The sequence below is a fragment of the Oncorhynchus mykiss genome, chromosome 17 (assembly GCF_013265735.2).
Source record: "Oncorhynchus mykiss isolate Arlee chromosome 17, USDA_OmykA_1.1, whole genome shotgun sequence".
Lineage (NCBI taxonomy): Eukaryota > Metazoa > Chordata > Actinopteri > Salmoniformes > Salmonidae > Oncorhynchus > Oncorhynchus mykiss.
In genome coordinates this window covers 64250419-64322507 of record NC_048581.1, presented here as the reverse complement: position 1 = coordinate 64322507, position 72089 = coordinate 64250419, and the positions used below count along the sequence as shown (strand labels likewise).

The 72089-nt window shown below is 43.2% G+C and overlaps 1 protein-coding gene across 2 annotated transcripts; it reads right to left on the bottom strand.

Annotated features, from left to right (window-relative positions):
* Positions 1–41894: 41894 nt before the first annotated feature.
* On the bottom strand, positions 41895–65604 carry cldn19 (claudin 19). 2 transcript variants are annotated; one of them, XM_036950438.1, is made up of 5 exons: positions 64625–65604; positions 47220–47384; positions 46448–46532; positions 46177–46323; positions 41895–43767 (listed from the first exon to the last, which is right to left on the bottom strand). In XM_036950438.1, the coding sequence occupies exons 1-5, from the start codon at positions 64845–64847 to the stop codon at positions 43731–43733; spliced, it is 657 nt and encodes a 218-aa protein (XP_036806333.1). In that variant the 5' UTR covers positions 64848–65604; the 3' UTR covers positions 41895–43730. The 2 variants fall into 2 exon arrangements, with proteins under 2 accessions (XP_036806333.1, XP_036806332.1); XM_036950437.1 differs by having other exon boundaries at positions 41895–43151.
* Between the last annotated feature and the right edge of the window lie 6485 nt (positions 65605–72089).

The window sequence follows — 72089 nt, the reverse complement described above, 5'->3', positions numbered from 1 at the left end:
CCAGTAAGTCCACAGATGACGCAATCGCCATCACACTTCACAATGCCCTGTCCCATCTGGACAAGAGGAATACATATGTAAGAATGCTGTTCATTGACTACAGCTCAGCATTTAACACCATAGTACCCTCCAAACCCGCCCTGTGCATATGGGTCCTGGACTTTCTGATGGGCCGCCCCAGGTGGTGAGAGTAGGAAAACAACATCTCCACCCCGCTGTTGCCTCAACACTGGGGCTCCACAAGGGTGCGTTCTCAGCCATGTTCTGTACTCCCTGTTCACCCATGACTGCATGGCCATGCACACCTCCAACTCAATCATCAAGTTTGCAGACGACACTACAGTGATAGGCTTGATTACCAACAACAACGAGACAGCCTACAGGGAGGAGGTGAAGGCCCTCGGGGTGTGGTTTCGGGAAAATAACCTCTCCTCAACGTCAACAAAACAAAGGAGATGATTGTGGACTTCAGGAAACAGCAGAGGGAGCATCCCCCATCCACATCGGCGGGACAGTAGTTGAGAAGGTGGAAAGTTTTAAGTTCCTCGGCATACACATCACAGACAAACTGAAATGGCCCATCCACACAGACAGCGCCTCTTCAACCTCAGTAGGCTGAAGAAATTTGTCTTGTCACTTAAAACACTCACAAACTTTTACAGATGTACAATCGAGAGCATCCTGTCGGGCTGTATCACCGCCTGGTACGGCAACTAGTAGGGCAACTGCTCCACCCACAACTGCAAGGCTCTCCAGAGGGTAGTTGTTACGAACGTTGTTATAAGAATCAGACCAAAATGCAGCGTGGTTTGGGTTCATCATCTTTTATTATGAGAATCGAAACAAAAACAATAAAGAGCAAAGAAACAAACATGCAGCTTTGTCGTGCTCAAAGAAAACAAGATCCCACAACAAACAGGTGGGATGATTCCCAATCAGAGACAACAATAGACAGCTGCCTCTGATTGGGAACCGTACCAAGCCAACCTAGAAATAAAGAAACTAGAATGCCCACCGTAGTCACATCCCGACCTAACCAAAATAGAGAATAAAGGATCTCTAAGGTCAGGGCGTGACAGTACGACACCCCCCCCCCCCCCCCCCCCACAGTTAGATTACTGTTAGAATACTTAGATACAGTATTACTCCACTGTCAGAATTAGAAGCACAAGCATTTCGCTATATTCGCATGAACATCTGCTAACCATGTGTATGTGACCAATCAAATTTGATAATGGCACAGCATTTCATGAACTTTACTGTGGGAACGTTGATATGTTGATATACTTTAGTTTGCTGCCATATGACTTGTTTCACATTTATCTCCAGTGGTTATAAGGTAAAATAGATCTAAAACAAGGTTAATTTATCATTTCAATTCCCTTATTCAAATGGATTACTCATTTACCTAGCTCTTCTCAATAGCTCTTATCAAGTTGTAAATTACAGTGCATGGATAATGGTGTTATTTCTATCGGAAAATAAAGTAGATACTTTTCCCACTTGGCACTGGTAGGTTCACTACACCTTAGTGGCAATATTAGAGAATTAAGTAAAGGTCAGAATACGGGTATCTGTAGACACATCCGCCACACCTTCAATTACTCGATCTCACCTAAAATGAATAGTGGGTGAATAGCATGCTATTCTCATGCTTAAGTTCAAGGTCAGAATACGCATTGAGAGAAAAGTGCATTAAAAAGGGAATTCCGTTCCATTTACTTGTGTTTAACAGAGGTCGGAATCGGGCCCTTAAAGATGAAGGAAGGAGGGGACAGGAGGTGGAATCCAATAAAAACGGTATACAAGTGTATTGTGTAGGCGTTTGTTGACAACAAGCAACAAATACCTGACTTCCACCTCCATAACTTGAAGAATACTGTACGTCAGAGAGCATAAAGAAGAAGTGTGAATAACTAGCTGTGACTAGATGGCAGCTAGTCACAGTTAGCCTAGAATTGCACGTCACTGTCAGTTCAACCTGTGTCATTTCTGAACTACTGCACAGCCTGTCCAAATCAAATCATATCAAATGTTATTGATCACATACACATATTTAGCAGATGTTATTGCGGGTGTAGCAAAATGCTTGTGTTCCTAGCTCTAACAGTGCAGTAGTATCTAAAAACAATTCACAACAATACACACAAATCTGAAAGTAAAAGAATGGAATTAAGAAATATTAGGTTGATCAATGTCAGAGTGGCATTGACTAAAATGAAGTAGAATAGAATACAGTATATACATATGAGATGAGTAAAGCAGTATGTAAACATTATTAGTGTCCCATTATTAAAGTGACCAGTCATTCCAAGTCTATGTATATATGGTAGCAGCCTCTAAAGTGCAATGTTGCATAACCGGGTGGAAGCTGGCTAGTGATGGCTATTTAACAGTCTGATGGCCTTAAGATAGAAGCTGTTTTTACTTATTTCGGTCCAAGCTTTGATGCACCTGTACTGACCTCGCCTTCTGGATGATAGCGGGTGAACAGGCCGGCTTGCGTTATGGTTGACTTGGGGGGTACAGAGTGCTGTTGTAAGTAGTTTATCAGATCCCAGAGAGGGTAGATATATGCTACATCAGCAGGGGACTTACATGCCAAACATCCTTTGATCTTTGTTTTTCAACCTCTGTTCAACCATTGAATCTCATGATATACAATAAAAATAACAAGTATTTTTTGACCCATAACTTGTACTGAACAAAAATATAAACGCAACATGTAAAACATTGGTCCCATGTTTCATGAGCTGAAACAAAAGATCCCCAACATTTTCCATACACACAAAAAGCTTACTTCTCTCACATTTTGTGCACAAATTTGCTTACATCCCTCTTAGTGAGCATTTCTCCTTTGACAACATAATCCATCCACCTGACAGCTGATTGGGCTCCTGAGTGGCGCAGCGGTCTAAGGCACTGCATCTCAGTGCTAGAGGCGTCACTACAGACCCTGGTTTGATTCCAGGCTGCATCAAAACCGGCTCTGATTGGGAGTCCCAAGGGCGACGTCATCCGGGTTAGGGTTTGGCTGGGGTAGGCCATCATTGTAAATAAGAATTTGTTCTTAATAACTGACTTGCATCGTTTAAAGAAAGGTTACATTTAAAAAATGTAAGAGCATGATCATTACACAGACGCACCTTGTGCTGGGTACAATAAAAGGCCACTCTAAAATTTGCAGTTTTCTCACACAACGCAATGCCACAGATGTCTCAAGTTTTGAGGGAGTGTGCAATTGGCATTCTAACTGCAGGAATCTCCACCAGAGCTGTTGCCAGATAATTAATGTTCATTTCTCTACCATAAGCCTCTTGCATAAAGTCATTTTCGAGATTTTGGCAGTACGTCCAACCGGCCTCACAACAGCAGATCATATGTAACCATGCCAGCGCAGAACCTCCACATCCGGCATCTTCACCTGCAGGATCGTCTGAGACCAGCCACCAGGTTATCTGACAAAACTGTGGGTTTGCACATCTGAAGAAATTCTGTACAAACTGTCAGAAACATCTCAGGGAAGCTCATCTGCGTGCTCGTCGTCCTCACCAGGGTCTTGACCTGACTGCAATTTGGCGTCGTAGCTGACTTCAGTGGAAAAATGCTCACCTTTGATGGCCACTGGCACTCTGGATGAGTGTGCTCTTTACGGATGAATCCCGGTTTCAACTGTATTGGGCAGATTGCAGACAGCATGTACGGCGTCATGTGAGCAAGTGGTTTGCCGATGTCCATGATGTCCACGATGTCAGTTTTTCACAATTCCTGACATTTAATCCTAGTCAAAATTCCCTGTCTTAGGTCAGTTAGGATCACCACTTTATTTTCACTTTATCTCCAGATCTCCTAACAGTACTATTTCTAGGGTCAATTTTAGATCAATGCTATGCATTGTAGCCATTCCTGAACCTGAGACCAGAAACAGGCTACCTGAGGGCAATACCAAAATAAATGGTCTATTGATTCTGTATCCCCACAACAAAATCTGCAAAGCTTCTATGATTTTATGCCCCAAATATTGAACATTTTGTTGGTGGCAAGAATTCTATATAATAATTTTAGCTGAAAAGCACGAAGTCTTGAATCTTGCGTTGTTTTATATATCAACTTATACACCCTGTACCATGGAATCGGTACAACAAAAATCTCTTCCCAACTATTTTGCAATCTGTATGGCACAGTTGTCAACATCCTGGTCCTCAAATTAAACTGGTATACTTTCCTATTTATGCTATTTTTATTCCTCCACCAGTTTTGAACCTTTATATTGGGCAGACAGACCAGTTCCCTACCTCCCCCGCTGCCACCCGCCTTTTTGGGGCAATGCTGTAATCAATTGGTTGTACTCTTGGAATGAGCAGACCTTCCCGTACAATTTTGGTAACTCCATGACAACTCCAAGGACATAACTCTACCATTACACTTTACCATATAATTTAAGAACAAAATACCCTTTTCAAACATCTTTCCCATAAATACAGGTATTTTATCAACCAGCACATTTGAGTTCAGCCATAATATTTGTTCTATCTTTTCAGGGGGATGAAATTTAAATTGTAGCCAGCTCTGCAAAGCTTGTTTGAAAATGACAGATACTTGAAAAAAGTATCATTTTCAATTAATCAAAAATGAGACATGGAAATCTGCACAAAGGCAAAAATAAAAAATTTAAACAATGGATGAGATTTTCTTGTTAATCTACTTGAGAACCATTTAGGGTTCAAATAAAACTTTTGAATGAGTAAAGCTTTTAGAGAGAGGGTTTGTGCTTTTATATTTAATCATCTCAACCCACCCAATTCATATTCATTATATAGATAGGCTCGTTTTATTTTGTCTGGTTTAGCGTCCCAGATAAAGCGAAATATTTTTTGCTCATATGATTTGAAAATCGAATCAGGAGTAGGCAGCGCCATAAGTAAGTGAGGAAACTGAGATATGACTAAGGAGTTCATCAGGGCAATTTTTCCATAAATAGACCTCTCCATGGTTGCAGGATCTTGTCTATTTTTACAAGTTTTCTATTGAAATTCATTGCGGAGAGCTTATTTATATATTTTGTGATATGAAAACCGAGTATGTCTACTTCACCATCAGCCCATTTTATAGGTAAGCTGCAAGGTAATGTAAAAGTTGTACTTTTTAAGGATCCAATATGTAATATTGCACACTTTAGTCCAGAGAGGTTTTTTTTAGGTTTTAGTCCAGAGAGTACAGAAAAGTTATCTTTAATGAGACATTGCAGGGATCTAGCTTGCGGACTTAATATAAAACTTGAGTCATCAGCATACATGGACAACTCTGTTTTTAAGCCTTGAATTTCTAATCCTCTAATGTTGTTATTGGATCTGATTTTAGTAGCTAGCATTTCGATGGCCATAACGAATAGATATGGTGACAGCGGACACCCTTGTTTAACTCCTCTTGACAATTCAAATCTCTCTGAGAAGTAGCCGTTATTTACTATTTTACACCTGGGATTGCTATACATTATTTTTACCCACCTTTATTTAACTAGGCAAGTCAGTTAAGAACAAATTCAGGGGCAGATTCAGAGCGGCAGATTTGTACCTTGTCAGCTTGGGGGTTTGAACTTGCAACCTTCCGGTTACTAGTCCAACGCTCTAACCACTAGGCTACCCTGCCGCCCCGAAATTGAAAAAATCCAGGCATTTATAAATAAAATCCAGTCTTACTTTATCAAATGCCTTTTCAAAATCCGCTATAAATACCATTCCTGGCTTCTTATATGTTTCATGATGTTCTATTATTTCTAGTAGTTGTCGTATATTATCTCCAATGTATCGTCTATGTTAAAAAAAATGTCTGATCAGGATGAACAATACCTGGTAAAACCCTTTTAATTCTGAGTGCTATGCATTTTGCTAGTATTTTTGCATCACAACATTGAAGTGTAAGGGGCCTCCAGTTTTTTAGATAGACCGGGTCTTTATATTTGCCATCTGGGTCTTGTTTTAATAATAGAGAAATCAGACCTTCCTGCTGAGTACCTGACAGACTACCATTTCTATACAAGTAGTTAAAACAATCTAACAACGGAGCTTTTAGTATATAAAAAAATATGATATGCCTCTACCATTATGCCATCAAGCCCTGGGGTTTTCCAGACTGAAAGGATTTAATAGCCTCAAAAAGTTATTCTTCTGTAATTTGGCCTTCGCCCTGATCTTTCTGTAGATTTGTTAATTTTCCATTTTTTATATTATTTGGAAAGAATTCCTAACCGTAATCTTCATTCAGTGGGAGAGGATGAGACGGAACAGAGAAAATCTGCCTAAAATAATTAGCTTCCTCTTTTAAAATATAATTTGGAGAATCATAGATGACTCCATCTTCAGTAACAAGTTTCTGCAAATTATTTTTGTTAGCGTTCCTGTATTGGAGATTCAGGAAGAATTTTGTGCATTTTTCTCCATATTACACCCAGTTTGCTTTATTTTTGTAATAGATTACATTAGATCGTTCGTAAATGAGTTCCTCAAGTTCTTTTTGTTTTTCCTTTACCTTATTTTGTATCCCTGTAATATTGTTTTTATTGCTATCTACCTGTACTATTAGTTCATAGATTTCCCTGCTTTTTTATTATTGATGAATATTGAATTGAATGACCCCTGAAGGTACATTTAAAGGTATCCCAAACAATAAGGGGATTTGCTGAACCTATATTATACTGGAAAAATTCAGTTTGAACTATTTTGTCTTAGTTAAAAATAAGTTGTTCTCCACTAACCTTTGATAAAATTTCCAATATCCCCGTCCACGTGGAAAATCTGTAAGAGTTATGTGAAGGCCAATTAGATGATGATCCGATCGCATTCTGTCTCCTATTAAAACCTTTTTAACCTTTGATGCAAGAGAGAAAGAGACAAGAAAGTAGTCAAGACGACTAGCTTGATTAAGTCTCCCCCATGTATATCTCACTAGGTCTGGGTTTTTTAGTCTCCAAATATCCACTATTTCTAATGTGTCCATAATATTTGTGATTTCCTTAAGGGCACGGTGATGATAGTTTGTAGAGTGATTACCTTTACGGTTCATTGAGGTACTTAACACTGTGTTATAGTCTCCTACCATAATGATTATAACATTTGTTGCCTGTAAGTTCAATAAATTGGTATAAATGTTTTCGAAGAAGTGTTGGTCATCCTGATTTGAACCATATAGATTAATGAGCCAAATCTCTTTTTCGTCCACTTTCATATTCAAAAGAATCCACCTTCCTTGCGAATCATTCCTGATTATTTGCACATTCAGATCGAAATTTTTGTTAATTAATATCATCACACCCTTTGAGTTCCTTTGTTCATGACAGAAAATTATTTCACCACCCCATTCCCTTTTCCACCTAACTTCATCTAAGGATGTAGAGTGAGTTTCCTGTAAGCAGTATATATTATATTCCTTTTCTTTTAGCCATGTAAGAACGGATCTTTTTTTATAATCTGCCAAATGGTTACAATTATAACTGGCTATACTTATTTCACCCCTTACCATAACTAGATACTATTCTCAGGCTAAATTGACCATAATTAGTGCTTGTAAAGTTACTGCCATCAGAGGTATTATGAAGGTCAAACTAGAGCTTTCAAATGTCTGATATTTACAATTCAAGAAATAGGTTCCAGAAATATCTTTTTATTCCCTTGCCTGTTTGCCTGTTTGCCTGTGAGCCAATGCCACAGATGTTAGAAGATTGAGTCCAATTGTGTGTATAGCAAATCTGAGTAGGTTGATGTGTATGATATTGGATATGATATAATGAGAGTGTGTATGATGTCTGTATAAGAGTAAGACAATAATGTGTGATGTCCAAATAAGTAATAACTCTGCCAATTTGCATGTTTGAGTGTCTGTGTGTAACATGTAGTGCGTATAGCCTTAATATTCATAATTGTAATCCATATCGTATCACCATCATAGTTGCATCATAATGACCTTTAACATAATTGAAAAACACATCCCAGCATTTCCATAGCAATTGACGTTTCACATGATCATGAAAGAGACCTTGCATTACTCTAGAGACTTGTGTACTATTGTTTGAACAGCTGAACATGATACCTTCGGGAGTTTGGAAATTGTTCCCAAGGATGAATCAGACTTGTGGAGGTCTACAATTATTTTCTGAGGTCTTATCTGATTTCTTTTGATTTTCCCATGATGTCAAGCAAAGAGGCACCGAGTTTGAAGGTAGGCCTTGAAATACATGCACAGGTACACCTCCAACTGACTCAAATTATGTCAATTAGACTATCAGAAGCTTCTAAAGCCATGACATAATTTTTTAGAATTTTCCATACTGTTTACAGGCACAGTCAACTTAGTGTATGCAAACTTCTGACCCATTGGAATTGTGATACAGTGAATTATAAGTGAAAAAATCTGTCTGTAAAAAATTGCTGGAAAAGTTACTTGTGTCTTGCACAAAGTAGATGTACTAATCGACTTACCAAAACTATAGTTTGCTAACAACAAATTTGTGAAGTGGTTGAAAAACTAGTTTTAATGACTCCACCCTAAGAGTATGTAAACTTCCAACTTCAACTGCATGTAACGTCTGCTTCCAACTCACACTCTCAAACACGTAGATCCCCTGAACACAGCTCACTTTCCAGACCCCTTTCCAGCTCACACTCTCAAGCACGTAGATCCCCTGAACGCGGCTCACTTTCCAGACCCCTTTCCAGCTCACACTCTCAAACACGTAGATCCCCTGAACGCAGCTCACTCTCCAGACCCCAATCACTTGAATTCTGATAACCTGTTCACACACCTGTATGTCATTATCACACACTATTTAGTTCAGTTCTTTGCATCCATCATTGTGAGGTATTGTTTGTTTTGTGATGCACTTCTATTCAGAGCTCTGGTTTCCCTGTAATTTACTCCTCCCCTGTATGATAGTTTTTGATCTGCCTCACTAACGACACCTTTTGCCTATTCCCTGCCTGTACTTTAGCGGATCGGATTTCTTGTTATCAACCTATTTCCTGATCTCTCGGATGACGTTACTAGCCTTTTCCCTGCCTGTATAGTTACCTTTTCGGACCCCCTGTGTATGACCTTCTGCCTGCCCCTGGACCGAGCTACCTGCCTCCTCCTGTGGTCCTTTACAATGAACACCTGCTGCGCCCTGTGCTTGAAACCAGCTCTCTGTCTCCCATCGTGTTCATTACAGTATGTGTTGTGATAATTGCATTGTTTCCTCTATAACCTGTTAGTTCATATGTCTTGCGACCGTGAAATATAGGTCTGAGGCCAAGACAATAAGCAGACACAGTGGCTGAATAAATTCATCACAAAACCGGAGCACAACATCTGTCTGGTGGAGTCCACAAAACATATTGCATGTAACAAACAGTGACATGACCTACAGCATGGTCAAGCAAGTTAATGTTTCTGATATAAGACAACTAAACAACTATTGATTTAGAACCACGGAGATTCCGCAAGTCGCAAAGAAAATAGGCACTGCCTCCACTATTCCAGCACCATTTCAACTTCAACATCTAATCACCTATGCTTAGACAAAACCAGTGAAACTAAAAGGTACCAAAAACAATTTAGTCCAGTCAATGTAAGTTAAATATAATGTGGCTGTCCATGGTACGGATTTCTGTGTGTGTGTGCGTGGACATGTATAACTATTGTTGCGAATGGTAAACAAACCAACATTTGACCAACTACGGACATTTTGATTGTCCACACAAGGTCAGATGCTATTTCTAGGGGATTTAGGGTTAAGGTTAGAATTAGTGTTATGGTTAGAATTATGTTAAAGGTTAGGAGCTAGGGTAAGTTTTAGGTTTAGGTGCTAGGGGTTAGGTTTAAAGTTGGGGTTTTAAGTTAGGTTTTCATGTTAAGGGTTAAGGTTAGGGTATAGGTTAGGGGTTAGGGAAAATAGGATTTTGAATGGGACTGAATTGTGTGTCCCCACAAGGTTAGTTGCACAAGACTTTGTGTGTGCGTGTGTGTGTGTGCACACGAGCAAGTATAAAAAACATTTTAACACCCTACTTTTAGAGAAATGCCAATGCCATCCGCCTCTTTCATGTTGCCTAAATGGTCTTTGACTCTGTCACACAGTACACACTTTTAGTTTTTGTTGTCCTAGGCTACCTGGCTAAAATGCTTGCTTGCTAGCCTAACTTCCTTTTATGGGCAACAATGCGGCAGACTAGCTAGCTAACATTAGCCTACTACATCTACTGTAGCTAGATGTTGAACTTCCATCCTCTCAGGCAACGGGCACAATATATGAATTTATGGTTGGATCAGAATTGCCATTATAATCCTTGGCCAGTACGGATAGTTAAGTAAAACCACAAGTCCAAATTTTGGGCTCCCGTGTGGCGCAGCGGTCTAAGGCAATGCATCTCAGCACTAGAGGCGTCACTACAGACCCTGGCTCAATTCCAGGCTGAATTACATCCAGCCATGATTGTGAGTCCCATAGGGAGGTGCACAATTGGCCAAGCGTTGTAGGCCGTCATTGTAGGCCGTCATTGTAAATAAGAATTTGTTCTTAACTGACTTGCCTAGTTAAATAAAAGGTTAAATATCCCTATCTCCATCCATGGTGAATTTAGGAAAGTGGTGATTTTAGCTAGCTAGCTAGCCAACGGGGGCCAACAACACAATGAGATGCAACAATTCAAGTTTTTTTCTGTCCATGGCGTTTGGCCTCTGTTGTGATGTGATTGGTGTGACGCCAAATCCAACAGGATTCCTTTGGCACTTTTTTTTGGTGCGCCAGGACCATTCACAGCTGAGCTCACTCAGTTTAGCTCAATGCTGATGGGCTATTATGTAATATATTTTTATCAAGGGAGACCACGCTCATTGGCTTCCCTTGCATTCTATGCTGCGGGCGACAACAGTGTCATACTCTTTTTGACCAGACAGAATCAGATAGATGGGCTACACATACTGAGACAGAGGGGGCACTGTTTCGTTCACTCGGATGAGATACTTTCAGGAGTCGCCTCTTCACTGTTGACGTTGAGACTGGTATTTTGCAGGTACTATTTCATGAAGCTGCCAGTTGAGGACCTGTGAGGTGTCTGTTTCTCAAACTAGACACTCTAATGTACTTGTCCTCTTGCTCAGTTCTGCACCGGGGCCTCCCACTTCTCTTTCTATTCTGGTTAGTGCCAGTTTGCGCTGTTCTGTGAAGGGAGTAGTACACAGCGTTGTACAAGATCTTCAGTTTCTTGGCAATTTCTTGCATGGAATAGCCTTCATTTCTCAGAATAAGAACAGACTGATGAGTTTCAGAAGAAAGTTCTTTGTTTCTGTCCATTTTGAGCCTGTAATCGAACCCACAAATGCTGATGCTCCAGATATTCAACTAGTCTAAAGAAGGCCAGTTTAGTTGCTTCTTTAATCAATTCTTTAAACAGTTTTCAGCAGTGCTAACATAATTTCAAAATGGTTTTCTAATGATCATTAGCCTTTTAAAATGCTAAACTTGGATTAGCTAACATAACGTGCCATTGGAACACAGGAGTGATGGTTGCTGATAATGGGCCTCTGTACGCTTATGTAGATATTCCATACAAAATCAGCCGTTTCCAGCTACAATAGTCATTTACAACATTAATATTAACACGTCTACTGTATTTCTGTTCAATTTTATTTTATTTTAATGGACAAAAAAAATGTGCTTTTCTTTCAAAAACAAGGACAAGTGACCCCAAACTTTTGAACAGTAGTTTATCTTGGAATTAATTGGGAATTTCAATGCCATGGTAAACGGTTTCTTCATATCATTCATATATTAAACGGAATACCGCACAAACCTTGCAGTGATGACGTTTTCTCACAGCTCAGAGCACAAGTATCCCCTCACACTAAATGCATATGTATGAAGAGCACAAGTATCCCCTCACACTAAATGCATATGTATGAAGAGCACAAGTATCCTCTCACGCTAAATGCATATGTATGAAGAGCACAAGTATCCTCTCACGCTAAATGCATATGTATGAAGAGCACAAGTATCCCCTCACACTAAATGCATATGTATGAAGAGCACAAGTATCCCCTCACACTAAATGCATATGTATGAAGAGCACAAGTATCCTCTCACGCTAAATGCATATGTATGAAGAGCACAAGTATCCCCTCACACTAAATGCATATGTATGAAGAGCACAAGTATCCCCTCACGCTAAATGCATATGTATGAAGAGCACAGAGCCCAGTAGATAGTCTGTTTTTCAAATTGTTTTTTTCAGAGAAGATATGTAAATGAGGGACTAATCGTTCCAAAAATAAAATGACCAACATCAGCAGGATTCTCCTCTTCACTAAAAATGTTTTTTAAAAATGAAGGAAAAAAAGGATAAAAGAGACTTGGATGGCTCTGCCTCACAGTGAGAGAGAGAGAGAGACAGAGAGAGAGAGAGAGAGAGAGAGAGAGAGAGGGGGAGAGAGAGAGAGATAGAGAGAGGGAGAGAGAGAGAGAGAGAGAGACAGAGAGAGGGAGAGAGAGAGACAGAGAGAGGGAGAGAGAGAGAGAGAGAGAGAGAGAGACAGAGAGAGAGAGAGACAGAGAGAGAGAGAGAGAGAGAAAGAGAGAGAGAGAGAGAGAGAGAGAGAGAGAGAGACAGAGAGAGACAGAGAGAGAGCGAGAGAGAGACAGAGAGAGAGAGAGAAAGAGAGAGAGAGAGAGAGAGAGAGAGAGAGAGAGAGAGAGAGAGAGAGAGAAAGAGAGAGAGAGAGAGAGAGAGAGAGAGAGAGAGAGAGAGAGAGAGAATGCCCCACACCTCTAACTAGAGTGCCCTTTGGCTCCCCCAGGTCCCTGGTCTCATCTTAGTCTCTTCCTCTATGAGTGAGTCTGTCTGTCAGGCGGAGTAGTACTATTGTGTGTGAGTATGTCTGAAAGCCAGGTGGTTTGTTTGTCTGACAGACTCTCTGTCGAGCTGCTCAACTCTGGGAGTACTGAATGTCTGAGTTAGTGTGCTTGATGAGTAGGTGTGTGTGTAGAATAGGTGGGCCTGTCTGGAAGATACAAGCATACTTGCTGTCCCGTTATTCCTTATCCTCTATCCCCTGTCTGTGAGCATCACGCTCCAGACGAAGGCACGGCCAATCTTGTTAAGTGAGACTAAGTGGCTCTAAATATGCTGGATGCTAAACAGAAACTTTTCAGGGGCTGAGAGGCTGTCGAAGGCTCAGTAGTATCAAACTACTCCACAACTAAACTGACTATGTTGTGCTTCAGCCTTACAGAGTCACGAAACCACCATCCCAGCCACCACATTCAGCAATGTGGGCGTCTGAGTGTGTGTATGTGAATGCTTGCATGTAGCCTCACACGTCATGTTGGCCTTGGGAGTCTCTAGGGTGTTGGGCTAGAAAGAGCTGCACGCATACCCAGACCGAGCCTCACGGAACACTTTACCTGGCTGATACTACCACACAGACACAAAGAGCCAGCATCACACTCTTTTGGAACCCTAACAATCCTGTGACTCCTCCCCCTTCACTTCCCCCCTCCCTCTCCTCCTCCCATTTTTCCTCTTCTAATTACTCTTCCATCCTCCACTCTCTCATGTTGAAAATGTGACTATCTCGTTGATTTAAAAAATGAATGGATCCTTGTGCAGGTGGCAGTGTGTGTATGTGTTTGTGTGCATGTAAGCATGTGTGTGTGCACGCGTGCGTGCGTGTGTGTGTTTGGGTTCTGGTCATGTCTGGCATGAGTGGCTGGTGTCTCCTTCCGTGACTGGGCCCTGCATCAGACCAGCAGAGAGCTAGGGGAGAGAGGGAGAGAGGGAAGAGAACAGGCGAGGCAGGGGGAGAGCACTCATGAATGAAACATATACGGTAATGAAACCAGTAGCTTAACACCCAGACTCACACACACTATTTATCTCACCCCAAACACACACACACACACACACACACACACACACACACACACACACACACACACACACACACACACACACACATACACACACACACACACACACACACACACACACACACACACACACACACACACACACACACACACACACACACACACACACACACATACACACACACACACACACACACACACATACACACACACACACATACACACACACACACACACACACACACATACACACACACACACACACACAGAATCTAATGGACAATGTTACAATACTATACATTTAAACAAAGCACACTGTTCTGTACGTATGATTCACTTGGATTGTCACCCCTCCTCCATTGGAATATAAAGCGCATAATGTCTGCCAATGAAAACCATCCAGTCAAGGAATGCATACTTTTGTAGGTCACAGTGCCATGGGCTGTGGTTGCAGAGGTGACATAGAAGTTCATAAGGGGTCATAGCAGGTTATGCTAATTGATTCAGCTGTGAGTTGTGCAAGTAAGCGAACACTAATTGGCTGTCAGGGACACATTTCAAGGACATCTCAAACACTGGCATCCTCTCTTTCTCTCTCTCTCTCCACAATCAGCCACACACACACTGTGGACACCTGTGCTTCTCAGTGGTAGTCTTGGGATGAGCAGCATGCCTGTGTCTTTTCTCCAGGATGTCTCATATTGTTTCAAGGTAAGGATTCTGCTGTTACCTTGATGATGGATTTCTAACAGAAATGAAGTGTCCACATTACTGGGAGTGTTATCATGATTTAACACAACCGCATTTAGGTAAATGTCCCACCTGCCCTGCTGTATTGACATCACAAAGACAGTTATGTGTGTGCGCATGTGTGCACACGCATGTGGCATGTTTGTCTATAAAGTTTAAAAAGATCAGCGTCACTCCTGCCATCCTCCCTACAACTGACTAGGGAAGGAAACTTGCACACAGACGTGTGAAGGGCAAACTCACCAAGCCCAGAGAAGCCCAGCAGGATAAAAAGACACAATAGTCTTCGCTTTTCTCCCGGCTGCTAAGAGCAGGATTAGGCCTTCTTACTACAGAACAATGGGCAGACTGTTGTGCTGATAACGAGGTGTTAATCAGTAATGCTTTTCTTCCTCTCTCCTTCTCCTTCCGGCACTAGAAGCTCAAATCTGCTCCGTGCTCCTCTTAAATAGGAGAATGGACAGTGGATTTTGTCCCCTTATTGAACGTCTTAACTGTCAAAACAAGCTGTAATATCGGTAATCAGTTATTCAGCACCATTGAAGTGGACAGCAACATATTTCTGAAGTTCAGCACCTGGAAAGAGTGGACAGCAATTGTTTTACAAGAGCAGTAACGTCACTACTCGACACAGTGTAAATTGCAACTAAAATAGAACTCTCCATCGTTTCTTTGCATCTGCAGCCAAACATGTTTGTATCATTCCATAGATGACATGTATGTCAGTGTAATGTTTGTTTTGACCAGTATGTAGTGCATGTCTGGATGTGTGTTTAACAGTAAGACTGGTGGCATGTGCATGTCTGTATTATGTCTGTTTTATGGCACCTAAGTAATGTCCGGTGTAACAGCAGACCAAGCTGCTCTCATCTCCTCCCTCTGTCTGCACGGCTCACTGGGCTAACACGATCTGGAGCTCCTCCAGCGTGTGGTTGTGTCTGTCTGTCTGTGTGTATGCGTGTGCGTGTGAAGGAACCTACCAGCCCCTGGGAGGTAGGATGGTGTGATAACACTCAGAAATGATAGTTTAGCCCTGGAGAGCACTTGACACGCAATATCTCCCCCCTCAGATCGACAGGCACACACACAGCTGCCATGATGAAGGGTAAACAACCACCGCCAAGGGCTTTGAGAGAGAAGCTAGAGAGGGAGACAACTTCATCTGTATGTATAGTGTGTGCATGTGTGTGTGTGCGTATGTGTGTGTGCATGCGTGAAACACAGCTGTCTTACCAGAGCTTGGATAGAGTATAGGAGAATATAAAGAAGACAAACTCCAAATAGTTAATGAGGTGCAGACTAACTGCTCCTAACTTTTTATAACACAAACACAGCGTGGGACAGTAGGATGTAAACTCAGCAAGAGAGACAAGAGCAAGATGAATGTACTTTACTGAAGACAATATGCTTTACTTTGCCAGAGTGCCAGACTGTCTCTAAAACTAAATATTCATCTGATCTAATCCTGGGAGACCAGGTACACTCACTCTCTGGGAAATCAGTAACATCAATGACGTGACAGACAGAAACAGAAACCAGTAGGACTGCGGCTGTCCGCGACTGGGGTTGGTCTTTGGGACTTTTTCATTTTTTTTGTTGATATCTTCGGACTTAAAAGATGAAAACTCACTCTGTATGACCCTCATCCCCATGCCCAGTCATTTGAGCATAGACGACAATGACTCATTTTAGAAGTCTATACCATAGAGACTCATTTTAAAAAGTCCCACCACTTCAGTGGAAAAACTTCTAAAATGAGTCTCCTCCCTCATAATTGCGGCTCAAGTAAGCCATTATTTTGAGAGGGGCCGACCCCAGCTGCCTTAGAGACGTCTCCAGGCAGCTTGTTAGCACTTAGTCAGGCTTTGAGTGTGTTTGAGTAACATTACAGATGATGAGAATTCTCTCCCTATCTCTGCTGCTCCTCTCCCTCCGGCTGAGTCGGAGGGTCAATTTCCACAACACTAAAATATGGAGCTCGGCGATAAAATAGCAGCATCTATATTTCTTAGGACATGTAGGCCTACTTCAAACCTCTTATTCTGTGGTGTCAGGATATTGATCATTTATGCAGGTTTAGAATGTACAGGGCCGGCCGTAGCCTTTAGGGGGCCCTAAGCAGGATTTTAATGGCCCCTCCTCTCGATGGCGGAGAGAAAAATTAATGCTTTAATGTACATTCCTGCAATTCTACACATTTTGCCATGACTTGTGCCATGTCAGTGATATCTGAGTGAAAGTAAATAACAAAATCAATGGGCCCTGCATGATCCGGTCACTATTCGGCCATGATTACTACAAGTTTAGATAGCTGGCTAGACTAATTTACCAATAAAAAAATTGTTAGCAGACAAGGCTAATTGAGTGACTGTAAATGACAGACATAACAATAAAATAAATTGCTGATGCACAACCAAATTATCGAACTTGCACATTGTGTATTCTACTATTCTAACTCTCAGGGCCTAGGGCCCTAGGCGACCTCTTATGTCGCGTGTGCCTGGAGCCGGTCCTGTACAGTAACAGCATGTATATAAGGTAGAGTCACATAATGTTGCATCTTCCCATGTTACTTTAAGAAAATAGATGTAGCAGCAACTACACAGGACAGCAAGACAGAGACACACACATCCCCTAGACCTCAGGGCTGCCTACAAATGATCCTGTCTGCCACCAAGCAGAGAATAATCCATTTCACTACATAAAGCATTTTGGCTGTGAAGGACTGGAGGGACTTAGTCCATCACTGGAGAGGCTCTGTATGGTGCAGCCCAGTGTGAGTGAATACTGGTCCTGTGACTGTATGTTATGAATGGGGAACATTATAAACTCATCATTAGCCATAAGATGAAAGGCCAATCTGCTGAGTCTACATCACAGAGAGGCACAGAAACGCCTTTGCTGTTGACACACACATAGAGCAGCCATAGCCCTCAGCAAGTGTCACCCAACGGTAAAACAAGGGGACTTTTTACTTTTTTACTGGGTCTGTTTTCTGTCAGACCACATCCTGAGGCAAAGGATCAAATGAGCTTTTCTAAAAAAAAAATGTGCACACACACACACACACAATGGATACATATACAAGTACACACACACTGGTATTATCATTCAACCCCTAAAACTTTTCTAACGGGTGATCGGAATGAATATGCATACATATACTTTTTTAATGTAAGCACTAAACTTTTATAATTATAGGAAGCCTTGAGTGTGTGCATGTCTGTGTTAGTGTGAGTGTGAGTGTGTGTGTGTCTGTGTTAATGTTAGTGTGTGTGAGAGGATGTTTTTAACGCTAGCTGAAGGGAAAGCGCCCTTGCCGAACGCAGCCCGTAGGCAGCTGTCTAACACAGATGTGGCAGTTTACACACACACACACACACACACACACACACACACACACACACACACACACACACACACACACACACACACACACACACACACACACAGCTACTGCAGACCCATTGGGACAGTACCTTCCTTTTGGTATTTCCAGAACACAGGCAATCATAATTAAACTAATTTAATGTCTCCTCGTTAGCGTAAGGCAGACGCCCTAAGCCTCTGAAACAGGATGCCACTCCATGGGTTTACAGGGAGTTCATCATATCCTCAGATACCGTCAGTGACAGAGGCTTCCTGGTGGTAGTCAATAGTTGATCAGGCTGTTATGGTGTTAGGGTTTAGGTAAGGGTTTGTGGTTTGTGGTTTGTGGTCTGTGGTTGAAATCATGTGGTTACAGGGTGCTTCACTTCTCTTCTTTATAACATAGCCATATCATGAGGAGCAGGTGGCCTCCGATGAGAGGTGAGATTTCAGAGAGGAGAGGACAGAAGGAGAGCTGCATGGTCACCTTGGGCCGAGCCTGCGATTAAAGGCACCACTAGTAATAATATATATCAATCTGTTCCATAACCCATCCTGCCCAGGCTCACAGCTGCCAAGGGCATGGATTACCAAAGAAACCAATTCGGATTTGAGACGGGAGGGAAATGAGACTGCAGGTCTTTGTTCTGCCTGACATTTATCTGGACGCGCTCAAACAGAAAGTGTGGATGGGAGATGCGGTGTCGCCCTATAAGAGGTCCCCAGGTTACTCCTGTGGTATTAAACTGATATACATAGGTATACATCTCAGGGAAATATCAGAGCATCACAGGCCTGGATTTAGCAACAAAGTCCAATCTGTAAATTTAAAATTAGCCAAAATATGGTGCCCAGACGGTCCTGGACGACTGAAGGACAGTGCAGGCCTACCTCTCCGCAAACCAAAGAAGATTTATTTGTCACTTTGAGACATTTCAGGTCAAATGCGCTGGTAGTTCTTCTCTGTTTTGCAACACAGAACCAATGGGTTGCCACTTTAACAATACTATGGCTTTTAACTCAACCGTAAACATTAGTGATTGGCCCACAGGATTGTCACCGGACCCAAAAACAAGAAACAAGGCTGTAGATAAGACTGCATATCATCCCCAATCACCTGGTGAGTCTGTATAGAAATATGGGTTTGATCCTAAAGGCAGCCGCATCGATTTCCCTTAAAACACAACTTCAAAGATACGGTTTTGTTTGCTAGTTTAAAGTATGTTGTACAGCAGCTTTAGCAAACCCTCTGATGTAGTGGTCACGCCTTCCCTGGCCCAGTAAGGAGGACCAACCTGCACCAAGGTTAAAAGTAATAATTACATAAAAAGAGAGTGCCTTATCAATCCTTCACTCCGCTCTCCACTGTTCTCTGGTTCTCTCCGTTCTCCTCTGGGTTAAAGCACAGAGATCAATCCTATGCTATGAAGTGGAGAGGGCACCTTGAAAAACCGCTATTTATTTGTTTGAAACGTTGCCTCTCTTTCTTGTCCTCTCGCCGGCCACGGGGGATCCGGACATTGATTTTCACTTCAATGCTTTGGCCTTTGACCCCTGGGAGACGTGGCATCCCTCTCACGGCCGCTCCCAGCCAGGTGCAACTGGGGAAACCGCCAGCACTGTCACCAACACTCACACTCATTTACATATTTTAAAAGAGAAATATATAGTTATATATTATCCAACTTGCGGGAAAACTATTTTGGGCTGGATGGACTACGACACTCCAAGCCCAGAATTAGTTGAACTCTTAAAATTGTATGTGCAAAAGTTCAGCGGTATTTGAACTTTAAAGGGGGGTAGAGAAACTATCTGACTCTCAAATAAAATGTCATGTTCTCTCCATTTCGTGTACAGGAATGTGTAGTGTGAGAGAGATAGACAGCACTGTACTGTTTGCGGATGGACTGCTTTGCTGTAATGAAGCTAGGGCCTCATGTGGTGACGCTGTCAACCAATGCAGTGTGTCAGCAGAACACCAGTCTCTCTGCATTAAAACGTGCCTCAGGACACATAACTCCAGATTACTGAGATACTGCCTCACATCAACCAATATTGACATTATATCCTCTGGAAAAGGCATTAAGAAAAAACAATATATATATATACATACGCGCATTCGGAAAGTATTCAGACCCATTGACTTTTTCCACATTTTGGTAGGTTACAGCCTTATTCTAAAATGGATTAAAATATTTTTTTCCCTCATCAATCTACACACAATACCCCATAATGACAACGCAAAAACATGTTTTTAGAAATGTTTGCTAATTTATAACAAATACAAAACTGAAATATTTCATTTACATAAGTATTCAGACCCTTCACTCAGTACTTTGTTGAAGAACCTTTGGCAGCAATTACAGCTTAGAGTCTTCTTGGGTATAACACTACAAGCTTGGCACACCTGCATTTGGGAAGATTCTCCCATTCTTCTCTGCAGATCCTCTCAAACTCTATCAGGTTGATGGGGAGCGTTGCTGCACAGCTATTTGAATGTCTCTCCAGAGACGTTAGATCGGGTTCAAGTTCGGACTCTGGCTGGGCCACTCAAGGACATTCAGAGACTTGTCCCGAAGCCAATCTTGCGTTGTCTTGGCTGTGTGGTTAGGTTCGTTGTCCTGTTGGAAGGTGAACCTTCACCCCAGTCTGAGGTCCTGAGAGCTCTGGGGCAGATTTTCATCAAGGATCTCTGTGTACTTTGTTCCGTTCATCTTTACCTCGATCCCTGAAGCTGAAAAACATCCCCACTGCATGATGCTGCCACCATCATTCTACACCCTAGAGAGAGTGACAGATTTTCCAAAGAGTTCAATATTGGTATCATCAGACCAGAGAGTCTTGTTTGTAATGGTCTCAGAGGCTTTAGGTGCCTTTTGGCAAACTCCAAGCGAGCTCTAGAGGAACTAGAGCTTTTCCCCCGATTGCTCAGTTTGACCTGGCGGCCAGCTCTAGGAAGAGTTTTGGTGGTTCCAAACTTCTTCCATTTAAGAATGATGGAGGCCACCGTGTTCTTGGGGACCTTCAATGGTGCAGAAATGTTTTGGTATCCTTCCCCTCGACACAATCCTGTCTCAATGCTCTACAGACAATTCCTTCATCCTCATAGCTTGGTTTTTGCTCTGACATGCACTGTCAACTGTGGGACATTATATATACTGATGAGTGCCTTTTCAAATCGTGACCAATCAATTGAATTTACAACAGGTGGACTCCAGTAAAGTTGTAGAAACATCTCAAAGATATACAGTGCTTTTGGAAAGTATTCAGACACCTTGCCTTTCTCTACATTTGGGGAGAATATATATATATATATATGTTTGGACACACCTAGTCATTCCAGGGTTTTTCTTCACTTTTACTGTTTTCTACATTGTAGAAGAATAGTGAAGACATCAAAACTATGAAATAACACATATGGAATCATATAGTAACCAATTCAAACAATTCAAAATATATTTTATATTTGGCATTCTTCAAAGTAGCCACCCTTCGCCTTGATGACAGCTTTGGACACTCTTGGCATTCTCTCAACCAGCTTTACAACCGTCTTGAAGGAGTTCCCACATATGCTGATCACTTGTAGGCTGCTTTTCCTTCACTCTGCAGTCCAACTCATCCCAAACCATCTCAATTGGGTTGAGGTTGGGTGATTGTGGAGGCCAGGTCAGCTGATGCAGCACTCCATCACTCTCCTTATTGGTCAAACAGCCCGTACACAGCCTGGAGGTGTGGGGTCATTGTCCTGTTGAAAAACAAATGATAGTCCCACTAAGCACAAACCTACTCTGCACCTCACAAAGACACGGCGGTTAGAACCAAACATCTCAAATTTGGACTCATCATACAAAAGGACAGATTTCCACTGGTTTAACGTCCATTGCTCTTGTTTCTTGGCCCAAGCAGGCCTCTTCTTATTATTGGTGTCCTTCAGTAGGGATTTCTTTGCAGTAATTCAACCATGAAGACCTGATTCACGCAGTCTCCTCTGAACAGTTGATGGTGATTCTTCACTCTGTGAAGCATTTATTTGGGCTGCAATTTCTGAGGCTGGTAATGCTCATGAACTTATCCTCTGCAGCATAGGTAACTGGGTCTTCCTTTCTTGTGGTGGTCCTCATGAGATCCAGTTACATCATAGTGCTTGATGGTTTTTGTGACTGCACTTGAAGAAACCTTCAAAGTTCTTGAAATTTTCCAGATTGACTGACTTTCATGTCTTAAAGTAATGATGGACTGTCATTTCTCTTTGCTTATTTGAGCTGTTCTTCCCATAATATGGACTTGGTCTTTTACCAAATAGGGCTATCTACTGTATACCAACCCTACCTTGTCACAACACAACTGATTGGCTCAAATGCATTAAGTGTCATGTATTGTCATGTTGTGTCTTTCTGTCCTTTCCTTTCACCCTGTCTCCCTCTGCTGGTCGTACTAGGTTACCGTTTCTGTCCCTCTTTCCCCCAGCTGTTCCTTGTCTTCTCTGACTACCTCATTCACCCCTTTTCCCACCTGTTCCCTTTTTCCCTCTGATTAGGTCCCTATATCTCTCTCTGTTTCTGCTCCTGTCTTTGTCGGATTCTTGTTTGTGTGTCTCATGCCTGAACCAGACTATCATCGTGTTTGCTGCAACCTTGTCCTGTCCTGTCGGAATCTACCTGTCCATCTGAGCCCACGTGTGTTCATCATTAAAGAAACTCTGTTTGTTAATTCGCTTTTGGGTCCTCATTCACGCACCTGACATTAAGAAGGAAAGAAATTACACAAATGAACTTTTAACAAGGCACACCTGTTAATTGAAATGCATTCCAGGTGACTACCTCATGAAGCTGGTTGAGAGAATGCCAAGAGAGTGCAAAGCTGTCATCAAGGCAAAGGGTGGCTACTTTGAAGAATCTCAAATATAAAATATATAAAATACTACATGATTCCATGTGTGTTGTTTCATAGTTTGATGTCTTCACTATTATTCTACAATGAAGAAAATAGTCAAAATAAAGAAAAACCCCTAAACTAGTTGATGTGTCCAAACATTTGACTGATACTTTATATACTTAATTGTATTGTCCCATACATACTGTACAGAAGAAATTGCCGAATAAAGGCATTTTAAGCAAGCATCATGTTATAATCTGGACAACTGGAGCTAAATAAACAGACATATAAAATCTCACAGTAATATAAATTCCTCCTTCTCTCTCCTTCTCTGCTCCATCCTCTCTTCCTATGAATGATGTAGACTCAGGCCAGAATGTGGCAGATGGGTGAAACACAGGTGTCGTCGAAACCATCAGTAACTAGGCTACCCCCTCCCCTGACAGTCCTTAGCCACATCAGAGAGTACAAGTGAATCAAAACTTTCCATCTGCAAACAGTGGCATCTTAACCAGAGCACTGGTCTATTTGACATTCAAGATTTTAATAGGAGTCATGTCGGCGTCAGAACTTCCAAGACGTTGACATTCTAGTGACAATGCAAATTAGAGTGCTATTGTTGTGGTGGTTTTGTGCCAAAATGGAGGAGAGTCAAACTAATAAGGTTTCTGGCCAAATGTTGTTTTTAATCAGATGGGCATAGTTATTACTTACTGTGTAGTTACATGTAATTACAGTATTCTATGTAACTACATAGACTTTAAATGACAGCCTACTTGTTTTGACCATTGTGGTGACGTCAATACATTGGCCTGTTTGGACATTGGGTAAAATATAACTATGTTAAATAATATGAGCAGAATTCAAATGTTCATCTTTAACAATGCCATGGCCAGTTGATGCATCTGTTACAGCTTGGCTGACACCCTCATTCCCTCCTCTCTCCTTTCTGATTGTCTCAAGACAAAAGCGACCCAGTGTAATGGTTAGACATGGGTTGTGTGTTATTTCAGACACCTGCTAGTGTCCTTCTGGAGAACCCACTGGCCTGGCTCAACCATAACCTGGATCTGACCCATCTGGCTGCTTTAGACAACATTTACCGAGGAGGAAAATCACCCTGGGCTGAAGCTACGGCCTGCCTTTCCCTGTGAAAGACAAATGTCTTAATTACACAGCACCAGTCCACAAACATAATCTACGGGCCAGCATCAACTCTGGAAATGTGCTATTAAATAGCATGCTGGGAACACAGGAACTTTGTTCGTTTTCTGTCAGATCTAAATGTTAATTTACATATATCCTAATTGAATACAAATTAGATAAGACTGTTGCTGATTGGAATTTATTAAAGATATGTAGAGGTGAGTGATCTGTCCAGACATGGCCACCTACTGAGCAGCAGGAGATCTCAGCTCAGGTGGAAGGAACTGAAACTACAGGTAGTTTAATCCCCCAAACACTTCCATCACTAACATACGGCCATGAGTGGCCTAATGGACTGAGTGACTGACCTCTCTCCCCAACCCCCCTCCCTCCCTCCCTCCCACCCCCTGTCTCTCCACTCAAAATCCATCTGCCTGTTTGAGTGGGTCAGGACATGGGCAGCTGAACAGCCAATTTCAGCACTTTAAATCACAACTCACACACACACCCAGGCCATGGAAGCACTAATCATCACAGCAGGGTGGCTGCTCTGAACCAGGCAGAGAGTGCAGTGTTCATCTGCCAGAGGGGACGAGAGGTTAGACAGTGTCAGTCTGGACACGAGAGGAAGTGACACCGTCATAACACATCCCGCCCCTTCCCATCAAAGCCAATTAAACCCAATCAGGACTGAAGTGTCAGGCACCTCTCACCCCGTCTGTCCTGAGGGACACCACTTCTTTCTCATGTGTTTTAACATCAAAGGTTTTACTTCTGTAAGGTCCAGGCTGCTGTTGGTTCAGACACAGAATGGGGTTGTCTGGGCTGGGAATGGGCATATGGAGCTCTGTGTGTGTGTGTGTGTGTGTGTGTGTGTGTGTGTGTGTGTGTGTGTGTGTGTGTGTGTGTGTGTGTGTGTGTGTGTGTGTGTGTGTGTGTGTGTGTGTGTGTGTGTGTGTGTGTGTGTGTGTGCGTGATAGAGAAAGAGAAAGAGAAAGAGAAAGAGAAAGAGAAAGAGAAAGAGAAAGAGAAAGAGAAAGAGAAAGAGAAAGAGAAAGAGAGAGAAAGAGTTTGACTAGAAGCCGTGCTGCCCCAAGGGCTCAGACCTGATCTGTCAGTCTGTAGGAACACAAACACAACACTGCATCCTGACAACATGCACAAAAACACACAAACAAACACACAAACACCCAACATACTGCAATACACTATGACAGAGGGAGAGGAAGAGGGAACACAGAGCTAGAGAGAAGTGACAGAAACAGAGAGAGAGAGACCATCTTTGACCAAGAATAGGGGTTATGTGGAGGACATAGGCCCATGTGGAGCACTCCACTTCCCCCTTAGAACAAAATGAGAGGTTCTAGTCTGCATTTCAGAGTGGAAGGGCCAGTTAAGCAAAGCAGGTCAGTGTAAACATGAGACTAAGTCAGAGTAATGACACTGACCCACTCCATTGTGTGACCTGTCCCTGTTCCATTAAAATATATGCCCCAGCATCATCATTCTGAGTTAGGCCCCTGTGTGGAGGTGACCTGGGTGAGCTAGATTTAAAGGGATACTTCAGTACTTTGGCAATGAGGCCCTTTATCTAGCAGATAACCATAGACTTCCAGTCATTGCACTAAAGCTAGTTAGCATTGGCTTGTTAAACTACATCTAACTACCTTCAAACTGGACACATAGATATAAAAAGGGTATCTACAAGTTAATCTGACGCTGGGGAACTATTGCCAAAATCCCAAAATATCCCTTTAACTAATACTAATCACAGTCCTCGCTCCGTGACCACTTCCTTCACCTACATTTCCTTTAGAATAATATATATTGTGTGACCTGCCCCTATTCTAATAAAACACATGCCCAGCATCATCACTCCGAGTTAGGCCATTGTGTGGAGGTGACCTGGGTGAGCTAGTTTGAACTAATCACAGTCCTCGCTGTGTGACCACTTCCCTCCTCCCAACATTTTCCCAGCAATCTACACACAATACCGCATAACAACAAAGCAAGAACAGGTCTTTTGAATTTTTTGCATTTAAAAAAATAATTAAAACAAAAATACCTTATTTACATGTATTCAGACCAATCCATGAGGATGAAGGAATTGTCCATAGACTGCCGAGACAGGATTGTGTCAAGGAACAGATCTGGGGAAGAGTACCAAAAATTGTCTGCAGCATTGATGGTCCCCAAGATCACAGTGCCTCCATCATTCTTAAATGGAAGAAGTTTGGAATCACCAAGATTCTTCCTAGGGCTGGCTACCAGGCCAAACTGAGCAATCGGGGGAGAAGGGCCTTTGTCAGGGAGGTGACCAAGAACCTGATAGTCGTTCTCTGTGGAGATGGGAGAACCTTCCAGAAGGACAACCATCTTTGCAGCACTCCACCAATCAGGCCTTTATGGTAAAGTGGCCAGACGGGTGACACTCCTCAGTAAAAGGTACAGGACAGCCCGCTTGGAGTTTGCCAAAATGCACCTAAAGACTGTCAGACCATGAGAAACAAGTATCTCTGGTCTGATGAAACCAAGATTTAACTATTTGGCCTAAATGCCAAGCATCATGTCTGGAGGAACCTGGCACCATCCTTACTGTGAAGCATGGTGGTAGCAGCATCATGCTGTGGGAATGTTTTTCAGCGGCAGGGACTGGGAGACTAGTCAGGAGCGAGGCAAAGATGAACGGAGCAAAGTACAGAGAGATCCTTGAGGACAACCTGCTCCAGAGCGCTCAGGACCTCAGACTGGGGCAAAGGTTCACCTTCCAATAGGACAACGACCCTAAGCACACAGCCAAGACAACGCAGGAGTGGCTTTGGGATAATTCTCTGAACGTCCGTGAGTGGCCCAGCCAAAGCCAGAAATCGAACATCTCTGGAGAGACCTGAAAATAGCTGTGCAGCAACGCTCCTCATCCAACCTGACAGAGCTTGAGAGGATCTGCAGAGAAGAATGGGAGAAACTCCCAAAATACAGATGTGCCAAATTTGTAGCATCATACCCAAGAAGACTCGATGCTAAAGGGTCTGAATACTTATGTAAATGTGATATTTTAGTTTTTTTTTTAATATAAATTAGTAAACATTTCTAAACCTGTTTATGCTTTGTCATTATGGGGTGTTGTGTATAGATTGAGCGGGGGAAACTATTTAATCAGTTTTAGAATAAGGCTGTAACGTAACAAAATGTGGAAAAGGTCAAAGGGTCTGGATACATTCCGAGATACTGTATAGTAGTACTTTTGGAATGCCAGCTTGAAACTAGCTTAAGTAGGCCCTGAACGTAAAATGTCCGCCAAGGGTTTATCCTTTCAGAGCCTACCTGTTACATAGTTGTGTTCCTGCACATCCATGCAGGGACAGTATAAGTAAAAAGGCCATTCAAACATTTTTTGACTATTTTGCTTCCTACCAATACTGGATACTCTTAACCAAGTTGGAGAAAAAAATCCTAATACATTCATCCTAATACAAGTTTTACTGGCAGTCAACTTCATCAAAGATCTAAAAGACCTCACAAGCATCTCATTTCAATGTCATTTTTTTTATACATAAAATCAAATCAAATCAAATGTATTTATATAGCCCTTCTTACATCAGCTGACATCTCAAAGTGCTGTACAGAAACCCAGCCTAAAACCCCAAACAGCAAGCAATGCAGGTGTAGAAGCACTGTACAGTGGTCAGATGAAGCAGATGCTAAACTACAGGACTGTCTTGCTATCACAGACTGTAACATGTTCCGGGATTCTTCCGATGGCATTGAGGAGTACACCACATCAGTCACTGGCTTTATCAATATGTGCATCGAGGACGTCATCCCCTGTGTACATACACACCGCAACCAGAAGCCATGGATTACAGGCAACATTCGCACTGAGCTAAAGCGTAGAGCTACCACTTTCAAGGTGCGGGACTCTAACCCAGAAGCTTACAAGACATCCTGCTATGCCCTGCGACGAACCATCAAACAGGCAAAGCGTCAATACAGAACTAAGATTGAATAATACTACACCGGCTCCGACGCTCGTCTTATGTGCAAGGCTTGCAAACTGTTACAGACTACAAAGGGAAGCACAGCTGCGAGCTGCACAGTGACACAAGCCTACCAGATGAGCTAAATCACTTCTATGATCGCTTTGAGGCAAGCAACACTGAGGCATGCATGAGAGCATCAGCTGTTCCGGACGACTGTGTGATCACGCTCTCCGTAGCCGACGTGAGTAAGACCTTTAAACAGGTCAACATACACAAGGCTGCGGGGCCAGACGGAATACCAGGACGTGTGCTCTGGGCATGTGCTGACCAACTGGCAGGTGTCTTCACTGACATTTTCAAAATGTCCCTGATTGAGTCTGTAATACCAACATGTTTCAAGCAGACCACCATAGTCCCTGTGCCCAAGAACACTAAGGCAACCTGCCTAAACGACTACAGACCCATATCACTCACATCCGTGCTTTGAAAGGTTGGTAAGGGCTCACATCAACCATTATCCCAGAAACCCTAGACCCACTCCAATGTGCATACTGCCCAAACAGATCCACAGATGATGCAATCTCTTTTGCACTCCACACTGCCCTTTCCCACCTGAACACCTATGTGAGAATGCTATTCATTGAATACAGCTCAGCGTTCAACACCATAGTACCCTCAAAGCTCATCACTAAGCAAAGGATCCTGGGACTAAACCCCTCCCTCTGCATCTGGATCCTAGACTTCCTGACGGGCCGCCCCCAGGTGGTGAGGGTAGGTAGCAACACATCTGCCACGCTGATCCTCTACACTGGAGCCCCCCAGGGGTGCGTGCTCAGTCCCTTTCTGTACTCCCTGTTCACCCACGACTGCATGGCCAGGCACGACTCCAACACCATCATTAAGTTTGCAGACGACACAACAGTGGTAGGCCTGATCACTGACAACGACGAGACAGCCTATAGGGAGGAGGTCAGAGACCTGGCCGGTTGGTGCCAGAATAACAACCTATCCCTCAACGTAACCAAGACTAAGGAGATGATTGTGGACTACAGGAAAGGAGGACCACCCCATTCTCATCGAGCTTCAAATTCCTTGGTGTCCACATCAACAACAAACTAGAATGTTCCAAATACACCAAGACAGTCGTGAAGAGGGCACGACAAAGCATCTTCCCCCTCAGGAAACTAAAAAGATTTGGCATGGGTCCCAGGATCCTCAAAAGGTTCTACAGCTGCAACATCGAGAGCACCCTGACCGGTTGCATCACTGCCTGGAACGGCAATTGCTCGGTCTCTGACCGCAAGGGCCTACAGAGGGTAGTGCGTACGGCCCAGTACATCACCTCTACACTAGGCGGTGTCAGAGGAAGGCCCTAAAAATTGTCAAAGACCATAGCCACCCCAGTCATAGACTGTTCTCTCTACTACCGCATGGCAAGTGGTACCGGAGTGCCAAGTCTAGGACAAAAAGGCTTCTCAACAGTTTTTACCCCCAAGCCATTAAACTCCTGAACAGGTAATCAAATGGCTACCCGGACTATTTGCATTGTGTAATAGCCTCGCTACTGTACAGTATATAGCCTGTCTTTTTACTGTTGTTTTATTTCTTTACTTACCTATTGTTCACCTAATACCTCTTTTGCACTATTAGTTAGAGCCTGTAAGTAAGCATTTCACTGTAAGGTTTACACCTGTTGTATTCGGCGCACGTGACAAATAAACTTTGATTTGATAATGTCATGTGCTGAGACGTCCATGCATTTCTACTCAGAGACATATCTATGTAACGTTTGGTTCAGTCAAAGGGTTGAAGGGTTGAGCAGATGAAACAACACATGACATATTCCTGACGTGTTTAGAAAGGCTGTGTCCCTCTAAACGTTTAGGAGCCAGAGGGAGAAGCATAAGCCACATCAATTGACTGGGAAAATGAGAAAGTTTGTCGCGTCGCTCCTGTCGGAGTAAACGATTAAGATATCTAATATGATATTTAATGCTGTAGGGCAGGCAGGCTGATAGCAGGCTGATAAGCTTCTCTCCCCTGCGCTCATCCTCACACGTTAATTAGTTTCTGGGCTCATTTTGTTTTATCCATTTAAGGCTTTGAAGGAAAGAAAGACACCTGCATCTATCATAATTATTTTACTGATGCTAAAATGAGCGGCAGAGAGGAATAGCACGGTCTCATTCACACAGAGAGAGAGCGGAGAGAAAGCGAGAGACAGAGGGAAAGAGAGAAGGGGTGGAAGAGAGGGGGGAGAAAGGGAGAGAGAGAGAGAAGAGGGAGGTGGATCGATAAATACCACTCCAGCTGATTGGACCTAATTAGAGACATAGCGAAGCATTCTGGGAGAAGCTGGGTGGAATTGAGTTGGCCAGGTTGTCAAAGCCAATTAGACAGCTGTATTATTGCAATAGAAAAAAACACACAGATTAGATTAAGTGTGCTGTGCTGTGCTTGTGCTTGTACCATGCTTATTGAAAGTGTGTATATGTGTGTTTGCCATCATTTTAGAACTCCAACTAGGAAGAAGAGGACACTGGACGGGTGGCGGTATGGAGGACAGGTATCTGTTCAGAGGGTCATTGTCGTTGCCACTGAAACCTTGATACTATGTATTTCTGTCTCTAAGACCCTTACATGGAGATTGGACAAGGCCATGTGACACACACACACACACACACACACACACACACACACTCCAACACCAGCATTCGCGCCAGCTGTCAGCTGCTGGACTTGGCTGCAGCTGCAGAAAGCTCTTCAACACACTTTCAACTGGATGGTGTGTGTTCTTGAGAGAGATAGAGAAAGAACAGAGAGAGAGAGGGAGAAACTCTGATTACTTTCTCCAGATGGTACACACCCTAAAGCTCCCATCAGTTCTGCTACGGGGTGTCAGTTCCCTCAGGTCTCAGGGAAGGTTACACCTCTGCATGATGATCAACTACGACTAGCTACATGTGTGCACTTGTGTGCATGCCTGTGAATTTATGCATGTATCTGTGGGCTGTGTTGAAAGTGTCTTTGGAGATTTGTTTGTTCTGCATGTAACTCCTATATCAAAGGGAATCGATTCCTCTGACCTTGTTCTGAGATCAGCAGTCCAGATAGCTACACCACCTCAATCCCACACTCAAATCAGCACCTCATATACAGTAGAAACTGTAATGATCAATACCTCATTATAAGGCCTTGGCCATAATGTAAGCAGATTAAATGTAATACAGGCAGACGTTGGTAATGAAAAGCCCACACATTGTAGTTGCCATTGATTTAGGCAGATATCCCGCTTGCTATTGCTGTTGCTCACACACAGTTTGTAAATAGCATCTGCTGTGTTCTGGAATGAGTTTGTCTTTGCTTTGAAACCAACTTTGAAGTGCTTATGTTGTCAATGCTCACACACGCATACTGTACACACACACACACACACACACCCAAATACGCATAATCGTAGGAGAGCTTCTTATGCTGGAAATAGCTGGTTATCCAGGTTATGAAAAGATACAGAACATGCCTTATATATATGTAAATTGAGTGCTGGATCCTCGTATAAAATCCAAAGAACAGAAATAGGACAGCACTCTGGTAAATAAACGTACAATTACGTATTTTTATTGCCACAAACATTTCAGGTATGAAATGCAAAAGGCAATGGCAATCAAACAGTGCAGCCAGAATTACAGCGTTTGAATCACCCCCGAGGTTTTGCTATAAGAGACCCTCAACTTTACGGCATTTTTTAGTAAGGCCAGATTTGTCTGTCATTCCTGATGGCTATTTCCCTTGTCACAACTGTATCCACAGCTATGCCATTATCAGAGGGAACAGGCGTATTCATCTCCATTCCAGTGAGAGGATAAAGGTTTGAGGTAGAATAACATGTCATACAAAATATGTTGCATACTGTATCTCCTTAAGTGTTCCTGTCACTTTGATTATGTGGGTGAGACCAAACGTGAACTTAAGACGTGAGCATAAGATCTCCTGTTGCCATGCATTTCAATAGCAATAACAATGAACTAAGTGTCTTACGTTATATGTGTAATGAATTGGTGAAGGAACCACACATGGGAGGAGACAGGGATAAATGACCTCCAGAGAGAGGCACATTGGATAGACAGCTTGGCCACTCTAGCCCCAGCAGGCCTCAATGAGTAATGTTGTTTTTCTTGTTTTTTTGTGGTATGTTTTTTGTACTAGGTTATAAGTAGGCCAAACATTTAGGTAATGACTTCATAATGTATTTTCATTTCGTGTCTATATATCTTAATTCATTTGATGTTCATGTTTCCACTACAGCTCCCTCTGCTGGGTTCTCTTGATTGGGCCAATACTGACTGTGAATTTATAGTTCTGCTGTATGTGGTATTGCTGTTCTGACATTGCCTTGCACGCTGAAAAAGGGCTTATACTCAAAACATTTGTGCGGCCAAAAAAAACTGTACATCTAAGTGTATTTACCAGAGTTCTGTCCTATTTCTGTTCTTTGGTTACCCAGGTTAAACAATTCAGACAGTCCCTTCTCTCTGTCACACACTGTTAATGGGATTTATATGTTTAAATTAATGATTAGAATATTCCACCCTGAAACCATATGATTGTATGAAATTGATTAGAGTCATGAGATTAATGGTTTTAGTCAGTAGAATTATATATCCGTGAGTGTAGTTTTTAGTCAGAATTAGGGTATAACAATATATCTGTACAATATGTCTAAAAACAGACTGTCTGAGCAGGATTCGGTGCCGACCTTCGCTGGGGGCCACTGAGAGTACTTCCCAGGATCTCCATATCTTGAGGGAGGACGGGGAGTGATTCTCACGGACTCCCCTAATCTTTGTCGGCTGGGTAGCAGGACAGTGTGTGCGTAGGATACCTAATGTTTATGTGTAAAGTACAGTGGGGCAGAAAAGTATTTAGTCAGCCATCAATTGTACAACTTCTCCCACTTAAAAATATGAGAGAGGCCTGTAATTTTCATCATAGGTACACTTCAACTATGACAGACAAAATGAGGGAAAAAAATCCAGAAAATCACATTGTAGGATTTTTTATGAATTTATTTGCAAATTGTGGTGGAAAATAAGTGTTAGGTCACCTACAAACAAGCAAGATTTCTGTTTCCTCTTTCCTCCACTCGTTACCTGTATTAATGGCACCTGTTTGAACTTGTTATCAGTATAAAAGACACTTGTCCACAACCTCAAACAGTCACACTCCAAACTCCACTATGGCCAAGACCAAAGAGCTTTCAAAGGACACCAGAAACAAAATTGTAGACGTGCACCATGCTAGGAAGACTGAATCTGCAATAGGTAAGCAGTTTGGTTTGAAGAAATCAACTGTGGGAGCAAATATTAGGAAATGGAAGACATACAAGACCACTGATAATCTCCCTCGATCTGGGGCCACGCAAGATCTCACCCCGTGGGGTCAAAAGAGCTGGGACCAAAGTAACAAAGCCTACCATCAGAAACACACTACGCCGCCAGGGACTCAAATCCTGCAGTGCCAGACGTGTCCCCCTGCTTAAGCCAGTACATGTCCAAGCCCGTCTGAAGTTTGCTAGAGAGCATTTGGATGATCCAGAAGGAGATTGGGAGAATGTCATATGGTCAGATGAAACCAAAATATAACTTTTTGGTAAAAACTTAACTCGTTGTGTTTGGAGGACAAAGAATGCTGAGTTGCATCCAAAGAACGCCATACCTACTGTGAAGCATGGGGGTGGCCCGGGCAACAAATGAGTGGCTTCGTAAGAAGCATTTCAAGGTCCTGGAGTGGCCTAGCCAGTCTCCAGATCTCAACCCCATAGAAAATCTTTGGAGGGAGTTGAAAGTCCGTGTTGCCCAGCAACAGCCCCAAAACATCACTGCTCTAGAGGAGATGCATGGAGGAATGGGCCAAAATACCAGCAACAGTGTGTGAAAACCTAGTGAAGACTTACAGAAAACGTTTGACCTCTGTCATTGCCAAAAAAGGATATATAACAAAATATTGAGATAAACTTTTGTTATTGACCAAATACTTATTTTCCACCATAATTTGCAAATAAATAAATAAAAAATCCTACAATGGGATTTTCTGGATTTCTTTTCTAATTTGTCATAGTTGAAGTGTACCTATGATGAAAATTACAGGCCTCTCATCTTTTTAAGTGGGAGAATTTGCACAATTGGTTGCTGACTAAATACTTTTTTTCCCCATTGTATGTGCGTAAGAAGCCAGTATAAAATGTATGGTTTTGTACAACAGACCAGCGCTCTCCTGAATAAACCTTTTTGACTATTTTAGCTGGGCCTCCGTCTGTTTCATTCGACCAGTATCTTACAAATTCTGAGTTGCATACTGAGTAGTATAATTGAATTGGGTTATGAACCTTGAGAACATAATTCTCATAACACACACACACACACACACACACACACACACACACACACACACACACACACACACACACACACACACACACACACACACACACACACACACACACACACACACACACACACACACACACACACACACACACACACACGGCTGGTTGCCCAGAATAACCAGTACAGGCAGTTCTCTCTTACTGTGAGCCAACTCTGAGTATCTGTAGTGTCACTTCCCAGCCACACAACTGAAGCGAATCATACATTGCACTGACTTTCAGTCAGGGAATTTGTACTGGGGAGTGTAGAGCTGGGTTTTCTGACCAGGAATATGTAGATCATAGACAAACACTGCCCTCTACAGGGCATCAGAAATACTCAGCGTGCCACGTAGTGACAGAGATGGCATTTTAATTCAGTGGTAATCAATCGAAACATCTCTATATGGTTTGCCTGCGTCTGTCTCTCTGATGTCTTAAAATGTACTATTTCCTGTTTTATCTTATCATCGCTTCAGCATAAAGATTATCTCAGAACCTTTGAACATTCTTAAATAGAAGAGAATGTCTTGAAGTGAAACAAATGTTCCTTCAGCAGCATTTATTTATTTGAGGATAAGAAGTTGTAAAGGTGAAGTTAGCAGTGGGGGGTAGAGGGAAAGACTGAAAGGGGCTGAAGAGAGAGAACAGAACAGAGCGGAACGGACAGGGTGGAAATACAGTGGAGGTCACAGTGTTGGGAAGGGAATGTGTGCTTAACGCCTTTAGAATCTCAACTTTAACCTTTACATAACAGGACCCCCTGGGACAACCATACCATTTCATATTTTGGAAGCAAGGCTAAGATGAAATGTCAGATTTATTCATGTTTTTTACATTATTTGCAAGCTTCCATGCTATATTTTGTTGTAGTTGCTGAAAGTCACTCATGCTAAATTGATGCACTAATCAGTGGCTACTTTCTCTTACGTAAGTCAAAGTCAAGGACTATGTTCATGCAACTGGCCCAAGATCATTTGCTGAACTCATATGATTGTGTTGATTAGGGCAATCTATACAGTGCTTCCATTACATCTGTGTGAAGTTGATATATTGTATGTACCTTTGTCCTTGCAGCTGAGACCCTGATCATGAGAGCTGTGTTAGTGTTGACCTGTGTGATGGCTCTTCTGTCCATGCTGGCCACTGTAATTGGGCTGAGATGAATAAAGAAATGTGACTCTACAGGCCAGAAGGACAGGCTGGCACTCTGGTGCCCTCTTTGTGTGTGAAAGTGAATATTGCAGGCCAACACACACACACACACACACACACACACACACACACACACACACACACACACACACACACACACACACACACACACACACACACACACACACACAGACAAACACACACATACTTACCTACATCAAGTTGTTCACTCTGCTTGTGGTTGTAGTAATTCTCATTTGCTGGCTGCCATTATACAGACAAATCATACCATGGTTGAAACACATAGTGTTGGTTTGTTTCTTGCTGTTTATATGTTTATTTTCTGTTGGCCTTTTCTATGTAGTCTCCCTGTCATGCAAGACAGAACAGACTATAAATACTATGGACCATAGTATAATACTCGAACCAGTGGAAGGTGTTCTTTTATGAACAGATACATATCTGATCTGTTATACTGTAGATTATTGTTATAGCTGAGTAGAGTAAAGTAAAGTAGATCTTAAAGTTCTACATCGCCCATGTCATTGGGAACCGACTGAGCCATGGGAATGAGTGAGGCTGTGACTGAGGTACTTGGGCTGCTTTTGGGGATCTTTGGTGCCAAGCTGCTGGTATCGGCTGGTGTTACTGATTGCTGGAGGGTAAGAGAACGGATTAACACCATTCTTTATTGTTTGAGATAAACTCCAGGGGGCGATTCCCTGGGCACAGATTAAAAGGTCAATTTTGGATTAGTACATAAATTGTTGTACTTTTTAATGAATGATATATAGCAATTTATTCTTGAAAAATATAACATGAAGAATATAGTGCATCTGTTTTACCTCATTAGAACCCAAAATATAACCTTGTTTAAAACAAACACTGTATGGCTCCAAAACATTACAACCTAAAAACGATCATTTTCATCTCATGGATGGTCAGGCCTTGATTCCACAGCTCGGTCTATGACTGTCTATGAATTTGAGAGTGGTTACATTTCCTCCAGTCCAATCCCTCAGCTAATTACCAAAAAAGTGTCAGGGTGACCACGTTATTGTTTGATTCTTAGATTGAAATGATTGAGCATGCTTTTCAATCAGACTAGGCTTCATCTGTATTTGAAAAACCGAGACTCAAAGATTTGTTTATGTTGCAGAGAGCCTAGTTGTCCTTAAACTGTTATAGGCTTTATAACCACCAGGGTGCGCTCTACTTCCCAGAGTCTTACAGAGAAATCTCTGTGCCATTGGCAATATGTGTGAATATAATATCATTCATTGGTGTGTGTTGTGATAGCGGGATGCTAAAGACCAGTTCTCCTCAGTGGGCCTGAGCTCGCGGTGCAGGGGGCTGTGGGGTGAGTGTCTCCATGACAGCATAGCGAGACTGTGGACCTGTGATGTCACCATAACCTACCTGGAAGAGCTGCCAAGTGAGATCACGTCCACCGGATTTCCTTCTAACCCAGTTTCAAATGAAAACCGCAAAAACAGCATTGGGACTACCTTCAGTTTCTAGTAATTATATTTCTATGGTTTCAACCATTCATATTTGTTTTAACATTATTTATGCAACATACCTTAATAATGACACAATATTCAACAAATTACATGTATGTGCTTAGCTTGTCCATTTGTAACACTGGCAGCTAGCTAGCCAGATAGTCCAGGACTATGTCTATGCATCTGGCCCAAGATCATTTGTTGAACTCTTGTAATTATATTGATTAGGGCAATCTATACAGTGCTTCCATTACATCTGTGTGAAGTTGATCTATTGTATGTATCTTTGTCCTTGCAGCTGAGACCCTGATCATGAGAGCTGTGTTAGTGTTGACCTGTGTGATGGCTCCTCTGTCCATCCTGGCCACTGTAATTGGGCTGAGATGCACAAAGTTATGTGACTCTGCAGGTCAGAAGGACAGGCTGGCTCTCTGGTGCCCTCTTTGTGTGTGGAAGTGAATTTTGCAGGCCAACAAACACACACAGCACAGGACTCCCTGGAAAACAGTGAACAATTTTACTGAGTGGACTATTCTGACCAAACAAATCAAATTAAATGAAACAAAGCATGCACACTCACTCGGATTACCTACATCAAGTTGTTTACTCTGCTTGTGGTTGTGGTAATTCTCATTTGCTGGCTGTCACACTAAATTCAAATCATACTTATGGTGGGAACACAATTCAACACAATGCATGCTGGTATCTTGCTGTTTATATCTTTATTTTCTGTAGACCATTTCTATGCAGTCTCCCTGTCATGCCATAAAGTGTGTGACCTGTTCAGCCTGTTGGTCTTATCAGTGTATCAATGTGTGACTGTATCCCACAGGTCTGCTTGGAATAGGAGGTCTGCTGTGGTGTGGAGACCGGTGTGGAGACCTTCGCCAGATACAGAGAAGAGGTGTGTAAACTATCATTGATTATTAAGATACTGTTATAACTGTTTTTTCACAGTATCATTGAGAGGAATCACTGACTGATCTCTCTTTCTCTGTCTACTACAGGTGGTTTATGGGATACCAGGGATAACATATGAGCTGGGCAACTCTTATTGGCTGACTGCTGGGGGTGTGGCCTGCACTCTGACCTCAGCAGTCACCCTGTTGACCACCAGACGTCTGTCCAACAGGAGTGAGGTCATAAGACGGCGCCGGATTAACACCAATGGTCAACATGTTGAGCATACCAATCGATAGGAGCTACACCTAGATGTGTCCATATTAATCATACACCTCAAATTGTGAGTCTGGCCCCTTGTGAGTCATATAAATAGATAAACACTGAGTGCACAAAACATTAACTACATTTGCTTTTTCCATGACACAGACTGACCAGGTGAATACAGGTGAAATCTATGATCCCTTATTGATGTCACTTGTTAAATCCACTTCAATCAGTTTAGATGAAGGGGAATAGACCGGTTAAAGAAGGATTTTTAAGCCTTGAGACATTTCAGACACGGATTGTGTATATGTACCATTCACAGGATGAATGGGCAAGACAAAATATTTATGTACCTTTGAACAGGGTGTGGTAGTAGCCAGGCGCACCGGTTTGTGTCTAGACATACACACAGTCCTCATTTACTGAGACGCTCTTTTACTAAATCTTATGTCAAGTGTTATTGAAGTGTTGTGGTTGCAGGTTCACCTGGCACGTCTAACACTTTTTCTTTTGTGGTGTTGTTATAGGCAAACAGTCAATATCTACAGTGCCTTGCGAAAGTATTCGGCCCCCTTGAACTTTGCGACCTTTTGCCACATTTCAGGCTTCAAACATAAAGATATCAAACTGTATTTTTTGTGAAGAATCAACAACAAGTGGGACACAATCATGAAGTGGAACGACATTTATTGGATATTTCAAACTTTTTTAACAAATCAAAAACTGAAAAATTGGGCGTGCAAAATTATTCAGCCCCCTTAAGTTAATACTTTGTAGCGCCACCTTTTGCTGCGATTACAGCTGTAAGTCGCTTGGGGTATGTCTCTATCAGTTTTGCACATCGAGAGACTGAAATATTTTCCCATTCCTCCTTGCAAAACAGCTCGAGCTCAGTGAGGTTGGATGGAGAGCATTTGTGAACAGCAGTTTTCAGTTCTTTCCACAGATTCTCGATTGGATTCAGGTCTGGACTTTGACTTGGCCATTCTAACACCTGGATATGTTTATTTTTTAACCATTCCATTGTAGATTTTGCTTCATGTTTTGGATCATTGTCTTGTTGGAAGACAAATCTCCGTCCCAGTCTCAAGTCTTTTGCAGACTCCATCGGGTTTTCTTCCAGAATGGTCCTGTATTTGGCTCCATCCATCTTCCAAAAAAATACAGTTTTATATCTTTATGTTTGAAGCCTGAAATGTGGCAAAAGGTCGCAAAGTTCAAGGGGGCCGAATACTTTCGCAAGGCACTGTAAATAATATGTGTGAAATGCTTCATAGTGTATGTGATGTAAACAGATATGTCTACTTTCTTGGGGACCTGAATATTGACTGGTTTTCCTCAAGCTGTCCGCTCAAGAGGAAGCTTCTCACTGTAACCAGTGCCTGTAATCTGGTTCAGGATATCAATCAACCTACCAGCATATTTTCAAACACTACAGGAACAAGATCATCCACATGTTTTGATCACATTTTTACTAATACTGTAGAACTGTCACGTATACTCCCTCCCCGGTCTCTAGGTCATCAGGCTGCTGATTATCCCGCACACCTGTCACCATCGTCAAGCACACCAGCGCCTCATGACACTCACCTGGACTCCACCACCTCCTTGATTACCTGCCCTATATACAGTTGAAGTCGGAAGTTTACATGCACTTAGGTTGGAGTTATTAAAACTCGTTTTTCAACCACTCCACAAATTTCTTGTTAAGAAACTATAGTTTTGGCAAGTCGGTTAGGACATCTACTTTGTGCATGACACAAGTCATTTTTCCAACAATTGTTGACAGACAGATTATTTCAAATCAAGTCAAAGCTTATTTGTCACGTGAGCCGAATACAACAGGTCTACAGTGAAATGCTTACTTACAGGCTCTAACCAATAGTGTGAAAAGGGTACTTACTGTATAATGGCAGCCAGCAAATGAGAATTACTACAACCACAAGCAGAGTAAACAACTTGATGTAGTTAAGTGTGTGTGTGTGTGTGAGTGTGTGTGTGTGTGTGTGTGTGTGTGTGTGTGTGTGTGTGTGTGTGTGTGTGTGTGTGTGTGTGTGTGTGTGCGTAAAGAAAGAAATAAAACAACAGTAAAAAGACATTTGAAAATAGGAGAAGCAAGGCTATATACAGACACCTGTTCGTCAGGCTTATTAAGGTAGTATGTACATGTAGGTATGGTTAAAAAGACTATGCATATATGATGAACAGAGAGTATCAGTAGCATAAAAAGAGGGTTTGGCAGGTGGTGGACACAATGCAAATAGCCCGGTTAGCCAATGTGCTGCAGGAGGGACTGGTGCACTTCACAAAGCCCTGACATTAATACCGTAGAAAATTTTGGGGCAGAACTGAAAAAGTGTGTGCGAGCAAGGAGGCCTACAAACCTGATTCAGTTACACATGCTCTGTCAAAAGGAATCGGACAAAATTCACCCAACTTGTAAAGGAAAGAATGAATGGGGCCATGTATCGTGAGATTTTGAGTGAAAACCTCCTTCCATCAGCAAGGGCATTGAAGATGAAACGTGGCTGGGTCTTTCAGCATGACAATGATCCCAAACACACCGCCCGGGCAACGAAGGAGTGGCTTTGTAAGAAGCATTTCAAGGTCCTGGAGTGGCCTAGCCAGTCTCCAGATCTCAACCCAAATAGAAAATCTTTGGAGGGAGTTGAAAGTCTGTGTTGCCCAGCAACAGCCCCAAAACATCACTGCTCTAGAGGAGATCTGCATGGAGGAATGGGCCAAAATACCAGCAACAGTGTAATTTGCAAATAAATTCATTAAAAATCCTACAATGTGATTTTCTGGATTTTTTTCCTCATTTTGTCTGTCATAGTTTAAGAGTACCTGTGATGCAAATTACAGGCCTCTCTCATCTTTTTAAGTGGGAGAACTTGCACAATTGGTGGCTGACTAAATACTTTTTTGCCCCACTGTATCTGGATTCAGTCTAGTGCTGTGGGTTGGTACATGCTGTAACTGTGTCACTATATTTAGATGGTCTCTTATAGATTGTTTGTTGATCCATAATCCATCCAGAAACTGTCAGATGTAGTGTACAATATGACTCTGTTTACTACCGTACCCTCATCCTTCTTCCCTAATCCCAGAAAAGTCAATCATGTCCTTGAATGTCTTCATAAAGGTCGACTTGATTGAAAGATTGTTACAGAAATTCATTGCAGAGATAAATGTGTGTGGGAGTCATTTTATCATTGATGATAACTGAGAGATGAATATATGTGGCGGTCGTGCATGTTAACTTTGAGAATGACTCTCAGAGCTACTGAGGCAGAACTGGAATTCCACCGTCTGCAATTACTGAACGACGGGGAGCAGGAAAGGTATTTGGGGTGGAAGAGAAAGTGGGAGAGGTGAAAGAGAGGGAGGTTGAAAAGGAGGGGTAAGGAGGTGTGAAATCATATCTGAACCCCAGGAGGAGGCCTTCGTCTGCCCGTAGACTCCTGACTCGTACTACTCTGTGTGTGTGTGTGTGTGTGTGTGTGTGTGTGTGTGTGTGTGTGTGTGTGTGTGTGTGTGTGTGTGTGTGTGTGTGTGTGTGTGTGCCTACGTGCGTGTGATGGTGGTGATGGTGTATGTGTGCCAAACAAAGCATGAACACAACGTTTTTATGCTCTTACTTTATTCTAAAAGAAACATACATGAGTATACTTCAAAAGAAATGATACTTGAAATAATAATAATGAATATTAGATGAAGAAAATGCATGGTAAATAAATGTAGGCAACAGAAAAACACGTTTGACCTGATTACATTGAGCAAACTGGCCGTTACTAAGTACAGTACCTGTACAGGAGACTGTGCTTTCAGCACCCGGAGTACAGAATAAGTTGCCGTAGTCAATAACAAAACACATCTTCCATCCACACTAAATCATATTGGCACTTAACTAAATTGAATGCATGTATAGTAATATCCTCAATCTGGGCTACTGTACATGTACTTCTTCCAAACCGTCTCACAACTTTTACAAAGCGTGCCATCGCTCTCCATCAGTTAGGGACGTTTAGGAATCTGTCTGTCTGCTGTTTTCTAAGTGGTGTACTAGCTACAGTACAGTACATATTCATGTTCAGAGATATAACTACATGCAACAGTTTGTCTGAATGGTACATTTCATGCAAGAGAAAAAGACGTCCACGGATATGTTTTACCATATGTCCATATAGGATGTGACACTGTGGGATCCGTGTATAACAGTCAAAAACATACACACAAACACACATGTTATAAGGCACTGCAGTAGGGAATATGTAGTAGAAAGGCTGGAGGTGGTGGTAGAAACATCTGGGCACTTCTGTATTCTATGTTCTATAAACACACCCTGAATGACTTCCTCTCCCAGAAACTAAAGACAGACTACAGACAGAAAGAATCATAGATTCAGTTTTACTGGCTTTCAATTATCCAAATAGCAGTTATTTGTCATGTGTGAGCACAAATAACACCTGTGCAGAATACCATTTAATATTGCTTGTGTACAAAACTGATTCTAAAATACATTGACAAACATTTAACACATGGGCATCTTTAAGAAAGATACAGTACTAGCTACCCATTAGGGTTGGTCTGCAGATGTATTCAGTGAATTCTGGATTTATTTTGTTTGCTTTCTGAAAGTGTCTTTTCTATTGAAAGTGTCTTGTCTGCTTATGTTTTCTATTGAGAGTGTCTTGTCTGCTTATGTTTTCTATTGAGAGTGTCTTGTCTGCTTCTATTTTCTTTGAGAGAGTGTCTTGTCTGTTTGTGTTAGACAGTGTCTTGCCTGTTGCCAAAAATCTAACACATCGTGGGGCCAAAGGAGTCGCCCAAACTATAAGTATTCCTCCTTTTTCTCTGGTGGGGAATGTTTAACATTTGGTCTGCAATTTAAAAGAAAAAACATGTTTCAGTAAATGTACATTTGAATACTCAGAGAACAAAACCAAAATGTACATTACTACCAACCCAGAAATCACAGGATATTAGTGAAGCAGAAATCAACATAACATAATGACACGACAAGTCTCACGTGTTCAGTTAAAGTCCAGTCAATAAAAGATAAAAGGATATCATGGACTTTCTAGTAAAGGGTTCACAGGTTGAAATACAGTGAAATACTGCCCCTCTAGTCATAAGGGGGGGGGGGGGGGGGGTCTAACCACCTAACCACACTTCTCCTTTAAGAGTCTATATTTACAAACAGGCTCAGGAAGTGGGAGAAGGGAAGAAGCAATCTCTTAAAGGGGTGGCGGACATTGTGTCGACCCTTAATATCAGACACTGATAAGGAGCAGACATTTAGGAATGGGGTATGAGGTTGGAGAGAGGGAGGGAGGGAGGGGGAGAAACAAATACTATAGTGGAGAGACAAAGGTCCAAATTTTGAATCTAGGAAGGAACAAGGAAAGGGGAGACAGTGAGTGGAACTCGGACAGTCCTGGGGGACAGGCAGGGGTTGGTCAGTCAGGGAAACTAGTCTCACTCAACAACTCTGCCCTGAATTAGGGAAGAGAAGAAGACAGGCAGAGAAGAACAGCATTAGACGAGAGGAGACGAGAGGAGAGAGAGAGACACACATCAAGACCTCACCGATTCACCGTTACAGGAAGCTCTCTGGTATTAGTGGGTGAATGAGTGCTTGATATTGCATGCTGAGTAAGGAAAAATTAGAAGAGATGCTAGCTATCCAGGCTGCCCTAGATGTGAAGAGGTGCATGCTAGTTAGGCTGCGCTAGCTCTGTGATTAGTTACTGAGTGAAGATGGTTGAAGTGTTTTTGAAAGAGAAAGGTTGTTGATCCTAAATTAAGGGTTAAGGATGGAGAAATTGGCGGATGCTGATGAGTCACAGCGCACAGATCATTTGTAATGTAATTTGTTCTATGGCATGGAATTGATCAGATATTATGTCCAAATGTGTTGGGTTTATGATGGCTGGTTTTGATTTGTTTTTATGTTTTATATTTTTATTCTTAATAAAAGCCAAGAAAGGGCCATGTTTTATAAACCATAAAGCAGGGTGTTAGACACGTAACCTTTCCAGGTTTCCGACTAGTTGCCGAACCTTTCTCTTACATTGAATAAAGAAACTGGTCGTGTTGAAACCAGAAACGTGTTCATCTGACAGCTAGCAACTCTTGGCTCATTGTTGACATATACCTATTCATTTGAGGTTTGGGAGTTGAGGTCTTTAATAGAAACGTTTCTGGAGAATATTGTTGATGGTGGTTCAGCACTTTATTGTTCATTTTGAAAACACTTAAACATATTTAAAATAATTGAAAATAAGAAAAAAGTAATGGCTAGTAAGTAAACTAGCTGTTTCAGATCAGTAAGACCTACTTTAGGTACACACAAAGTTACAAAAAACATAACAAATATTTATTTATTTTCTTTTGGCTTTTAGCTAGTTCAGTCACATTTGTAATTTGGTAATGACTCTTAGAGGACATCTGTTGTTGACAGGCTTGTAATGGTCAACCTCCCCCTTTCATTTAGCAGTGTAGGAGGTCCTTCAGGCCTATGTACCCTCATTCTGAGTACAATGGAACACTCCATACACAAGGACTTTACTAAGGAGAGGGGCCAGATGACCAGAAAACGGGGGGCATGGAACAGTTCTTTTAAAAGTTCAATGGTTCTGTTATCGGAAGCACATTTAACCAACCCTTTTGCCCAAATGAATTATGATCAAGAGCAATGAAGAGTCAGAGTTGTGGGTGGTGGATTCAAGCAGAGAAATGCGTGGGTTGAGTTGGGGTTCAGGAGGTCTAGATGGCCTGAGCAGAGGCTCAGTGAGTGACTGAAAGTACAATATTTAGCATAGAATAGAGTAGTATGAAATAGAATTTCAATGTCCATTAAAAATGTATGTTTTATTTAAGAGTGTTTGCCTATAGAGCACACAAGGAATAAAAGCATGAGTTTAACTGAATCTGACGGGTTTTATAACAGTCGGTTTTTATAAGAGGTCAGCCAGTCTCTGAGGTATAGAACACATGGATGATGGATATTGGGTAGACTTGCACGGATGTGTTAACAAATGGAACGTGATGTTAAGGCATGCAATGACCGGCGACTCTCTCTCGTTAAAACAACATTTATTTTAGCTCACATATTTGACCATTTTCTGTATATCTGATTCGAACTGATGACATCATAAAATGCTGCTTATCCAAACCGCATCAAAATAGCCCAGAGAAGATTTTCTGTTCAATTTGGAATGTCAGCCCTGTATGATGTCAACTATATTCGATTGGAATGTTAAAATGTGTTAGAAGACACAAAGCAACACACACATAGACACAGCTCCAACCAGCAAGTATAGGACATGCTAACCAAACCACGAAATTGTTTAATTTTTCTATGATCGTGTTTGTCCCACAATTTACCTTCAGGCATTCTGCCATAAAACAATTCCTATGTCTCCTCTACACAGTAATTACTTTTCCAATACTTGATTTAGTTACGTTTAATTACTTTTAAGCCACATGCCAGATTTGATAAACATAAAACGCTTTAAAAGGATAATTGAGCAAAATGACCATCCTCTCAACGACATGTATTGCAATAAAATGTACAAGTTTCAGCTCAAGAATATGTTCCATAGAATAAATGGCATTATGTAATGTCATTATAAAAGCCTCTGAATTCCTAAAACTTTCTAAAATCCAAAGGTGGAGACTGTGCTTGTGTGTGTGTGTGTGTGTGTGTGTGTGTGTGTGTGTGTGTGTGTGTGTGTGTGTGTGTGTGTGTGTGTGTGTGTGTGTGTGTGTGTGTGTGTGTGTGTGTGTGTGTGTGTGTGTGTGTAAGCTTTACACATCAGTTAAAGAGAAAGGGGGAGGAGCAAAGTGTGGCCTCTACTCTCTGTTTGGGTGGCTGCTGGGAGGGGGCAGGTTTACACGTACTCCCTGGCTGTGGATGGTTGTGATTGGCGGTAGTACTGCTGCCCTCGCCTCTCCTCATTGGAGCAGGAGCAGCACAGGAAGGATCCACCCAAAACCGTCAAGCTGGCCGCCGCCCATCCCACGAACAGGGCTGACCCAAACTCATACCTGCAGTGTAAATGGTCAAATCTGTCTTTAATATCATTTTTTACAGTACTATTAGACATGTTATCTATTACTCAGAGACAAACTGAGTGGTAGATACAGTGTGTGACCAGTGTGATAGGGTTACCTGGCATTGACCGGCGTGTTTGGGTTGAAGAAATGATAGGACACCTGAGTGGCGTACCAGGACACGGACACCAGCGTGCACAGACCTGCATAGAGAGGAAGAGAGAAAGAGAGAGGAGGGGGGAACAACATCACATTATGAATCTAAACAAGAACATACACACACGTGCACATGTACACACACACACACACACACACACACACACACACACACACACACACACACACACACACACACACACAGTGCAGCAGTAAAAGCACTCTGTGTAATGACTCTGAGGTTGTTATTCTTTCTGTCAGGCTCATGGTTGTCTCTGAGGTCATGGAGCTAATGTGTCCAAAAATCACCACTTCCTGTTTACAGCTGGGACCCTTATTACCCAGAAGACCGCTGGTGAGAGTTTCTGATCAGAGGAATGCAAGACATGAGCCCTGAAAGACTGGTTCCACTCAAACAGTAAAAGTGAGAGTAAGATAGTGAACACTTATAAATGATAGAGATAACAAGCTCTTAAGTACAACTCACTGTAGTGTCTGAACCTTTAACTTAGGGAGTGGTACTTCACCAGTATATATTTTCTAATAGCCGATTAATTTGTGGGTGTTGAGGTGGTTAAAAAAACAGCAAGCTACACAGTATAGTGGTCACATGACCAACATTACACAGTGTAAATCAGTGTTATCATGCAGGTGCCCACACCCTTGCTCCAGAGTTCTGTTTGTTTCTTTAATCACATGACAGTCACATGGTGGTCACCTGATAGTGGTCTCACCTGCGAGTAGAAAGAGGGCTCCTCCAGACACAGCGATGAGCCCCTTGGAGGCGGGGTTATTGTCGCCCACCTTAGTGCACTTCATCCCCACCACGCTCACTATCATTCCTATGAAGCCCAGCAGCACGGACACCACCATGAGAGCACGACACGTCTGGATGTGAACTGTGGATAGAGGGGGAGGGGTGAAAGAAGAGGATGAGAGAAGACAAAAGAATAGATGAAGGCAGAGAGATGGGAGAAGAGGTGAGAGGAGAAAATAAAAGAGGGGAAACATGAGGGGGGTATGAGGAGAGTGAGAGAGCAGGTAAAATATAGGGTGGAGTGGTAGCAGGGAGAGAAACAAGTTTGAGAGGGTCAAGGGAATGACAGAAAGAGGGGAAGAGAGAGGACAACAGAATGGGAATGTTAAGGCAGTGGTACTCGGCTTCAGATGGCAAGGAGATCAGACAGACTACAGGGTACAAACAGAATATCTACAAAGCCTGGTATATTTATGTACAAAATCTACATACAGCCTGGTATATATATACATACAGTGGGGAGAACAAGTATTTGATACACTGCCGATTTTGCACGTTTTCCTACTTACAAAGCATGTAGAGGTCTATAATTTTTTATCATAGGTGAACTTCAACTGTGAGAGACGGAATCTAAAACAAAATCCAGAAAATCATATTGTATGATTTTTAAGTAATTTGCATTTTAGAGAGAGAGAGAGAGAGAGAGAGAGAAAGAGAGAGAGAGAATATCTACACACAGCCTGGTATATATAGAATATCTACACAGCCTGGTATATTTATATAGAATGTCTACACACAGCCTGGTATATAGATATAGATATAGAATATCTACACAGCCCAGTATATTCATATAAAATATCTACACACAGCCTGGTATATATATATTATATATATCTACACACAGCCTGGTATATATGTACAGTTGAAGTCGGAAGTTTACATACACTTAGGTTGGAGTCATTAAAACTAGTTTTTCAACCAATCCCCAAATTTCTTGGAAAGAAACTATAGTTTTGGCAAGTCGGTTAGGACATCTACTTTGTGCGTGACACAAGTAATTTTTCCAACAATTGTTTACCGACAGATTATTTCACTTATAATTCACCGTATCCCAATTCCAGTGGGTTAGAAATGTACATACACTAAGTTGAATGTGCCTTTAAACAGCTTGGAAAATTCCAGAAAATGATGTCATGGCTTTAGAAGTTTCTGATAGGCTAATTGACATAATTTGAGTCAATTGGAAGTGTACCTGTGGATGTATTTCAAGGCCTACCTTCAAACTCAGTGCCGCTATGCTTGACATAATGAGAAAATCTAAAGAAATCAGCCAAGACCTCAGAAAAACAATTGTTGACCTCCACAAGTCTGGTTCATCCTTGGGATCAATTTCAAATGCCTGAAGGTACCACGTTCATCTGTACAAACAATGGTACGCAAGTATAAACACCATGGGACCATGCAGCCGTCATACCGCTCAGGAAGGAGACGCATTCTGTCTCCTAGAGATGAGCGTACTTTGGTGCGAAAAGTGCAAATCAATCCCAGAACAACAGCAAAGGACCTTGTGAAGATGCTGGAGGAAACAGGTACAAAAATATCTATAGCCACAGTAAAAGGAGTCCTATATCGACATAACCTGAATGGCCGCTTAGCAAGGAAGAAGCCACTGCTCCAAAACCGCCATTAAAAAGCCAGACTACGGTTTGCAACTGCACATGTGGACAAAGATCGTATTTTTTCTAGAAATGTCCTCTGGTCTGATGAAACAAAAATAAAACTGTTTGGCCCTAATGACCATTGTTATGTTTGGAGGAAAAAGGGGATGCTTGCAAGCCGAAGAACAACATCTCAAACGTGAAGCACGGGGGTGGCAGCATCATGTTGTGGGGGTGCTTTGCTGCGAGAGGGACTAGTGCACTTCCCAAAATAAATGGCATCATGAGTGAGGAAAATGATGTGGCTATATTGAAGCAACATCTCAAGACATCTGTCAGGAAGTTATAGTTATATATAAAATATCTACACAGCCTGGTATATATATATATATATACACAGCCTGGTATATACTTATAAAATACCTACACAGCCTGGTATATGTATTTAAAATATCTACACAGCCTGGTATATACATGTAAAATATCTACACAGCCTGGTATATAAAATATCTACACAGCCTGGTATACACATATAAAATATCTACACAGCCTGGTATATATATATATATATATATATATATATATATATATATATATATATATATATATATATATAATATCTACACATGTCCTGGTATATACATATGAAATATCTACACAGCCTGGTATATAAAATATCTACACAGCCTGGTATATATATATATATATATATATATATATATATATATATATATATATATATATATATATATATATATATATATATATATATATAATATCTACACACGTCCTGGTATATACATATGAAATATCTACACAGCCTGGTATATATATATATATATATATATATATATATATATATATATATATATATATATATATATATATATATATGTACACACGGCCTGGTATATACAGTGCCTTGCGAAAGTATTCGGCCCCCTTGAACTTTGCGACCTTTTGCCACATTTCAGGCTTCAAACATAAAGATATAAAACTGTATTTTTTTTGTGAAGAATCAACAACAAGTGGGACACAATCATGAAGTGGAACGACATTTATTGGATATTTCAAACTTTTTTAACAAATCAAAAACTGAAAAATTGGGCGTGCAAAATTATTCAGCCCCTTTACTTTCAGTGCAGCAAACTCTCTCCAGAAGTTCAGTGAGGATCTCTGAATGATCCAATGTTGACCTAAATGACTAATGATGATAAATACAATCCACCTGTGTGTAATCAAGTCTCCGTATAAATGCACCTGCACTGTGATAGTCTCAGAGGTCCGTTAAAAGCGCAGAGAGCATCATGAAGAACAAGGAACACACCAGGCAGGTCCGAGATACTGTTGTGAAGAAGTTTAAAGCCGGATTTGGATACAAAAAGATTTCCCAAGCTTTAAACATCCCAAGGAGCACTGTGCAAGCGATAATATTGAAATGGAAGGAGTATCAGACCACTGCAAATCTACCAAGACCTGGCCGTCCCTCTAAACTTTCAGCTCATACAAGGAGAAGACTGATCAGAGATGCAGCCAAGAGGCCCATGATCACTCTGGATGAACTGCAGAGATCTACAGCTGAGGTGGGAGACTCTGTCCATAGGAAAACAATCAGTCGTATATTGCACAAATCTGGCCTTTATGGAAGAGTGGCAAGAAGAAAGCCATTTCTTAAAGATATCCATAAAAAGTGTTGTTTAAAGTTTGCCACAAGCCACCTGGGAGACACACCAAACATGTGGAAGAAGGTGCTCTGGTCAGATGAAACCAAAATTGAACTTTTTGGCAACAATGCAAAACGTTATGTTTGGCGTAAAAGCAACACAGCTCATCACCCTGAACACACCATCGCCACTGTCAAACATGGTGGTGGCAGCATCATGGTTTGGGCCTGCTTTTCTTCAGCAGGGACAGGGAAGATGGTTAAAATTGATGGGAAGATGGATGGAGCCAAATACAGGACCATTCTGGAAGAAAACCTGATGGAGTCTGCAAAAGACCTGAGACTGGGACGGAGATTTGTCTTCCAACAAGACAATGATCCAAAACATAAAGCAAAATCTACAATGGAATGGTTCAATAATAAACATATCCAGGTGTTAGAATGGCCAAGTCAAAGTCCAGACCTGAATCCAATCGAGAATCTGTGGAAAGAACTGAAAACTGCTGTTCACAAATGCTCTCCATCCAACCTCACTGAGCTCGAGCTGTTTTGCAAGGAAGAATGGGAAAAAATGTCAGTCTCTCGATGTGCAAAACTGATAGAGACATACCCCAAGCGACTTACAGCTGTAATCGCAGCAAAAGGTGGAGCTACAAAGTATTAACTTAAGGGGGCTGAATAATTTTGCACGCCCAATTTTTCAGTTTTTGATTTGTTAAAAAAGTTTGAAATATCCAATAAATGTCGTTCCACTTCATGATTGTGTCCCACTTCTTTTTGATTCTTCACAAAAAAATACAGTTTTATATCTTTATGTTTGAAGCCTGAAATGTGGCAAAAGGTCGCAAAGTTCAAGGGGGCCGAATACTTTCGCAAGGCACTGTATATAGGTATACACATATTAAATGTCTAGATTTCTCATGGGTTAAATTGGGGCAGAACAGGAGTGGAACTGTCACGCTCTGAACTTAGAGAGACTTTTTATTTCTCTATTTGGTTAGGTCTGGGTGTGATTTGGGTGGGCATTCTAGTTTTCTGTTACTTTGTTGGCCGGGTAGGGTTCTCAATCAGAGGCAGCTGTCTATCGTTGTCTCTGATTGGGAGTCATACTTAGGCAGCCTGTTTTCCACCCTAGTTTGTGGGGTCTTGAGTTTTCACAGGAGCTGTCTAGCCCTGCAGAACGTTACGGTCGTATATATTTTGTTGGTGTTTCATTATTAAATTATCATGAACACTTTCCACGCTGCGCTTTGGTCTCACTCATTCAACGACGGACCTAACAGGAACAGAGATTTCTGTGCAAAACATCACTGGAAAAGCAACCAATCAAAACACAACCACCACATTGTAAACCAATATGAAATCAGAAGTCAACTTCTTAAGAAAACGTTTTAACACAAAACTGGAGACAAAAAAAGACATATTATCCTCCTCTCTTCGTTCTCCCTCACTCATACTATCTGCCTCTTTCTCTCTCATCTCCTTATTGTTTTCTCTGTCTTTCTCTCTATCCTTCTATCTCGCTCTCTCTCCCTCTCTTCTCTTTAAGAACTCATTTTGTTTCCCACTTCCATGGTACACAATGGAATAATAACATCAGTCTTAGACTTAACTGTCCCACTCAATCATTCAAAATCAAACCACAGGGGTTTCACCGCTCAGTTTTCCATGGATAACACACACATAACTCAGTGGGCGGGACATTTGACATATTTACTCATTCACACACGCACACACACAACTACATAAACATACGGACACATTCTGTGGGAGGAAACGACGTGCACACAGAAACATACATACTCATTTTCTGTCACACACACACACACACACACACACTGTAGGAGGGCCCGTGTTACATGTTTCACACAGTGGGATTAGTGTGGCTTTGTCACAAAGCGGGATTGTTTTCACAGGGCTGTCGCCACGGTGATCAGACACTGCGGCCTGCAACACACACTCACACAGCAGCCCTGACAACAGAGACTCCACTAACAGAATGTGAAAAAAAACACCAGTACAACACTAATACTGCGTTAATGCACTCACCAAGACCTTACAAACTGCAGACAAGACACCAAGTTCACAGCTCAATGTTAGATCAACACGAGCATTAACCATGAACACAGCAACACATATCTGCATCATACATTACACATTTCTACAGTGTTGCCAACAAATGAAACTACAACAATATATAAAGATTCATTTGCCACTAGTAGAGCCCTTTCAATCCCTGAACATCACCCCTAACAACACGCAAGACAACAGACTGTAAAACCACAGCTACTGCCAAGAACTGACAGTGCAAAACTAAAATTATTTACATTTGAGTCATTCAGCAGACACTCTTATCCAGAGCGACTTACAGTAAGTAGCAAGTGCGTATATTTTCATGCTTTCTTCGTAATGGTCCCCAATGGGAATTTGACTCACAACCCTGGTGTTGCAAGTGCCATGCTCTACCAACTGAGCTACACTGGATTGTAATCTCTCAGCAGATCAAATTACTATAGAATAGGATATGATAGAATAGAATAGAATAGAATAGGAGAACTACATAGTAAAATTGAATACTGACACTGACAGTGTGAGAAAATATATGTAAAATACAACTGAGAACAATAGCCTTTCCAACAAACTTAAGTCATAATTTACATTGATGGGAAAAGACTCTGAAAGGGCTAGTGATGGGCAGATGGCCTTTGAACTTAGATTTATGTGTGGCAGGATCTACTTCAAGGAGAATTTTTATGGTTTATGAGAGAAAGAGGTTTTATTTTCTCTTTCTCCATTCTCTCTTTCATCCAGTGTGTGGGGAGTTTGGGCTGGCTGTACAAGGCACCACTCTGATCAACGGACTAATAGAGGAGTCAAGGACGTGTGTGTGTTCCTCCCACTATACTCTACCCTGTGTCAATGCTGGTAGGCACAAGCTGTATGTGTGTGTGTGTGTGTGTGTGTGTGTGTGTGTGTGTGTGTGTGTGTGTGTGTGTGTGTGTGTGTGTGTGTGTGTGTGTGTGTGTGTGTGTGTGTGTGTGTGTGTGTGTGTGTGTGTGTGTGTGTGTGTGTGTGGATATGGACGATGGAAATTGTCCTTTGTGGGATGACGTGGGTCTTCATACGTAACAATGGTTTGCCCACTCCATTAAAACAGAAAAACATTCAAACAACTACCTTCATTCTATTAATGTAAATGTCAGTGTGACACAAGCTTTGTGGAATAGTATAGAATAAGCTTAGGGGCACTGATATATGGATGATGATTGTCATATTTGACATCTACAGCACAAAGGGCCATAGCAGCACTCCTGTCCAGTAGGAGGGGAACAAAACACAAACAGCTATAGACAGCTATAAATAGCTATAGACAGAGAGAGAGAGAGAGAGAGAGAGAGCGAACTACTGGAAAGAGACAGAGAGAGATACTGGATAGAGAGACAGCAAACTACTGTAGAGAGAGAGAGAGAGAGAGAGAGAGAGAGAGAGATGCTGGAGAGAGATAGAGACAACATTGCTTATATGCGTATTGTTATTGTTCAATGTATGGTTATTTTTACTGTTGTATGGTTATTTTTACTGTTGTCCCGTTGACCATTTTGATTCTTATTATTTTTGAATTGTAAATATCAAAAGTAAGCTTTGACAATATGTACATTGTTACGTCATGCCAATAAAGCAAATTGAATTGAATTGAAATTGAGAGACAGAGAGAGAGAGAGAGAGGGGTACAGGAGAGAGAGACAGCCAACTACTAGAGAGAGAGAGATACTGGATAGAGAGACAGCCAACTACTAGAGAGAGATACTGGATAAAGAGACAGCCAACTACTGGAGAGAGAGAGAGAGAGAGAGAGAGAGAGAGAGAGAGAGAGAGAGATACTGGATAGAGAGACAGACAACTACTGGAGAGAGAGAGAGATAGAGAGATACTGGGGAGAGAGAGAGAGAGAGAGATACTGGATAGAGAGACAGCTAACTACTGGAGAGAGAAAGAGAGACAGCGAACTACTGGAGAGAGAGAGAGAGATACTGGAGAGAGAGAGAGAGAGAGGGGGGGGGGGGGGAGAGAGAGAGAGAGAGAGAGAGCGATATACTGGAGAGAGAGAGAGAAAGAGAGAGAGAGGGGGATACTGGATAGAAAGACAGCAAACTACTGGAGTGAGAGAGAGAGAGAGAGAGAGAGAGAGAGAGCGAACTACTGGAGAGAGAGAGAGGGACAGCAAACTACTAGAGAGAGAGCGAGAGAGAGAGAGGGATACTGGATAGAAAGACAACAAACTACTGGAGTGAGTGAGTGAGTGAGTGAGTGAGAGAGAGAGAGAGAGAGAGAGAGAGAGAGAGAGAGAGAGAGAGAGAGAGAAAGGGAAAGAGAGAGAGAGAGAGAGAGAGAGAGAGGGAGGGAGGGTGGGTAGGAGAGGGAGATGAACAATGTGTGCACGTACATAGCTGCTACTATCTCTACTGATGACCTCACAATAGCCAGCAGGATAACAGGGGATGAGAGCATGGTGTGATGGGAGGGGGGACATCAGACCATCCATCATCTCATCAGTCTGTGTGGGCTGGTGGTAATATCCAGAACTGTATAGAGTTCAAATTATCCCTCCATGTTGACACCAAACATTCTTTGACAGTTCAAATGTTTACCTAGAAAATACTGTAAATATCGTTGATGTCAGTATAGATGTCATTGTGCCAATATGGAGTCTCCTGCCTAGGTTATTCTAAATCTCCGACCACACCATAGTCTGTGTATTCATTAGACTGTAGGAGAGAGTGCTCTACGACTTGGACAGTATTCAACACTAAGCTGTCAAGAAAAGAGAACCCTCTTTGATGTTCACCTCAAAAGGATACCCTGGTCCTGAAACCTGGCAAAACCAGTTGCACTCATCTAACAGTAGTACAGTAACTTAGCTGTACAGTGCTTCTTCCCCAGAGCCAGATAGAGAGAGTTTGGACATTATTCTGTCATCCCAAAAAGCATGATGTCACTGAGATGACATAACATGATTCCATGGCAGCCATTTTAGCATCTTCTGGAAAATGTTGACACATGAGTGATTGAACAGAAGCAGCAATATGGCATCCATCTCTGAAGTTGGCTACAATTTACCTACAGTTGAAGTCAGACGTTTACATACACACATTTTGCCACAACTTTGGAAGTATGCTTGGGGTCTGTTACGATCTACTAGGTGTGGTGGGTGGAATCAGGCGCAGAGAGCAGGGTTCAGTCGTTTTCCTCAGATTTATTCCCCAGCGCAACAAAAACAGTCACGCCAACACACAGGGCGTAAATACGTTGCTAGTCCAAAACAACAACAGGACTAAACAGTCCGGAGAATAAATACAATAATAAATCACACCAACAAAACACAGAGTAACAAAAACAAGCCCGCACAAATACCCAGCGGGCCTAGTGCCCTTAAATACCCTACAAACAAATCCTAATACAAAACAGGTGTACCCAATTAACCAATAACCCAAAACAAACGGAAAGGGAATCGATGGCAGCTAATAGGCCGGCGACGACGACCGCCGAGCACCGCCCGAACAGGAAGAGGCACCAACCTCGGCGAGGTTCGTGACAGTACCCCCCCCCTGACGCGCGGCTCCCGCAGCGCGCCGACCCCGGCCTCGAGGACGACCCGGAGGACGAGGCGCAGGGCGATCCGGGTGGAGGCGATGGAAATCCCTCAAGAGGGAGGGATCTAAAATGTCCCTCCCCGGTACCCAGCACCTCTCCTCCGGACCGTACCCCTCCCAGTCCACGAGGTACTGCAGGCCCCTCACCCGGCGTCTCGAGTCCAGAATAGCTCGTACTGTGTACGCCGGGGACCCCTCGATGTCCAGAGGGGGTGGAGGGACCTCCGGTACCTCACTGTCTTGTAGGGGACCAGCTACCACCGGCCTGAGGAGAGACACATGAAACGAGGGGTTAATACGATAATAAGAGGGAAGTTGCAATCTATAACACACCTCGTTTATCCTCCTCAGGACTTTAAATGGCCCCACACACTGCGGCCCCAGCTTCCGGCAGGGCAGGCGGAGGGACAGGTTTCGGGTCGAGAGCCAGACCCTGTCCCCTGGTGCGAACACCGGGGCCTCACTGCGGTGGCGGTCAGCGTCTCTCTTCTGCCGTTCACTGGCCTGCCTGAGAGAATCCTGGACTGCCCGCCAGGTCTCTCTAGAGCGCTGTACCCACTCCTCCACCGCAGGAGCCTCGGTCTGACTCTGATGCCACGGAGCCAGGACCGGCTGGTAACCCAGTACACATTCGAATGGCGACATATTCGTGGACGAATGCCGAAGAGAATTCTGGGCTAACTCTGCCCATGGGACGTACCTTGCCCATTCTCCTGGCCGGTCCTGGCAATACGACCTCAGAAACCTGCCCACTTCCTGGTTTACTCTCTCCACCTGCCCATTACTTTCGGGGTGATAACCAGAGGTAAGGCTGACCGAGATCCCCAGACGCTCCATAAACGCCTTCCAAACCCGAGATGTGAACTGGGGACCCCGATCGGAGACGATATCCTCTGGGACCCCATAGTGCCGGAAGACGTGGGTAAAAAGAGCCTCTGCAGTCTGTAGGGCCGTAGGGAGACCAGGCAATGGGAGGAGACGGCAGGACTTAGAGAACCGATCCACAACGACCAAAACGGTAGTGTTCCCCTGAGATGGGGGAAGATCAGTAAGGAAATCTACCGAGAGATGGGACCATGGCCGTTGTGGAATCGGGAGGGGCTGTAACTTCCCTCTAGGAAGGTGCCTAGGAGCCTTACTCTGGGCGCATACCGAACAGGAAGAGACATAGAGCCTCACGTCCCTAGCTAAGGTGGGCCACCAGTATTTCCCTCTAAGACCCCGCACTGTCCTATCGATCCCCGGATGACCCGCAGACGGTAGTGTGTGAGCCCACCGAATCAACTTATCACGAACACCAAGCGGTACGTAACTTCTGCCAGTCGGACACTGTGCAGGCGCAGGTTCAACCCTCAACGCCCGCTCGATGTCCGCGTCCACCTCCCATACCACTGGGGCCACCAGCCGAGAAGCAGGAAGGATGGGAGTGGGTTCGATAGACCGGTCCTCAGTGTCATAGAGACGGGACAGCGCGTCGGCCTTAGTGTTGAGGGAACCTGGTCTGTAAGAGATCGTAAATCTAAAACGTGTAAAGAACATGGCCCACCTAGCCTGGCGCGGATTCAGTCTCCTCGCTGCACGAATATACTCCAGATTACGGTGATCAGTCCAGATGAGAAAAGGGTGTTTAGCCCCCTCTAGCCAGTGTCTCCACACCTTCAGGGCCTTTACCATAGCTAGTAACTCCCGGTCCCCCACATCATAGTTCCGCTCTGCCGGACCCAGCTTCTTAGAAAAGAAAGCGCAGGGACGGAGCTTCGGTGGCGTACCCGAGCGCTGAGACAGCACGGCTCCAACCCCAGCCTCGGACGCATCCACCTCCACTATGAATGCTAACGAAGGGTCCGGATGCGCCAACACGGGAGCCCCAGTGAACAGTGCCTTCAACTGGTTGAAGGCTCCATCAGCCTCTGCTGACCACCGCAAACGCACCGGCCCTCCCTTCAGCAGTGAGGTAATGGGCGCCGCTACTTGGCCAAAACCCCGGATAAACCTCCGGTAGTAATTGGCAAACCCTAAAAACCGCTGCACCTCCTTTACCGTGGTCGGAGTCGGCCAATTACGCACGGCATTAACGCGGTCACACTCCATCATCATCCCCGAGCTGGAAATGCGATAACCCAGGAAGGAAACGGCTGGTTTGGAAAACACACATTTTTCAGCCTTGACGTATAGGTCATGCTCCAGCAGTCGCCCAAGAACCTTGCGCACCAGGGAAACATGCGCGGCGCGTGTTGCAGAATAAATCAAGATGTCATCAATATAGACTACCACACCCTGCCCGTGCAAGTCCCTGAGAATCTCATCTACAAAGGATTGAAAGACGGCTGGAGCATTTTTCAACCCATACGGCATGACGAGGTACTCATAGTGGCCTGATGTGGTACTAAACGCTGTTTTCCACTCGTCTCCTCCCCGAATACGCACCAGATTATACGCGCTCCTGAGGTCCAGTTTTGTGAAGAAACGCGCTCCGTGGAATGATTCCACCGCCGTAGCGATGAGAGGTAGCGGATAACTAAAACCCACTGTGATCGAATTGAGACCTCGATAATCAATGCACGGACGCAGACCTCCCTCCTTTTTCCTCACAAAAAAGAAACTCGAGGAGACGGGTGACATGGAGGGCCGAATGTACCCCTGTCTCAGAGCTTCCGTGACATATGTTTCCATAGCCAGCGTCTCCTCCTGTGACAGTGGGTACACATGACTCCGGGGAAGTGCAGCGTTCTCCAGGAGGTTTATCACGCAATCCCACCGTCGATGGGGTGGTAATTTGGTCGCTTTCCTCTTACTAAAAGCGATAGCCAAATCGGCATATTCTGGGGGAATGCGCACGGTGGAAACCTGGTCTGGACTCTCCACCGTCGTGGCACCGATGGAAACTCCTAAACACCTCTCTGAACACTCGTCTGACCACCCCTTAAGAGCCCCCTGTTTCCAGGAAATAAGGGGATTGTGAATAGCCAGCCAGGGAACCCCCAACACCACCGGAAACCCAGGTGAATCAATAAGGTAGAAACTGATCCTCTCCCTATGATTCCCCTGCGTTACCATGTCCAGCGGAATCGTGGCCTCCCTGACCAGCCCTGACCCTAGCGGTCGGCTATCTAAGGAGTGCACGGGGACAGGTGGGTCTATCTGCACTAACGGAATACCCAATTTACGGGCGAGTCCACGATCCATAAAGCTCACAGCTGCGCCTGAATCGACTAGCGCCTTATGCTGAAGAGAGGGGAAAAATGCAGGGAAAAAAATTAACAAAAACATGTGACCAACAGGGAGCTCTGGGTGAGTTTGGTGCTTACTCACCTGGGGTGGCCGAGGAGCGCTCTGCCGACCATCTCGACTCCCAGAGGGACTCCTCCAACACCGGTCCGAAGTGTGTCCTCTCCGTCCACAATAGGAGCAGGAGGAGCCCCCTCTGATCCCCCTAGATGCAGCTCCTCCCAACTCCATCGGAGTGGGAGTGGGAGAGCTGGACGGTGGAATTAACAGGACCCCTTCTGAACGCCCGCGGGCAGCTAGCAGGTTGTCCAATCGAATAGACATGTCTATTAGTTCATCCAGGGAGAGAGTTGTGTCCCTGCAAGCCAGCTCCCGGCGGACGTCCTCCCGGAGACTACACCGGTAATGGTCCATCAGGGCCCTGTCATTCCACCCAGCACCAGCAGCTAGGGTCCTAAACTCCAACGCGAAGTCCTGCGCGCTCCTCGTCTCCTGTCTGAGGTGGAACAGTCGCTCACCCGCCGCTTTACCCTCTGGTGGATGATCGAACACTGCTCGGAAACGGCGAGTGAACTCCAGGTAGTTGTCCCGAGCTGAGTCTGGACTGTTCCAGACTGCGTTAGCCCAGTCCAGGGCCCTGCCCGTTAAACAGGAGACGAGGAGGCTCACACTCTCCTCACCCGAGGGAGCCGGACGCACGGTAGCCAGGTAGAGCTCCAGCTGGAGCAAAAATCCCTGGCACCCAGCAGCCGCTCCATCGTACTCCCTCGGGGGGGAGAGACGTAGTGCGCCGGACCCAGAGGACGATGTAGGTGGAGTAGGTGGTGTCGGGAGTGGGGGAGCTGGGGTAGATGTCGGGAGACCACTCCGCTCCCATCGTTCCATCCTCTCCATCATCTGGTCCATCGCGGTACCAATCCGATGGAGGACAGCTGTATGGTGATGAACGCGCTCCTCCATAGTGGGGAGAGGAGTGGTCGCTGCTCCTGCTGACTCCATTTCAGGTGGGTGCGGGCTTCTGTTACGATCTACTAGGTGTGGTGGGTGGAATCAGGCGCAGAGAGCAGGGTTCAGTCGTTTTCCTCAGATTTATTCCCCAGCGCAACAAAAACAGTCACGCCAACACACAGGGCGTAAATACGTTGCTAGTCCAAAACAACAACAGGACTAAACAGTCCGGAGAATAAATACAATAATAAATCACACCAACAAAACACAGAGTAACAAAAACAAGCCCGCACAAATACCCAGCGGGCCTAGTGCCCTTAAATACCCTACAAACAAATCCTAATACAAAACAGGTGTACCCAATTAACCAATAACCCAAAACAAACGGAAAGGGAATCGATGGCAGCTAATAGGCCGGCGACGACGACCGCCGAGCACCGCCCGAACAGGAAGAGGCACCAACCTCGGCGAGGTTCGTGACAGGGTCATTGTCCATTTGGAAGACCCATTTGCGACCAAGCTTTAACTTCCTGACTGATGTCTTGAGATTTGCTTCAATATATCCACATAATTTTCCTACCTCATGATGCCATCTATTTTGTGAAGTGCACCAGTCCCTCCTGCAGCAAAGCAACCCCACAACATGATGCTACCACCCCCGTGCTTCACGGTTGGGATGGTGTTCTTCAGCTTGTTCGCCTCCGGCTTTTTCCTCATGGTCATTAGGGCCAAACGGTTTTATTTTTGTTTCATCAGACCAGAGGACATTTTTCCAAAAAGTACGATCTTTGTCTCCATGTGCAGTTGCAAACCATAGTCTGGCTTTTTAATGGCGGTGTTGGAGCAGTGGCTTCTTCCTTGCTGAGCGACCTTTCAGGTTATGTCGATTTAGGACTCATTTTATTGTGGATATAGATACTTTTGTACCTGTTTCCTCCAGCACCTTCACAATGTATTTTTACTGTTGTTCTGGGATTGATTTGCACTTTTCGCACCAACGTACTCTCATTTCTAGGAGACAGAACGCGTCTCCTTCATGAGCGGTATGACGGCTACGTGGTCCCATTGTGTTTATACTTGCATACTTTTGTTTGTACCGATGAATGTGGTACCTTCAGGTGTTTGGAAATTGCTCCCAAGGATGAACCAGACTTGTGGATGTCTTTTCTGAGGTCTTGGCTGATTTCTTCTGATTTTCCCATGATGTCAAGCAAAGAGGCACTGAGTTTGAAGGTAAGCCTTGAAATACATCCATAGGTACACCTCCAATTGACTCTTATTATGTCATTTAGCCTATCAAAAACTTCTAAAGCCGTGACATAATTTTCTGGAATTTTCCAAGCTGTTTAAAGGCACAGTCAACTTAGTGTATGTAAACTCCTGACCCACTGGAATTGTGATACAGTGAATTATAAGTGAAATAATCTGTCTGTAAACAATTGTTGGGAAAAAGACTTGTGTTGTGCACAAAGTAGATGTCCTAACCGACTTGCCAAAACTATAGTTTGTTAACAAGAAATTTGTGGAGTGGTTGAAAAACGAGTTTTAATGACTCTAACCTAAGTGTATATAAACTTCCGACTTCAACTGTATATTGTTTAATGACCCTGTTGTGTCCTGTATAGCACCAGTGCTTGTGTGGTATTGTACACTGCCTAGTGCAGTACAGAGGTTTCATTCACTGCAGAGCCCAGAGAACTGAGAGCTTCGATGGTTTGTGACCAATACCAGGCAGTATCTGCCTCTGAGACTCTGAGACAGCAACAAGTAGAAGAACTGTTCATTCAGCACCACTGTTCAGACTAAAGTGAAACAAAGCAGGATAAGACGGTGTAAAAAACCTCAAGATACTTCTGGAATTGTTCTATCTGTACAAGGAGTAGTATCCTGATTTATATCCTTCTAGTGTGCAGATCTTGACATAAGTCTCTCCGAACAGTTTCTTCCAGCTTCGATATGTTTACATTGTCACAGGTTTTGAAAATGAATTGCCTTTTTAAGGGCAATTAATCAGAATCTGAAAAAAGTCCATCAGTTTCCACTGCAGTGCTTTGGTACACTCTACCACTGCAACAACACAGTCTGGTGAACAATTAGACCTCATCACATGTTCCTCATGCTGTGTAGTGAAGGAGAAGGGTTCATTTAGCACAATATGAAAAGCACCTGCAGGAACTGCCTAACACACACACACACACACACACACACACACACACACACACACACACACCATTACACATGCTTGAGCACACACACACTTTGTATCCAAGACCAGTACTGAGTCTGAAATACCATAACAGGAAGAGATGTTGGTAAGACCATGAGTTCACTCAACAGTGGAAAAGAGTGAGTACGTGCCAAATGGTTCAGTTCAGTGATTTAATCTCTTAGCCTGGTTCCTCTCTACCCGGCACAGCCAGAAGAGGACTGGCCACCCCTCATAGCCTGGTTCCTCTCTACCCGGCACAGCCAGAAGAGGACTGGCCACCCCTCATAGCCTGGTTCCTCTCTACCCGGCACAGCCAGAAGAGGACTGGCCACCCCTCATAGCCTGGTTCCTCTCTACCCGGCACAGCCAGAAGAGGACTGGCCACCCCTCATAGCCTGGTTCCTCTCTACCCGGCACAGCCAGAAGAGGACTGGTCGCCCCTCATAGCCTGGTTCCTCTCTACCCGGCACAGCCAGAAGAGGACTGGCCAGTCCTCATAGCCTGGTTCCTCTCTAGGTTTCTTCCTAGGTTCTGGCCTTTCTAGGGAGTTTTTCCTAGCCGCAGTGCTTTTACACCTGCATTGCTTGCTGTTTTGGGTTTTATGCTGGGTTTCTGTACAGCACTTTGTGACATCAGCTGGTGTAAGAAGGGCTTAAAAAATTAATTTGATTGATTGAAATTTGATTTGTTACCTGACCTACACTCAACAACATGCCTTGCTTGACCAGACAGCAACAAGTAGCAGAAGCCATGTTAGTATTGCATGGGGTAAACTTTTCAAAAGTTGGTACCAAAGTGTGTTATGCTGTTTGCTCTCACTCGCTCGTTTTCCACTCACACAAACACACACACACAGGGTGTGTTAGGGCCGGACAGGAACAATGCGTGTGTGTGGGGAAGACAGAGCACATTCTGAGAATATCTCTGATGTTTGGCTCAACACTGGGCTTTTCTTCTCCAAACAACCACTATTCATCACAGGGACAATACTCTGTTTTTATTACTCCGATGAGCAAAGGAGACCAAGCTCGAGCTCACCACTCGCAGAAAATGTTTTGATATAATGAATTGCACAGCGGCCAAACGTTAGCCTGATTTGTTGTTTTGGGGCGGTGTGGGTCACAGGGAGTAACATGCGTATCCGTGTCTCTTAATAAAACTAAAACAAAAACAGAAAACTCCAAAGGGTGTCGACCATTCTGATTTACAGAGAAATTATTTGACCAAGTCCTCCCCCTGTAGCTTTTCATTACCCTAATGGGGTAATCAGTGGAGAGAAAAGACGGGTGAATTTATGTCATCTGCCTGCCATTAATTATGAGTCAGTAGGTCTATGCTAAACAGATTGGAGATGCCAGGAACCTCATATTCAGGGCTAATTTATGCCTGAACCCCACATTCCTCTCTCCCTCTCTCTCTCCCACTCTCTCTTTCTTTCTCTCTCCCTCTCTCTCTCTCTCTCTTTCTCTCCCTCTACCTCTTTCTCTCTTTCTCACCCCTCCCTCCCACCCTCCCTACCTCCCTCCCTCCCTCCCTCTCCTAATTAAACATGCCAACAGCAGCACTTTTTATCTAATAGATTTATGCCTGACTTTAATGTGTTCCAGACAGTTGGATTAGTTAGATTGTTTTATGAACTCTTTATGCATTCAGTTGCTGAATCATACAAATAGGCAAATTGATCATTTGATCATGATGTTTCTTCAAACACTTCCTCTATAAATCAACCCAGTTAATTGCCCGTGTTGGGAATCGGGTAAACAGATCTGTTATGAGTGAATAAGGCATCTCATAATGACCAACTCCAGATACACAACTGTCCATAACATGATCTCTCTCTCTCTATATATATATATATATATATATATATATATATATAGAGAGAGAGAGAGAGAGAGAGAGAGAGAGAGAGAGTGGATTTGTTCAAGATGCAATGCTGGGGCAGGGAAAGAGAGAGAGAAATATAGAAAGACAGATAATGACAGGTCACAAGTGTAGGAGTGATCGTTATGATGTCCTACTCACCGTCCAGTGACAGCATGGAGTCAAACACCTTGCACTGCACCTGTCCTGTACTCTGGGAGGCACAGCTCATCCACAGGCCCTCATAGAGCCCCACCGCCGTGATGATGGCGTCGCCCGCGTACGAAGACTGCTTCCACTGGGGCAGAGCCGTGGTGGAGATGATGCCTATCCAACCACCCAATGCCAGGAAGTAACCCAGTAACTGGAATCCTGAGTTTGCCATCCTGTCTTTATGTCTATCTGTTATAGACTGTCTCTAGCTTTGTTTTTCTCTCTTACTCTCTGGTTACTTCTTGTTCTTTCTTTCTAAATGTATAGCTTTCTTTCCTTTTTATTTATCTGTCCTCTTTCTGTCCTCCTTTTCTTTGGCTACTATTTTGTCCTCTTCAGAACACCTGAAGCAGTCTCGCTTCCACACACAGGTAATACTGTTGGCAGAGTGAAACACAGAACTCCCCCAAACTGTTTCTCAGAGCTCCCGTTGTCTATCAGAGCCACAGAACCAAAAGTCAAACACCCCTTTACAGACAATCCAGATTTCAGCACTAACCCAGGCACTCTCTCAGTGGTCTCTTTCGTTTCTCTTTCTTCCTCTGGTCTCCTTTCTGGTCACTGTCCGCTCTCTCTGAGCATCTCCTTCTCTCTGCTCTCTCTCACACATCTGGCGTTCTCCTCTCTCTCTTTCGCACTCTCTATCTCTGTCTCGCTCTCTCTCTCTCTCTCACTCTCTCTCTCTGTTTATTTCTCTTTCTCCTGTTGGAAGTGTGTATGTCCGGGTCTTGAGGTTGACCAGACTGCTCTTTCCTGGTTGTCTGGGGTGATCAGGTCGTCAGGCTCGGTCACTACGCTCACTAGGCTTCCTCAGATACGGCATGGTTTCACCCTGACTTTCTATCTCTCTCTTTCTTTCATCAACACTCTTTCCATCTGCTCCGCACTTCGAGGGCTGAACAAGGGTTTAGAGAAAAAAAATAGAAAAAGTTTATGTACACAGAAATCCCCTAACAGGCTGGGCACAGAGGGGTCAAGAGCTGAGCTCTGATTGGCCCTTCAGTGTTCTAGGAACGCCCAATGGGAAGGGAAGAGGATAGGGGGCAGGATGGGGGTAAGGGGGGTTTAAGGAAAGCGAGCGAGCACGGGAGAGAGAGAGAGAGAGTGTGAGATAGAGAGAGAGAGCGAGAGAGAGAGAGAGAGAGAGAGAGAGAGAGAGAGAGAGAGAGAGAGAGAGAGAGATTATACTGAGTGGAGTTCAGAGGTAAAGCAAAACCACACAACACAAAACTCTCTTTCCAAGCAAGAAGACCTCCCATAGCAGTCAAACCCAAAGCATCACAACTTTTACCAATGCCTGTAGACTTTCTATGTTCTCAACTTCCATTACACAATATAATTTATATTAAGGAAAGTCTATAATGATATGTTTATTTTTTACATGTTTTTACCTTTATTTAACTAGGCATGTTAGTTAAGAACAAATTCTTCTTTTCAATGACGGCCTAGGAACAGTTGTTCAGGGGCAGAACGACAGATTTTTACCTTGTCAGCTCAGGGATTCAATCTTGCAACCTTTAGGTTACTAGTCCAACGCTCTAACTGCCACTCCTATGACTAGGAGAAATTGAAAGTACACATTTCTGAAAGTTGTCTTTGCATTCTGTAGTGTTTTGTTTCGTCTGTTGTTAGTTGTTGTCTGGTCTACCAGATATTAGATGTTGTCTGATCTACCAGATGTTAGATGTTGTCTGGTCTACCAGATGTTAGAAGTTGTCTGGTCTGCCAGATGTTAGAAGTTGTCTGGTCTGCCAGATGTTAGATGTTGTCTGGTCTACCAGATGTTAGATGTTGTCTGGTCTACCAGATGTTAGATGTTGTCTGGTCTATCAGATATTAAATGCTGTCTGGTCTACCAGATGTTAGATGTTGTGTTGTCTGGTCTACCAGATGTTAGATGTTGTCTGGTCTGCCAGATGTTAGAAGTTGTCTGGTCTACCAGATGTTAGATGTTGTCTGGTCTACCAGATGTTAGATGTTGTCTGGTCTACCAGATGTTAGATGTTGTCTGGTCTATCAGATATTAAATGCTGTCTGGTCTACCAGATGTTAGATGTTGTGTTGTCTGGTTTACTAGATGTTAGATGTTGTCTGGTCTGCCAGATGTTAGAAGTTGTCTGGTCTACCAGATGTTAGATGTTGTGCTGTCTGGTCTACCAGATGTTAGATGTTGTCTGGTCTACCAGATGTTAGATGTTGTCTGGTCTACCAGATGTTAGATGTTGTCTGGTCTACCAGATGTTAGATGTTGTCTGGTCTACCAGATGTTAGATGTTGTCTGGTCTACCAGATGTTAGATGTTGTCTGGTCTACCAGATGTTAGATGTTGTCTGGTCTACCAGATGTTAGATGTTGTCTGGTCTACCAGATGTTAGATGTTGTCTGGTCTACCAGATATTAGATGTTGTCTGGTCTACCAGATATTAGATGTTGTCTGGTCTACCAGATGTTAGAAGTTGTCTGGTTTACCAGATGTTAGAAGTTGTCTGGTCTACCAGATGTTAGAAGTTGTCTGGGTTACCAGATGTTAGAAGTTGTCTGATTTACCAGATGTTAGAAGTTGTCTGGTTTACCAGATGTTAGATCTTGTCTGGTCTACCAGATGTTAGATGTTGTGTTGTCTGGTCTACCAGATGTTAGATGTTGTCTGGTCTATCAGATATTAGATGTTGTCTGGTCTACCAGATGTTAAATGTTGTCTGGTCTATCAGATATTAGATGTTGTCTGGTCTACCAGATGTTAGATGATGTCTGTGTCAAACCCTGTAAATGTTTGAACCCTGTTGTCTGAGCATCGGCACCATAAGCTGACAAATACACATAAAAGTCAGCATTAAACCGACGAGAGTGTGAAAAGGACATGTCACACCCAGACAACCACTTTGGAAATGATGGTCTGGCCCAGAAAAGCTCTTCCCGTCCCCATGGAAACCTGTACAATTGAGTCCCTGGAGTGAGAGAGGGTGGGGCAGATGGGGGGGGGGGGGGCAGAAGAGTGCTACAAGCATTTCGCGACACCATCTGCTAAATGTGTATGCAACCAATAAAATTTGATTTGATTTGAGTGGGAGAGGGGGAGGGAGAGTGGGAGAGGGGGTCTTATACTATAAGAGACTGAAACAGTAAGAGAAATTAGATAGATAGATAGATAGATAGATAGATAGATAGATAGATAGATAGATAGATAGATAGATAGATAGATAGATAGATAGATAGATAGATAGATAGATAGATAGATAGATAGATAGAAACCAAGTCCATCCCTGTGTGTCTAACTCTCTATGTCAGTACTTAGGTTTCCCTTGATAATTAATTGTGTTATTCAATTCAACATAGTTTAATTGAATCCAACGTACCCTGTGCAGGGGTACAGGTTACTCAAGGTAATTTGTACATGTAGGTAGGGGTAAAGTGACTATACATAGATGATAAACAGCGAGTGCAGCAGTGTCAAATCAAGGGTGGGGTCAATGCAAATAGTCCGGGTGGCCAATTTATTAATTGTTCAGCAGTCTTATGGCTTGGGGGTAGAAGCTGTTAAGGAGCCTTTTGGTCCTAGACTTGGCGCTCCGGTACTGCTAGCCGTGCGGTAACAGAGAGAACAGTCTATAACTTGGTTGACTGGAGTTTTTTACATTTTTTTTTTGCCTTCCTCTGAAACCACCTAGTATATAGGTCCTGGATGTTAGGAAGCTTGGCCCCAGTGATGTACTGGGCCGTACACATTACCATCTGTAGAGCCTTACAGTCGGATGCCGAGCATACCTGGCAGTGATGCAACTGGTCAGGATGCACATGCCAAATCTTTTCAGTCCCCAGAGGGGGAAAAGGTGTTGTCATGCCCTCTTCACTACTTTCTTGGTGTGTTTGGACCATGATAGGTTGTCGTTGATGTGGACACCAAGGAACTTGAAACTCTCGACCCGCTCCACTGCAGTCCCGTCGATGTGAATGGGGGCGTGTTCAGTCATTTCGGTAACGTTAACTTTTTATCTGTTGATTATTGAATAATGTACATGCTAGCTAGGTACTGCACATTTTACTGTGTGTGTCGTCATTGGCCATAGCTGTCCCCATGTTGTTGATTTGTACTTTGCAGAAGAGTTGGCGTATAAGTGCAGCACAGCATGTGTTTATGGACGTTTTTTCTGTCATTATCAGGTATGTCATGTGTTTTTGTTTGTTGAACTAGGTTGACAACATTTTACTGTTAGTTTTCCATAAGTGCTCGTCACTGTACTATACATAACGCCTGGCTGTCACGAGGAATGTTGGCAAGCCTAGGTCTATAGGATATACTGTACATTTCTATTTCATACTGTACATTGTGTTTGCATTACATTGTACTGTTAGTCATGAGATTATTGTTGTTTTGCGCCCTGTCTACTGTACCCATATGGAAGAGAGGAGTTGGCATATAAGGGCAGCTGTTACATCTGCTCCTGCCACGCCCTCTACTTGTTAGGTATGCGTAACTGGCTGTAAGGGAGTCAGGCGCAGGAGAGCAGAATTTGGGTAGCAAACGGAGCCTTTTATTTAGGCGAACAAAACACACGGCACAAACAACACTAAACACAATATAGGTTGACATAACCCCGTGCAACCAGTCTAACGTGCGCATACACAAAACAATAAACAATTCCACACACAGACATGGGGGGAACAGAGGGTTAAAGACATGAGGGAAATGTAAACCAATTGTGTGGGAAAACAAGACAAAACAAATGGAAAATAAAAGGTGGATCGGCGATGGCTAGAAGACAGGTGACGTCGACCGCCGAACGCCGCCCGAACAAGGAGAGTAACCGACTTTGGAGGAAGTCGTGACACTACTGCTCATCCTGTGTCTCCTTGACCTGCCGCCACTCCCCCAGTGCTCTCTCCCTCTCCCTCTCGCTTTCCCTCTCTGTGTGTGTGTGATTGTGTAGGTGGAGACATGTGTGCTGGAGACAGAGCAGATATATATACAGTGGGGAGAACAAGTATTTGATACACTGCCGATTTTGCAGGTTTTCCTACTTACAAACATGTAGAGGTCTGTAATTTTTATCATAGGTACATTTCAACTGTGAGTGACGGAATCTAAAACAAAAATCCAGAAAATCACAATGTATAATTTTTAAGTAATTAATGTGCATTTTATTGCAACATACTTTTGTATATGTATACAGTGGGCAAAAAGGATTTAGTCAGCCACCAATTGTGCAAGTTCTACCACTTAAAAAGCTGAGAGAGGACTGTAATTTTCATCATAGGTACTCTTAAACTATGACAGACAAAATGAGAAAAAAAATCCAGAAAATCACATTTTAGGATTTTTAATTAATTTATTTGCAAATTATGGTGGAAAATAAGTATTTGGTCAATAACAAAAGTTTATCTCAATGCTTTGTTATATTCCCTTTGTTGGCAATGACAGAGGTCAAATGTTTTCTGTAAGTCTTCACAAGGTTTTCACACACTGTTGCTGGTATTTTGGCCCATTCCTCCATGCAGATCTCCTCTAGAGCAGTGATGTTTTGGGGCTGTTGCTGGGCAACGCGGACTTTCAACTCCCTCCAAAGATTTTCTATGGGGTTGAGATCTGGAGACGGGCTAGGCCACTCCAGGACCTTGAAATGCTTCTTACGAAGCCACTCCTTCATTGCCCGGGCGGTGTGTTTGGGATCATTGTCATGCTGAAAGACCCAGCCACGTTTCATCTTCAATGCCCTTGCTGATGGAAGGAGGTTTTCACTCAAAATCTCACGATACATGGCCCCATTCATTCTTTCCTTTACACGGATCAGTCGTCCTGGTCCCTTTGCAGAAAAACAGCCCCAAAGCATGATGTTTCCACCCCCATGCTTCACAGTAGGTATGGTGTTCTTTGGATGCAACTCAGCATTCTTTGTCCTCCAAACACGACGAGTTGAGTTTTTACCAAAATGTTTTATTTTGGTTTCATCTGACCATATGACATTCTCCCAATCTTCTTCTGGATCATCCAAATGCTCTCTAGCAAACTTCAGACGGGCCTGGACATGTACTGGCTTAAGCAGGGGGACACGTCTGGCACTGCAGGATTTGAGTCCCTGGCGGCGTAGTGTGTTACTGATGGTAGGCTTTGTTACTTTGGTCCCAGCTCTTTTGACCCCACGGGGTGAGATCTTGATCGAGGGAGATTATCAGTGGTCTTGTATGTCTTCCATTTCCTAATAATTGCTCCCACAGTTGATTTCTTCAAACCAAGCTGCTTACCTATTGCAGATTCAGTCTTCCCAGCCTGGTGCAGGTCTACAATTGTGTTTCTGGTGTCCTTTGACAGCTCTTTGGTCTTGGCCATAGTGGAGTTTGGAGTGTGACTGTTTGAGGTTGTGGACAGGTGTCTTTTATACTGATAACAAGTTCAAACAGGTGCCATTAATACAGGTAACGAGTGGAGGACAGAGGAGCCTCGCAAATAAGTTACAGGTCTGTGAGAGCCAGAAATCTTGCTTGTTTGTAGGTGACCAAATACTTATTTTCCACCATAATTTGCAAATAAATTCATTAAAAATCCTACAATGTGATTTTCTGTTGTTTTTTTTACTCATTTTGTCTGTCATAGTTGATGTGTACCTATGATGAAAAGTACAGGCCTCTCTCATCTTTTTAAGTGGGAGAACTTGCACAATTGGTGGCTGACTAAATACTTTTTTGCCCCACTGTATGTAGTCTACTGTATACTATACTATACATTTTTGCCAGTGGTCATATGGAGGCCGGTCCAAACACAACCTAGAGGCAATCTACACTAGTCATACCCTTTCACCAACTTTTTAAACACGCCGGGGTCTTGAGACAGGCTGGGGCTATGGGGATTGGTTGGTCTCACAGTGGGGAGGAGTTAATCACCCAGATATTCATGATCTTGATCTTGATCACAAGACCAGCTGCACCCCAAACACACACTGACACTCCCCTCCTTGCTCTACTTACCCCATGTTTACGTTTGAGTTGAGTCCACTGTATTGTGCAGCTTTGGATGGACACACCCCCTCTCCCCACTCTCTCTTTCCTTCCTTTTCCTTGGCCCCCTGATCATCCCTCTCTTCCACCTCTCCTCTCTCTCTTCTCCCTTCTTTGTTCCTGGTCATTCCTTTCTCCAGACTCCTTTACCCTCTCTCATTTTCTCTCTGTCTTTCATCTCTCTAGACCCTCTACCTCTCTCCCTCTCCCCTCTCCCTTACCCTATTACCTTATGACCACATAACACAGAACCTGAACACGTGAACAAACACCTGACCTCACTGATCCAATGACACACCCCACGTCTATTTCACGTTGGTTCAACGTAATTTAATTGAAATGACTTGGAAACAACGTTGATTCAACCAGTGTGTGGCCAGTGGGACATGTCTTCACACTTGTCTTTTGAACCCACTTTATGAGT

What these genes read in the sequence shown, in the direction of transcription:
- cldn19 (XM_036950437.1), bottom strand. Translation starts at nt 64,847, where the DNA reads ATGGCAAACTCAGGATTCCAGTTACTGGGTTACTTCCTGGCATTGGGT. An exon ending in CTCCATGCTGTCACTGGACG is followed by an intron (nt 47,385 to 64,624) that starts GTGAGTAGGACA and finishes CTCTATCCACAG; the next exon opens with TTCACATCCAGACGTGTCGT. An exon ending in CAACCATCCACAGCCAGGGA is followed by an intron (nt 43,152 to 46,176) that starts GTACGTGTAAAC and finishes TTTAAATTGCAG; the next exon opens with ACCAAATGTTAAACATTCCC.